Below are 72,089 nucleotides of genomic sequence, written 5' to 3' on the forward strand. Positions count from 1 at the left end.
CATACCCTATTGATCAACCCTGGATTTCAGCTGTCTCTGATACCAAAGAAAGTCTAAAATGGCACTGAACATCAATATTTATGAGGATGAATTCTGTCCAAGAACAATTACAAACTTTTCCCATTTATTGACCAGAATCAAGGTTAAATTAATTTGAAGATTCTGAAAGGTTAGGCTATTTTTCTTTTCCTTTTCTTTGATTTTCTTAATTTTTAATTTAAAACAAGCAGAATTGCCAATGTGAGGTATTGTGAGTAACCCGGAACAGACATTAAAAAAATTTCTTAGTTAAAAAAACCCGAGACTGTATAATCAAATAAATTGCATAAACTGATCACACCCATATAGACACGGTTCATTTGGAAGTATCTTCTGAGCCAAACTCAGCTTTAGATCTTTTAAGATGCACATAACTCAGAACACAGTCTTTACACTGAAAAGCTGCATGTAATACTATGAGACATTTGGTGTATCCAAACTTAATTTCATAGGTCCCATTAGAATTCACTATTTTCTATTCTAGCACTATAAAAAGAAATCTAAAAAAATTAAACTGAAAAAAAAAAAGGAAATATCATTTTGCCTGAATAATTAGCTTCTTTATATGACAGCTCAGAGAAAATTATTCATGGGAGTGTAAATTTTATCAGCTCATACTCTTAATCTCTATTTTCTCTGTTCTCTCCTGCCTTCCTGAATCCATCTGATACTGATCTATGCTACGGCTTTCTGAGATCTCTCAGTCTCTACTTGCCTCCCAATGGGCCTGGCTGCACTAGAAGCTTTTTTCCCACCCTTGTCATTTTTTTTAAATTGCTTTGCTAAAGGTCATAACTTTTGTGTCCAGCCCTCTATGAAATGGAAAGGATTGATGTAGTTTTATCCATTCCAGCCTTACAATCCCTCTGCATCCCGTAAATTTTTCTGATACTATTATTTTTAAAGGCAAACACTCCTGTTAATCTTGCAGACAGAAAATTGGAGTTATTTTACAGAACTATGCAATTCCAAATGTCCTTTTCAATCTTAAAAAAATAAAATTATTGTGGAAATTACATTAGAAAATTGTACAAGACTTAATTTAATTAGTCCTCTGTTTTCTACCCTTAGGTTTACAACTATGCCAAAAAACCCCAATCATCTCTGTGTTTTCCCACAACATTCCTTCCACACTGCCATGACTTCGCATTCTCTCACTACGAAGCTTGTTTACTGGCAACAAAGTTTGCCTCCACAATCGTCTTCTGCTCACACTCTTGAGTGTCTTGGGTGGAGCAGGAAACTTCACACAGTGGTGGGAAGTGTGGGATACATGAAAGTAGACATTTAAACAGAAACTAGGACAACTCCAAGGTCCTACAGTGCTATACCTATTCTCTGCAGCCTCAAACACTGTATTGACAATTATCAATAACATGCCATGCATGTTTTTTATGTTTATGCCTTTAATATGTATTTAAATACGAATCTACTTATGAATTTTGGAAATAATCGATAGACTTATAAAGTCTAATTGGGAGATTTTTTTAAAATACAACCAGAAGATGATTTTTAGGTTTTCTGATTTTAATTTTTTTAACCCATTCATAAAGCTCCTGGTTTATACTCAGCTGTCTTTACTAGTCTGCTAGCAACAGCATTCCCCTCTTTGGCTACGGAGACTTAAAATCCATACCAGGTATTCAAACAAGTCCTAATTTATGCATGTCAAGCTGAAGTTCTTAAATCAGTATGATTTTACAGTGTGGATGATGCTTGTCTACAGCAGTAGTTAGCAAAAATGTAGCAGGAGATGTGAAGGGATTTGAAGAGAATTTATTTACAGGAATTGCTTTATAAAATACATAATCTAATAGGTGATGAGTATTTTGGGGGAGATTTTCTTATGGTCACAAGATTACATTTTATGTAAAATCATAAAAGTTCAAAGAAGATGAAAAATCTAAACAAAATACTTGCAGCTGAAAAATGAGAAGACATGGAGACCTGGGCCCAGCTCATGGCTGTAATATAGTTTTACTGTATGCTCTTGGTAACTCATAGTATTTATCTGCTTTATTTCATGTACTTGGATTAACACATTTTTCTTTTTCTCTCTTGATTTATCATTTTTATGTCTTTAGATATGAAACAATAAGGACATTATTATATGTGTAACACAAACACTAAAGGAAAGGGATTATAAATATCTCAGGGGCTAGAGACAACTGCTTAGTCAGTAACTACACACTATCTTATTTCATATTAGCTCTAATCCCTCAGCTATGCCAGCACAAATGCAGATATAGCCAAATGGTAACTGAATGGTAACTGAACTGGCAATACATTTTTTATCTCTTGCTTGGTTATAATCCATATTTGATTGCTTTCTTTGATTCACTATCATCTGACTCACTGGGTACTTGTACGAGGACAGTGCAGGGAGGTGGTGGAAAGACAGGAACAGAAGTGGGGCAGGACCACAAAACCATATTTTCAGCTTAGGGGAAATGGTGGTAACTGATTTTAGTTAAAATTTACATAACTCTGAATAGAATTTCTTAAAAAAACATCAATAACAACAGTGCTTTGTTTTCATGGCTGTTGTCTCAAAATGCCAGCACTAAGACCAGTTTAATTATTAGAGATAATTCCCAAATTAGGGTGTGATCAAAGACCTGTTGAAATGAAAGCATACACTCCTTTTAATTTCAGTGGGTTTTGGATTAAGTTTGAAATATTTTAAAGTACAGAATATTTTTGGAGCACTAGAAACATCTGAGTTATCCTTTTCTCTGTTAGTGACTGTCCCCCTCTTACATTTGATTCCTCTTAGCAGCTGTGGAACTGTTAACCTTCAGGCTCAAGGACTAGTTTAAGTTAAAAGTAATTTCTCTGCTTTGCCTGTTCAGACATAATCCGGTGTGCCACCCTACATGCTCACTAACAAAGCATGGCAGGACATTCCAAAGGAAAAATGTCCTTCAGTTTTTGCTCTGGTAGTTTAGCCTCACTTCCTTCTGCATCCTTTCTTTTGTAGTAGGAAAAAAGAAAACTCAATGTCAATTTACCAGATTAATTGTTCCTTACAAATAATTCCCATTCTGACAAAAAACCACCCCAACAACAAAAAAACAACCACCTCCAAAGAGGAGCTGTTAGCATGTCCTCATCTGGATTCCAGTACAGCCAAAAAAGGGGGGGGGAAACCCTGAAAAAAAAACACCTCAGGTTCATAACAGACAGTGATTGCTTAGACATAACAGAAAACTAAAAGAAGCAGCTGAGGGGAGAAAAAAAGGTGCATTAGCACTTAGGAATATGTTGCAAATAGCAGTCTGAGTGCCAAAAACTGTTCTGAGGGGCCATATGGGAGAAAAGATCTGTTTTCCAACAAAAGGGATAAAAACCGAACAATTCTGCTGAAGGCTATAAACATTTTTCCTAATTGTTTCTTTGTGTCTCACATTTTTGTCTGAAAACTTTAGTGAAGTGAAGCAAACAGGGAGAACAGAAATAATTCCTGATTGTGAAATTTTATGTCATTAAAGACCACAACCTGAAAACTGGGTCTATGAACACAAGTGCAATGAAAGTAGTTAAGCTACTGAACGCAGCATTTTAGACGTGTGAGACAAGCAGGAAAAGCTCTCACAAGAGTCCTAGTAGATGCACATCCCATTTATGAAAATATGATTTTTATTCTTTGGAGTAAAGATTGTTTGAAGAAAGGTGCTTTTCCATAGTGCATACCAAGATGAGGAAGGAGGAAGGAGGTTCTATTCCAGGTTCCTGAGATGCAAAGATTCAAATTCTTGGGAAATCTCTTTTAGCACTTGCTTTTCTGAGAAGGAAGGGAATTTAAGTCTCTGATTTCTTACTCTGATTTAAAGTAAAGATCCTGTTCCCCTTAAAAGGATTCTGAGGCTATTTTAGTCATCTTGGTCTATTTAACTACAGCATTAAACTGAAGAAAATAAAATAAAGAGGGGGAAAAAATAGGTTTAGCTTTTGTTTTTCAACTAGTAGTGGAAGTAGTTATTTGCACCAAAGTAATTCAGATAAGCATCTGGTCCACAAACTATCCTGGCACAGACAAAGATCTGTTTTCTTTTTTAAGAACTAGGATTTTTTCCAAGATGTCCTGACTACTGGGAGCAGAGCATCTGACCAAAGTATGCTCACCAGATGGTAGATGTTTCCATGTGGGTAAATATTAAAAAATTCTAAATATATGCAAACTGGGAAGTAAGGATGGGAAAGGTTTGCTGTTGTTTTTCAGTTTTAGTTGCCACTACAACTAACAAATGTGAAATAAAAAGCAAAAAAGAAAGCTAATTCTAATGGAAAAAAAAAGAGACACGTCTCCTAATTTGTTACTGGATCTGACCTATTGTTAGTAACTAATTTGGGAAAGGTTAGAACTAAAAGATTTTTTTCTGTTTTTTTTTTCCTTTTGTTAATATTTTTATTACTTTGCTATTTGAAAACTTGCTGCACTAAAACGTGATAGCTCTACAAATAATGGCTAGAAGGATTGTTTTCTGTTGGGAAGGAAATGTGGGAAAAAAAAGAAAAAAAGTCTGATTTAAGGGCCAGCTGAAGGCTCTGTGTAACCACCTCCCACCAGCCACTAATACCTGGTGGGGCAGAAGCAGAAGGCAGTGTGGAGCAAAGCCGCTGGTGCACCAGGTCCCCACTCTGTCAGAATATTTTAAATACTGATGAAAGTAGGTTTGCACAAAGATGCTGCAAAGTCTTTGAGGGACTTTCAGTAGCAGTAAATGTTGGTGTAAGGGTTTAATTTATGCATTAAGATTGCTGCCCTTAGTGGTGCAAGGTATACTAAGGAAAAAAAATGCCAGAACATTTTCAATTGCAGCTCTAGACTTCAGTTTGAGCAGGAACTCTAAATCCAGCTTATGAGAACCAGCTGAACACACATTTGGGAAAGCAAAGTATACAATAATTCATTGTCAAATTTCCTTTAAAGTATGCTTTTCCTCTAGGGTTACATGCACTTTTGGCCCAAGTTAAGTAAATGAAAATGTGGTATCTACAGTTAAAAGAAAACTGAATAGTACTGTGGTTAAAGAGAAGGGCATTAAGCCAAAGGGTTTTTTCATATCTTACATTTATTTTGAAAAATATTACAGGTACTGTAGCAAGGATAGTAACTGCTCCTTGTTGCATTTCCACCCCCGCTCTTGTAGACATAAGCATTCCAGTGCTGCAGTACAGCAGGCTGGACAGACAGCCAATATTGTTCTTTGTGTGCCTCATCAGTGTGCATGCCCTAGGCAATGCTCCTGAATGCTGAATGTATTATTTTTATTGAAACAGCAAAAAAAGGAGCCATTTTAGGGGCCATCATGGGCTCTCTTTTGCTGTAAAGTGTTAATACAATGATGTTACTCTGACAAACAGCCACCCTTAAATGATGTTATTTTAAGTGCAATCATACTGCAGAAACATATGCACATAACATTTATTTAACCTGTTCTTTTGATCATGGTATTTTCATCTTTTCTATTTAAATTGTGCAGGATAGATGAAGCCTGCTCACAAAGAAACCTTTGAACCTGGTTTTAAAAATTAAAATTAGGTCTTTTGCATAGCAGGTTTTTTTACCTGGCAATGTCTGTTTTAATGCCTTTGCTTGATGCAGTTATCTAGGATGAAAATCCACTCTAGTAACACCAAGGGAGAGCCCAAGAAACTGAACACCGCTTGTACTGGTTTTCAGAACAGTGGTATGTGTATGTTAAGAAATGGGAACATTTCATGAAGTTACAATCACAGCACCTCTGAGAATTCACAGCCTCAGATTTCCATGGCTGCCAGGCAGGTTTTCCTGAACTGGCAAAAGCAAAACTGATGTTAATGAATAAACAGCAAGAAAAAGGGAAGACAGCTATTTAACCAGCTGGATGGAGGAAATGAACATCAGCTTTTGATGTTCAGCTTTTCTTACTAGATGTGAAACTCTTGCATAAGTTCCGCAAATGTCTGGCAAAAGGTTTAATTAGCAATATAACTCTACTTAAAGTACTTTCAAGTTCTACGTGGAGTTTTAAGAGCCTTTTTAGACCTGTCAGGACAATGTGGAATTTTATTTGAGAATACCTGGTAAGTAGTATGACCTTTGAAAAACATCTAGGAATGTGGTTGAAAAATAGCATAGTATCTGTCCAGATGCCAATTCAATTGTATGCCATTTAAACAACAAACTACTATTATGGAAATGTTATTGAAATTAATCTTTCTTTATTCTTATTGAACTAAGATAGAATAAATAATGCTTTAGAGTCAAGGTGAATATTCCATTCCTTATTTTAAAGGTGACCAAATTATTTTCATTGCAGTTGCAGGACAGTATGTATGAAGAAGATACTGAACATCCCTGCTGTAAAGAGTGGTGCTGCTGCTAGGAAATTATCTGTAAAAGTTCATGTGTATCATATGCTTTTATATAGATTTAAATTTATTATATGTAATCATGCAAAAGAAACAGATCTCCTGTATCTCTAATTATCTAGGAAATGAATGTTCAGGCCAAACCACTTGCATAGCCTACCACCATAGTGGAGATGCTGAGGTGACTCATAGCTGTGAAGGTGCTCCTCTTTCTCTCCATTCGCAACAGAAGCAGCAATCTAGCCGTAGTCAACATGCCCGACTGTGCTACTAAAGGGCATGAATGCCTAGGTGACACAGAATGTATTTGCTGTGACAAAACTAGAAAAAGAGGCAAGTACTTGGAAAAAGCCATCCAGAGATACCAAAACACATCTGCTTGGAGACTATTTAAATTCCAGCCTTCCAGGATGGCTAAAACTAAGATGGAAAGGATAAGACAAATATTTGTTTATATAAAAAAATAATTATTTTACAAAATCAACACTTTCAGGTTTTTATGATATATAGCTCAATCCTGCTTCCACTGAAGGGAGTAGAAATTTTGTAGTTTTCTTCTCTAAGAACCAAGGAGAGAAGAGCAAGGATTAAGCCCCTATTTCTACTTTATCTGAAAAGCTGATGGAGTGATGGAGACATTTCAATTCATTTGTCTTTGTATATAGAACATGACATCAAAATCACTTACTTTGTTTTCATTCTAATACATCTGTATTTTCTGCTTGTGTTTTGCAAAAGATTATACTGTACCATTTGAGGATACGACACTGCTTGAGCTCATGATACATGATCTGCATTACTAGTCATAATTTAATACTTACTGAACTAACAGTTCAGTACTGAACTAACAGAACTGCAAATGTAACATGAGAGTAGTAAGATCTATTATTTCCATCAGAATCTCTGAAATGCCTCACAATGAAAGCTGACTGCATCTGCAGTTTTTACGATGGTTAACCATGTTTGGTTTTTTCCCCCTTCGTTTTCCAGGATGAAATATTTTCTAAGGTGTCATAGTTTGCAGTTTTATTTGACTTTTAATAATTCAGTAATGAACAAGTTCCCAGATTCCTTTTATAAAAGCAAAAACATTGGTGTCTAACACAAGAGAATACTGAGCAGAGAGTAAACAGAGCATCATGTTAGAACATTGATCTAAAAATAACACATTTATATAGCACCTTAGTGAATCACCTTTACCATAGTACATACAGTAAATATTCTAAAACTCTTTTGCCTGAAAATTACTGTCTTCTGGGTGCGTGTATTCTGCACTAAACTAAGGACTCAGTTATTTTAATTCACAGTGAGTAGTATTTTGCTTTCTAAGAATTCCCTGTGTCAGAGGGATTGCACTGTGTGAAGAAAGATAGAAGACAAACTGGCTTTTAGTTAAGAAAAGAAAAAACACCCACGGACATTATACAATGAGGATTCCCAGACAGTGCCAATAGGAACAATACATGTATGTTAGTGAAGAATAGATCCATCAGTGTGCAGACCACAGTGTAATATTTTCAATATTAGTACTTCAGTATGAAAACATTGATGTTCAATTCACAAATGAACCCAAGAAATACACACCAACAGAACCAACTGTATACACCCATGAACAGTGTTTTGTGACTCTGCTAATCTTTTGCTTCATCAGTGAAAAACAGAAAATTCAGCCTTTGAGAAGTATTACTAAACATATACGTCTGATTAAATATTTCCCTTTCAGAAGGCAATCGCTTTTCTTAGCACATATGTCTGAAAACCAGTTATCATTGATTTTCTGTTTTGGTTTTTTTTCCCCACCAAATTTGGCAACTTTTTCATGTGAATTAGTTGGATAAAACATGCATTCTGTGAAGGAGGAGCTGGGACATATGCACTGAGTGTTCAAAACACTTACTCAAAACACATTGTTCTTGCCTCTACTGGAATAAATGCATTGTTGTTTATTTTTGCCAAACCAACACAAATTCAACAGCAAGAGTGGTGCATGCCTCTCATTCCCAGCACATACCACTACCCACACCCAAGCAAAGTTTCCACTGAGGTCATTGACTTGGCATTTGTGGGTTTGACCCTGTCAGACCGGTAACAGCCAGATGACAGTTCTCACTGCTAAGCCATGGTATCAAAGATGAGACGCATTACTACTGTTGTTTTAAAAAGGAAAGCATTTTTGATCAGCTCCTAATTAAAAAATGCCATTTGAATTGCTTCAGGCTTATGTTAAGAGCATTTAATTTGTAGTAGCCATTCACATTGTGTATGGTTTTGATTACAAGAACAGTTTAAACCTTGGGATTGACTATATTTTCCACTCTAATTTAGAGGATTGGTTTGGACATACCACATTTCTGAATAAAAGTAAAGGTAATGTTCTTGGTTAACCTAGTTATGTTTGCTTTGGTGGTAGCAGTTAATGATCAAGGAAAGGAAAAATACTAGATTGACAGTTCATTAAAAAAATCGAAAAAAATGATGTTGTCTATTGACTAATTATCAGCTAATTATTTGATAATCATGGAAGATCACTGTTAAAAAGCAAGCCCTTCATAAATATTTATAAACATTTGAGATTAGCACATATTTTTCATTTTTTAAAATGGTATTATTTTCCTTTTCAGACTGAACATATATGCCGCTTTTAATCTATTTTACTGAAGATATGTATATGAAGAACAGAGATTTAGGTATTTATTAAGGAACAAGGAAACAAATACTTCCTTTGAGAAGAGGATGATTTTCTGAATTGTGTAGAAGCATGTATCAGAAGATTTGTTTTAAAATGTAGTTTGCCTCTGTACTGGGGGATTTGCCAAATCTGGACCTGAATTTATCAGGATTTATGAACCAGGAAAAGCAATTGCATTGCTGTTTTGTGTAGAGTTTTAAACAATTTACACTTCTGAAATAGCCATGTTAAGTTTTGATGTGCTGAGTACAGTAGTTATTTCACTCTTGGTCAGTTCAGGCATTCCTTAAATTTAATCCTTGCCTTCCAGGTTTAACTAAAACCCTTACAAGCAATTAGGTGGTAATCACAGTATTCATGAGATTGACAATACAGTGTTCATCTGTGTCACACTTGATACTCATGGATTTCTTTGTGTGTCTGCTGAGAGAGTCTGGACAATTACTTAGAGGAAAACCCCTCAGATTCTGCTGATTCAAATGTCTGGACAAGGGAAGTGGTTGTCCCCTTCTGCTGGGCACTGGTGAAGCTGCACCTCGAATACTTTGTTCAGTTTTGGGCCCCTCACTTCAATAGGGATGAAGAGGTGCTGGAGCGTGTCCAGACAAGGGCAATGACGCTGGTGAAGGGTCTGGAGCACTGGAGCACAACTGTTATGAGGAGCAGCAAGAACTGGGGTTGTTTATTCTGGACTGGAGGAGGCGGGGGGGGGTGGGGGGTGGGGGCGGGACACGGACGACGACACACCTTATTGCTCTCTACAGCTGCCTGAAAGGAGGTTGTAGCCAGGTGGGGGCAGGTTTCTTCTCCCAGACCACTAGCGATAGGGCAAGAGGAAGTGGCCTCAAATTGCACCAAAGGAGGTTTAGATTGGATATTGGGAAAACCTTCTTCACTGAAAGGGTGGCCAAGCATAGGAACAAGCTGCCCAGGGAGGTGGTACAATCTCCATCCACAGAGGTGTTTAAAGAACTCATGAATGCAGTGTTTAGGGACATGGTTTAGTGGTGGTCTTGGCAGTCCTGGGTCAACGATTGGACTTGAGATCTCAAAGGTCTTTTCCAACCTAAATGATTCTATGATATAGCCATACAGCCTCCCAGTGTGATACACTAAAAGCCCAGGAGCTGACACCAAAGTCATGAGGACTGAGGGAACTTTTCTGCTGGCTACACCCAGGCAAAATAAGCTCACAGGGAATAACCAGAGGCAGTGGGAAAGTGTCTACAAAACTGACATGATTAGAAAACTGAAGAAAAAATAAAAACTAATTTAGAAACATTATTTTAGAAACATTTTTTTTTTTTTTCATTGAATCAGGATTCTTAATTATGCCTGTGCTCTATTGGCTAGAGATCATCCGGAAAAGACTTATGGTTGCATTCACCTCCAATTGATCAGCTTAGTACACTTTACATTTGTATCATACATGAACTGGACAGGTAAATATGGAAGGTACAACAGTCCTTAGAAAGCATGGTATAGTGTAGAGGAATGAAGGCAGTGGTTTGATTGGCATTGATAACATGCAGCTGTGGTCTTGCCTCAGCGGCAGTGGGTTGATTGATATGGACGATGTGCAGCTGTAGCTGTTCCTGTTAAGTGGTTAAATAGCCCTGAGGATTGCAGGAGAAGGGGTTAGATAGGGGAGGAGCAGTGTGGTGTGACCTCTGGAGGAAGGTGATACTGCACAGACAGTAGAATATGACCACCGGTAAAGCCTTGTTGCAGCCTACTAGTTTGTGCTGCAACAGTATAGTATTCAGCTATGTACAAATTTCTCACAGGGAGTTCTGTATATTGTGAAGGAACAGAAAATGTTGAAGCTGCAATCTGTTAAGATGCCTAAGAGAACAGTGCTGCTTTTGAGGTGCTTGGGTTTGATAGCGACATCTGTACTCAAGCAGAATGCTTGCTTACTGTGAGGCATTTTGTTCAAATAAGGAGTGTAAATTAGTCCCCTAAGTAATACAGAATTCAAGTAGTGCTTGTTTTGGTGAAAAGACCCAGGAAAAAGAACAAAGGATATTTGTTGAGACAGAGTAAGTGATGCAATTATCTATTTTTTACATAGTTGTCATGTCAGATTTATAATTTTTACATACATTCCTTTTTTGAACAGAAGCTGCAATGATTAGCCACACTATTTTCTTACAGTGCTCAGAATGAAACTGCCAGTTTCAGAACAGATTTCCTTGTCACAACTGCCTTTAAAAGAAACACATCATCAACTATTGTACAAATGCATACTAACACAGCATTTTAAATTTGTATGTGCGTAAGGTACAATCCAATTTCTTTTCACAAAATATTGGTCATAGCTTTATATCTTTTGGTAATTACAGGATGTTTTGTCTGTTTAGTTAAGAAGATCTTTCTTACAGAGAAATGATAAAAAAGGGGTTCAAGATCTGTAGAGTGGTTTGAGAACTTTTCATTTCTTAGAAAATTCAAAATTTTCAACAAATAAGTGTTTGTATATTGCCTGGCCAAACTAGTAAAAAATAAATTGCTTTGATTGTTTTGTGATTTCCCCAGTTTTCCTGTGTCTCTAGTGAAGAGTTGGAAATGTCATTTTTTTTTTTTTTCTTTTTTTTTTTTTTTCCTGGGGAATGGCACCAGATGGGACCCAGCGGATTGTATGTACTCTGTACATTCTTACGTGGCTTTGCTTTATTGATTTGGTGTTTGAGAAGTCCAGACACTAATGCTCCTAATGATCAGCCATTCTTTTTGACTTTTGGTAACAAGTATTCTCATGCAGTTAATATCAAACAGAACTTTGTGCTCTACATCAGTTATTTCAAAATTCCCATTTTTGAATTCCCCTAGTCTCAAGTAGGTAGTACATTGTCTCCCTTTTTTACTCCCTGCAATCTTTTCTCCTACTTCCAGGGCACCATGATGCAAAATGTCATTTTGCCGGTCTTCAGTTCCAGTGACAACTTTAATTTTACTGATTTTAATGGGTTTTTCAAATACAATTCCATAGAAGTCTCCAGTAGAAGGAGCTTTGCCCCAGAAGTACTCGTCAATGCTGCTGTAAGCCTTGCTTGCCTCATAGTTTTCAAATACATTCATGTTGGTGTGCAAGTTTGCAGGTGGGTTGTCAGGAATATCAAATGATTCCTCTTCAAAATCGTCATCCTTTAGCTTGTTTTCAGCTCCTTTGTAAGATGAGTAGTATCCCATGTGCTGGAACAGAGACGGCTTAAAACGTATCACCTCCTTTTGAGCTAACAGCCCACGAAAGTGGATGAGCAGCCAGTCACAAGGCATTTCCTGGTAGAACATCAACAAAAAATGGGCCAGACGTGGGAGGTCATGGGAATGGTAAAGCTTTCCAATATATCCCAGTTTGGAGAACTCCAAAGTCACCCAGTAGGATCCTTCTCGTGAGGTAATTACTTTCTTAACAGCAGTCAAAAAATTCTTTGAGCAACGAACATCATCTTCCAGCATCACATAATAGTCAGAAAGATTGGCACAAAAGTTAAGAAGGAAAGCATAATCTACATTTTGCTTGGATCGAAACTTCACACGGTCCTCTGGGTCATTGTAATTCCTCTTGAGGCCATCCAGTACAGGATAATACCCCTCAGGGACGTGAATAACCATTAATCTGCCCGCAATTATGTGATGTGCAAATTTCTGTGAAATATCCTGGACCATCCCTTCACACCAGGCTGAGTCAAAATCTGCCAGCTGCACTACCACTGCAATTTCTTTGAGTTCCTCATAACTTGACTGCTCAAATATGGACTTGATGGTCTCAAGCAAGTAGTTTCCCTTTTTCCGTTTCACAGAGGATAGCCCAATTGTAAGATACCCTGTACAAAAGACAATTCAAACAAAACCTGAGTATCTGATTTTGGAAACCATTTTGCCACCAAGCTGTCCTCCAGAGCTGTGATTGTATTACATAAACCTTTTGAATGGTGAAGATGCAAAATTTGGTATGTGCATTTAAGCTACATGCATCAAAGGGCATTTATTGCCTTTTCATGAAAGAATCATATGGTGAGCAAATACACATATAGACACTGTTGCATTAAACATTCACTTGTTAACTGCAAGGAATGGCATGTAGTAGACAAAAGCCAAATCAATATACACGTATATGCCTGGCAGCGGAAACCACATAGACAACGACAAGGCTGTAAAATCTGCTGAAAGAAAGGGGATTATGAGATATGATTCACACAATATTTTTAAAGCAAGGAACTATGAAATGCAGCACAAAAATGTGAGCTATAGATTAATTGCCAAACTTTCATCATTTTAAGCACTCTGCACTAGTTACACTTACAATTAACTTTATAGTTTTATGAATGTGTGGCTAATTTTTTCTGCATGTTCATTTTTAACTGAATTTGTCCAATTTTTCCATGCTGATAGTTCTTCTAACCCTTTTTCAGGACTCACTGAGCATTTTACAGGGAATTCCCTCTTGCAAGATGTAATTTAGATATTCTTTCAAAGTAGAAAAGAACTTACTACTGCATACCTGTGCTTGTATAAATAATTTTTATGGCTGTTACATCTTTCTAGAGAGATATGCGTATGAATTATAAGGGAAGAATTTTCATCTCTGCTGTTTTGGAGTCACTGCCATTGCGTTTTTACCAGCAGTCCAAATCATTTTTTTCAGATATTTGCTAATTTATTTCCATTTTTCTAACTCCATTTCTAAAAAAATTAAGACTATAGTTGGCAGTGCCTACTTTAGTTGAACCTACCCCAACTTTCTTGAAATATTGTAGTTTGTAAAAGGCTGCTCTGATAAAGTGGTTCAGAGTTTCCCTCAAGGCTTAAGTCTGCTGAAAATGCAGTTGTACAGTGAAGTACAACCCCCAGAAGCCATTTATGCTGCCTACAGAGCCCCAAATTTCTCATCTCTAATTTGAAAAAACTTTATAGCTTTCTATAAAGATCAACAACTCACAGACGATTTTATTTAACTTCTGTGCTTAGACTTCTGAGCCTTGTTTATGTTTGTGAAATGATTGATTTGGAACCCAAAGGACACCTGTCTAAAAGTTAGGTATGGCCATATTTCACTTCAAGATGAAAGTCTTGAACCCTGCCTGAAGTCAGAATAACTAGATAGTCCATTTACAGATGGCTGCAAGAAGAATCCTCCTTTACTATCCCAATAACAGCACAATTCACCTCCCTCAATATTACAGTAAGGGAACAAGGACATCCATCCACAGCTGCTGGACTGGCAGAACATGGGACCTGCAGGGTGTTATCTACATGATCCCAAGCATACCTTAGATTGGATTTACTGGTTATGCAGACAGAGGCTGCCAGTATGATCTCGGAGGGTGGTTACAGAGTACCACCAGCATGTACCTTGTTCCTGCTTTCTAAATCATCTCCCTGTGGCCTGGAGGGAGATCCACAAAAATATGTTCTCACAACACAGACCATCCAGGAGCTGCCTGCAGGATGGCTACAAGTCAGGCATTTGGTCAGAAGATTGCCAGGCTGTGGGGCAGTCACTTCTAGGGCTGAACTAGCAGCTGCCTGGGAACTACCTGTGGAGAGAGAGAGAACTGTCCCACTAAGTCTCTGAGATTGTCACTGCTTAACTCAGCCCCTCTTGCCTAGAAACACTACAGGGACTATATGGATTCCACCAATTTTTAAATTACCTCATTTCATAACATTCAGATTGCAGTTACTTACTTTTCCTTGGCAAAGGCGTGCCAGCTAGGTAGCGATAGGAAATGTTTATAGATCCTGAGAAATTAGACAAATCTTTAAAATTGTGAACATAGCGCTCTGGGTTGAGCTGGTGCGTGGCTGTTTCTCTGATTAATTGCTTGTCCCCTTCCTATTAGTGAGAAGAAAAGAAGAATAGGAGAGGGAGAGAGACAAAGAGAAACACATTTATGAATGCCAACTAGAGAGGAAACATGGACAGGCAGGTTTCCAAGAATAACAGTTCTCAGTGTCAGCTTTCATGAAAGCATGTAGATGTCAACCCGCTTTTTTAAAAAACACATTATTGAGTATCATACATTTTTGGTTACAGAAAATCTACCATAACCCTTCAGATTACGGTAATAGGAAAAAGAAAAAAAAAATTTGGACAAAAAATCTGAAAAGGTTGCAAAAACTAAATGATTCCAAAAATGCTGTGGTATTCAAAATAGGGATAAGAAAGCATCAGTCAGCAACAGATGAGATAATTTTCATAGATGAAGAAGTGGGGGAGATTTTTGGAAAATGTTTTCAGTGATTGAAAAAAACACCAAAACTTTTGCAAAAGACGGACAAAACTAGACCCTGGCATCTGGTTCATTTTGCCATTTTTCTGAGTAGCTCCGACTCAGGTTTGTGATAAGAAGAAATGCATGTGAACATCCAGACAGGCAAAGCTTTCTCTGGATTTGGTGAACACTGTCTGATGGTATAGAAAAAAGAGGAAATTTATCACCATGCCTCCTCTTCCTGCCTCCTTCTCCTGTCTTTTTCTTACAAGAAGCTTCCCTAGCTGTAGTAAAATCACAGAAGGGAAGGAGCAGCTTCATCTGCAGTTCCCTATCTATAAGCTCAGTTTGGTCTCAGGGAAAATCTATTCCTTAGCCCTTCAGAAAAGGGGAAATATCTTACAGATTGTAGTGTCGTGAGACTGAATTTAAAGGTAGGAATGCTTATTTAATTTACATGGCTTGATTCTAGTCTGATGACAGACCAGTGTATGAATGAGTTCATTTCTTCTGCTATATACAGTATGCTAATGCACTAAAAACTTCCTCATCTGTCATTAAATGGGAACATTGTGCAGTGATAGCATTGCGGCTAACAAGAGCAACCACAGAAACAGCACTTATTTAATGTATAAATATTCAAAAATGTGTCAAAGATATATTTTACAGCACAACGAAATATTTCTGTAAACCGATGCTAGGCTCATTTTAAGGTTGTTATTTTTCTTTCATAGAAGTAGTAGATGATCCACTTCTGAGCTTAGTAAAGTTCTTTGGTGGACATCCATGGGCATCTACGTGCACTGTTACGCTCTCTTGATTTACGCTTTCTTGATTGGCAGCGTCTCTCCAGTAATTTCTTTCTAGTGCTGCCATGCTACTTTGCATTTGCTAGTAAGTTACAAGAGCAAGGGTTATGTTGATCAGATTCCAGATTAAAATGTAACTCAGTGGGCTAGGAATAGAATGCATCCCATAAAAACTGTCAAATGAAGAAAAAAAAAAAAAAAAAAAAAAAAAAAGCTGGTCCAAAACCTTTCTTTTTTTAAAACCAGCCTTTCTTTAATGTCAAAACATCATGTGTCATTGGTTCCAGAATGGAGTACCAAAATTCTTTATTTCATAAGAAGGTTTTGGAATGGAAACCCATTCTTCTGAGGTTCTTCTACATAAAAAATTTTGAAATGTTTAGAGAATATCAGGACAAAATGTTTTGATTTTAGCAAGCCAAATATTTAAACGGGCCACAAAAATTTTCCTTTTCTATTTTCCCCCCTTTAAGAAATCCCTTTTGAAATCCCTTTTGTGGCTAACAATCCTTTTATTTTTTTTTAATTAATATTGTTGGTTTCATTCCTTTGTTGAATGAAAAGCAAAACTGAAATATGGATTTTTTTAAAAAAATTACATCTGGTTCTTCTATACCTGACTACTATGTAAAGTCCAGTGAAGCTGAAGATCCTGATTAGCTCTCTTTAGTCATCTTATTTAATTTTTTAATGACAGTTCTGACTTTCTTCTGTCAGCTAACCTCTAACTTACATTCCAGTGTTTGCTGGAGCTTGGGAGGTTCTTGTGAGTGCCATGGGATGAGGTGCCAGAAGTTCTCCATTCTTTCTAGAGACACTCTGCTCTGCTAAGGATGCTGTGTCATCTACACTAGTACTATCATTTTCTCAGTGCCCGTTATAGTGATCAGTGTTCACAGAATAGTGCAGAAGGCATGCTTCACTTACAGTTCACTTGCAACTCAGAATATGTATAAAAAAGTCACTGTCTATATTGCAATATCCGGTTACATTAATTCAGTATGTCTTCAAAATATTTGATCCAACATTGTTCACATGCTGCATCCAAAACACCTTAAACTGCTCAGCTGACACACATGCATCAGCACTGTATAGCCCCTATCAAACATACTTAAGCAATTTTCCCAGGTAGGTCCTTACTTTCCATTTCCACAGCAAATGCTCTACAGAAAACAGTGAAGGGATTGTCTAGATATGTGAGAGTCTCTGAGTGACAAGGAAAAGTTCTTGTTTCTCTTCAGATTTGCCACCATGAATTTCAGTTTGATATTCTGGCATCCTGAAAAAGGCCACTTATTTCATCTTGCATTTGGTGAAAGTGATAACAGCCCTGCATCCATCCCCTTGCACAGCCTGCTGCCCGAAACTGGGAAGAGAAATTCAGGGTCAGTTGCCTGCAGGAGACTTGTTACAAATAGAAAGTCAAGAGGGCCTTTGGGGCTCTGAGGACTTTCAGGTTCCCATTCCCTGAGGGGAACTGGTTAGCCTGCTGTCCTTGAAAGCTATTCACAAGTGTATCTCTCCTCACCACCATTGAAACTGCTCATCTTTTACCTCAGCAGAAAAAACACACCAGACTAGTTAACAGAGCAGTCAGACATGGTCAGGAAAGTTGAAAATAAAAATAAGTAAGTAAATAAAATGTCAACAGCCTAACACATTTGAAAAACACCCAATGGACCATAAAGGTAGCAAGGGATCTGGGAGAACTGTCAGGAAACTTGGCTGGGAGCTACATGAATGCAAATATGCCAGAACTGTGATGAAGAGAAGCAATGAAAGAGTGAATGTCTAAAAAAAAGGGGGGAAAAGAGCAAATTAAGAATAAGATATGGTGCTGGGGAGCTGGGAAATAGGACAGGAAAAGATTTCAAAAACAAACCAAGAGGAACACTATTAGTGGTGACAATAAAAGCACTTTCAGAAACATTTGGGGGACTTTGAAGCCATTAGTGAGTGGAGAAGCATCATCTGGGAAAATACCACTGGAAAAAAAGCCCACAATAAGGCAGGTAAAATCTGATCGCAACCAAGAAATGATGAATAAATAAAACATAGTGAAAAACCTTAGTGCAAGTACTGTTAGAGTAATCAATATATCTGTAATGGAGTAACATGCTAGAAACGTGGGTTATCTTTTCCACAGTTTAAAAAGTACTAGCATAGTCTTAATAATATTGTAAATATTTACTATATTGTTACAAGTAATAAGTAAACTATTTTAAATTACAATCACTAGCAAGTTATCTATGGTTCTCATAAATTAATGTAAGGATTTTACTGTTTGTGTATTGCACTTTTTTTCATACTATGATGTTTCTTTTCAGATCTGAGACCAGACTTCACCTTTCAGAGTATTGGAAAGCCCATACTGTCACTGTCCACATTCGATGGATCAGACAAAGGGTGGCACAGAGAATCAGATAGCCACTCAGTAGTTCAAGATCAAGAAAGAGGACAGTGTAATCATATCACAATGTTATTATAAATTCATTTTAATCATTTTACTATTTGCAAGCTCCAGTTATTAAGCTACCATGTTCTTTTCCTGGGCCCAGTCCAACTTCTGATTAATGTCTTCAGGGCTTACTTGACATTCAGCATTGGGACACCCACAGCTCACATATAAACTGTAGAGTTATGTTACCTTGTCGGTAGCTCACTTGTTGAAATTCCTAACACAAACCTCTCCATAAATCTTTTTCACAATCATAAACTTACGCTAGATATCATTTATGCCTAATTGTTAACGCTGTAGCAATGAACCCACCACTCAAATCTGAGGTACAGAAAGTGAGAAAACCACAAAATTAAAGCACTGAAAAGAAATTGTTTGTGCAAGGAGCTTAAAATGTGTGAAATTAGTGTACATTCTCTTCTGTAATTGTATTTCTATAATACTGCTTAGTATGGTATGCACAGGTGAGATTTGCAGTGTGAACTGAAAAAGGAGCTCCTAGCTCATGTGAGTATTCAGATGTAGGCAATTTTCAACATTAAAATTGAGGGAAATCCAGAAGTATGGAAAATACAGGGGGTGTTTTGACTCAAACAAATACACCTGATGAAGACATCTCCAATGTTTTGCTACATTCGTTATCTCCCATACTTCAAACGAACAGTGACATATTTACTTCTGTGACAAGGACTGTTAGGGTCCTTTTATTCCTGTGTGCAGTATGTATTAATAAGATGGTTTCATCATTAAGGACACGTTTTGAGGATACTGTTAATGGTACACTCAGGGAAAATTGCAGGAATTATGAACTTTACTGCTGAACTAGGGGGGTGTCCTGTTCTGTTGTTCCAGGATCATGTCTTCCGTCTAAGACACTTACCAAAACATAACCATCTTCAATGTACAAGTTCATGAACAGCAAGCAAATGACAAGGACTCCTAAGAATGACACTGCTGATCGTTTCCGCAAGCATCTCATTTTATCAAAATATTTCAAGCTGTGTCTCATATGAAGAAAGGCATACAGTAGTGTCACCTATGAAAGAAAACCACAGCATTACAAGAACTGCCCATCTGATAAACATAATAGTATACCATCTTACCTTCAGATGTATCAAATCCCTTCAAACACGCATAGACTATAACATTTAAGGTGGAATTAATTCCAGTTAATCATTTTCATCTTCAAGTTTAATAACAATTTTCACAATAATTTAAGCTGCTTTTTTGTTGTTGGGGGTTTTGTTTGTTTGTTTGTTTGTTTTTGTCAGTACAGAAAAAAAGTACACTTTGTCCTACCCATTTTAGGCTGGAATTATGATGTCACTGTGGCAGGAGTGCATCAGCAGTTCAGTTTCCCATGTATAATTGTCAGATCCCAACAATGGCAAGAGATGAGTTGTGTGTTGTTTCTCTGTTTACCTGTGTTTCCTTCCAAAGACAGCTCAGGCCAACAGGCAAGGAAGATGCTATTGCATGACTCAGTATTGTTGCCAGTAGGAGAGCTCTGGATTACCAGAACTGCAATGCACAAATGAGGTACCTTCCCTGCAGTGAGAAGGCAGTAGCAAGACTGTGCTACATCCCTTAGCCTTAGATCTCTGTGTGTGCTAGGATAGGAAATCTCTCACTGGATGTGTCATTTTCTCCAGAAGAAGAAAGGTGGAGATCTACCTTAGACCAGACATGTCTAAGCAGTGTATTGGGAAGCCCCTACTGCCCCAGTTAGATGAATCAGATGAAGAAGGGTAGCATAGAAGATCAGAGAGCCACTCAGTAGTTCAATTCAGGATCAAGAAAGGGGACTGTCTAGTCACATCAGAATGTTACATACCCAGTTTAGTCATCTTGCTGTTTAAAACAAGATGAATGTTGTTCTTGGCTACCAAATCATAAGCATTGACCTGTGCAGGACTACAAGTGTTTCAATAAGATCTGACCACAAACTACAGAAACAGAGTCCAGATAAGATGCCCATGCTATGAGGTATTCTTAACTAAAAAGTAGATTATAAGCTTGTTATTTATGTTCTCACTTGTTAAAGTATAAATGTATTTTGGCTATTGTCTATAACAATGTCTGATTTTTCTTTCAAATTTAATATATAGAAGTCATGTACAAATGGAGAGTTTAAAGCTAGCCTATATGAAGTAATAAAGAGCACTGCATGTGCAGGGGTTAAACCGTGCATTTAAATACCTTCAGTTTTGAAAGTTATGAACATCTAAACTGATACAAAATAGGCCAGATTAGGATTTCTGTATAAAATTCGTCATGCCATATAGAATTTTTTCTGGCCTAATAACAAAAATCCTTCCAAGTCCAAAATTCAATCTATATTTGCTTTACCAAACTGATTAAATATATCTAACAGTACAAAATATGAGCCCATTAGTCTCTAGAGAACAGGGAGGTAAATACATCAGGTATTAGGAACACAAAAGGTTTTTTTTTATTTGTGTTAAAAACTGCAAGGTTTTGTCTGTATAGATTCAAGATGAACTGCAGTAAATGGACACCAGTTGCGTACAGAATGATTTTAAAACCACTGTGTTGAGAATAAGAAAAAACTCATGCCATACAAAGAAAAGAAAAAGAATTAATAATAATAATAATAAAATATAATGATAATAATAATAATAATAATAATGATAATAATAATAATATATTTCTGTCCCTATTTATTTGAGGGTGGGCAGAAGTGCAGTGGGCTGATTATGCTTAAGCTGAAAAAGCCCAGTGTAGCTATTTTTTAAGTTACAGCATAATTTCCTTTTTCTTAATATCTGATGAAAACAAACATCAGGAAAGAGTTGTCAGGGCCATGAATTTCCAAACTCTTGTCCCCCAGCCTGGGACAGCACAGTGGTTGCTGTGTGTCCATGAATTCCAGCAGGCTGTTGTGGAAATGAAGGATTGCCCCTGTTTTAGCAAAGAGTATGTTACACACAGAGTTTGGGTTTCGTTTTATCTGGGTGGTTTTTTGCTTCCCTACCCCCAACCCCACCCCACCCCTTTATTTTCCCCTGTTTTTCTCCCAGTATCTACTGATTTTCAAAGCAATACACTCTTTTAAAAAACTTATCAGAGGATTACTGGCTGGATTAAATACTGACACTTCTCAGATAACAGCACGAACTAGCCTGACTGTTGCAAATCCAAGCAGTCTGGGTCACAGTGCTTGCAGCCACTGGCAGCTTCAGCTGTAGGGGTGCACGACAGTTGCGCATATTGAATTTTTTCTTTGGAAAACTTGTGAATAAATAAATGTTTTTTCAGTCACAGGATGACTGTATGTGCCATATTTGCTGATGGGACCGTGGTATTACACCGTTCCCTTGTCTTTGCTCTGAGCAGCCTGACTGAAGTCCTTAAGGGTGAGGAAGAGGATTTACAGCTATATTTGCTGGTCTTATGATATTAGTTTTTCCCCATTGCAGCTTCCATTAGATCGTTACTATGTGGGGTTAGGAATAACAGTTGAGGGAATTAGGCAGGTGACACTGGAGGCACGTAGGACTGTCACTGCTGAAGCTGATGTACAGAAAGAGAAGAGCCCGGTACGGCCACCGCGCGGAGGAAGGCGCGGTTCTTGCGTTGGTTTCACACGGAGTTACTGACAACATTCCTGTTTTACAAATAGCGTCCGTGACACAGTTTAAAGCAAAACACCATTCCAGTGGGGTTTCTTTGTTCATAAGACCTGTTGGTAGGTTCGTATCAAGTGAGGGCATGGACAGGCAGGACTGCCCAGCCCGGGTGCCCCCGTCACGGACCCCGCGCCGCGGAGGCGGCACTGGCGCACGGTGAGCACCAGGTGGCGCTGCGGACGCGCACTTGCCACCGCCAACCTGCTCCCAAACCTATTCCCTCCAACCAGCTTGTCTGAAGGTGGTATTTAACGTAATTATACTGTAAGCCTTTAGCTAAAACCGAGCACAGGCCGATACATATATGCATACAGAGTTCCCTACATCTTCCTAGAACTGCTGCTTCCTGCGGCTCCGTTTCCAAACTGTAACATTGCATTGCAGAACACCATGCAAGTGAATTTTGGAAGGAAAAGAAGGTAAATTTTACCTTTCTTGCAGATGATGTTGGTCACCTTTTGAAAAATAGGCTCAGAACTTCCCACAGTGAGACCCCTGATATTCTTTAAGATCATTTGAGCAAAATATTTCCCATTACTCAAAACTAAGACTTCGCTATTGAAAGAAAGCCTGCCACTCATAGTTCAATTCTGAAGTCACAGCTTAGCTTCAAGATTTTATGCCTTCCTTATTCATGGGCAATTAAGTAGCTATCAGGATGGTATAAATGCAATTTGTTTCATAAAGCTGGAAATAAGCAGTTAAATGTAAGAATTAATAAACACGCATGAATTATGGATCTTCCTTTATAAATGAGATGTATTTTTTTCCTCAGTCTCTTCAGAGAGAACTCTTGAGACCCCAGATCCCTATGCACATGTGTGTTCCTATTACATACACATGTGCAGTTTTACATAGTAATATGAAACTATAATTCTTTTGACTTTCTAAAATGTTACAGCAATGAAAAGACAGTGAGCTAAAAAAATATGCAATGACATACCTTTACAGAGTGAAGAAGCTGTTCTTTATAGGATCTGCAAAGGTGTGAAAGCTGTGTAAAGGCCAAGACTGATTTTCACATGATACTGTGATGTTTTCTCTTGCAGAATTTTCAACACAGAAGAATTTTACAAATTGTTTTAAAAAACAAATCCCAAGTGTCTTTCCTGTAAGAATCTGTTCTCAATAAGCCAAGTCATTAAAACCAAAAAATGAAGTTAAAATATTTAAATCTAAAGCTGTTAAATTTTTTAAACATATTTCAACTTTGATGTCAATATAGCTGTTCCCAAAAGGAAAAAAAATGAGACAAAGCAAGTTTATTTTCTTGTTTTCCTCTTGTCAGAAGAAAAGATTTTTTTTTGCCAGCCCTGCAATAATCTCTCCAGACCACATATGTGCACACTTACTGTGGTAAACCATTTCATATTCAATCCACTCTAATTCTTCATCACTTTCTGACAATACTAGGGATTTGTGCTTTGTCCTGCTTTCAGAGATTGTTGTTTACTTTCCTGATCTCTTTCCTCCTCAAACAGACACACGAAAAGGCTCTGTTGTGTTCCTTCACCCTTAAGTATGCCAACTTAAGTTAATGACTTAGCCTTATCTAACCAATACAGTGAGTCTGCTTGTATATACAGATGCACAGAGATGGAGCAACAAGGTCATCTTTGTATTATATTTTAGTCTGCTTGAGTGCTGTGCCTCAGCAGCTCAAGAAAAGTTGCTTATTTGCAGAGGAACTGATGGCTGTCAGAAGTGGCAACTGCATTACTTTTATACTATAATATTTCCAAATCAGGCACGTAGCTTTACCTGTTACTGCAGAGTGTGTATTCCAGGAGGTACAGTAGAGCAGATCCATTACCACATTTATTATATGAACAAAATCCATAGATAACACACGAAAACCCATGACTGGATTATTAAGCCCCTTGTGAACTTTATTGCAGTCCCTGATTTCACTAAGACACTTAGAAGCAAGTACTTAATTCCTCAGCCTTGTGACATACCATTCCACCATTGTGTAAATGAATTGCTTTACTTGCAGTTCTTAATGCTTGTCCAGTTTGTTTTTCAGGTTTTCTTTTTGGAAGGCTGCACATGATGCCTCAAGGATTGTGGTCAGCCCTCTTTACAAAGTGGCAAAGGAAACACTTTCAAGAAAAAAAAAAAGGAGAAAAAAAAGAAAAAAGAAAAGGAAATGTTTTACATGGTTATTACTAGATTTTGTAGGTACCATGTTCTTCTCATACAAGATGAAAAAAACAAACCCTAGGTTGTGATATACGTTTGAGCTTTGGTTGGTAATGAACTGGAGAATTATAACGGATAGGCTATTCCATGGGGTTCAGATAGACTCCCAGCAAGATTCACTGTCTGTCTTACTGAAAGCCTGAAAGAACATATAAAATGTTTAAGGCTGACAGGCAGGATGTTTGCTGTCACTGGCAGCAGAGAAGTGAAAACTGGTCTGAGGGAAAGGAAGGTTTGACTCAGAATGAGGCTAACAAATCCAGAGGGTAGAGCTCAGGTTTTAAACTGGCCATAAGTACATTTTTTGGACAGCTTACCATTGTGTAGCTCCACATGCTCAAAACAAATGGTTTAAAGATTATCATGTCTTCTGGAATTTATATTCTAGGTACAGGAGATTAAAAAAGAGGGATATAAGTAGGCAGATTACTCAAAATTAACATTGAGAAAAGGATGAGCAAAATTAGTGGATTTTAAAACAGGATTTGAAAGGCATATTGGTCCTTGATCCACAGGAAGTGAGAGATTGTTTCAAACATTGACGTAGCATACAGATATATGCAGACCCCAACAGTTTGGGAACAGGCATGAGAATGCTTTAGCTGAGGCAAGTTACCAAACAATACAGAAAAGTAAAGAGCTTAAATCTGATGGGGGTATTGGAGGATGAAGTGTCTTTCCTGTCTGACAGCTTCAGAGTGACATAAAAATGGAGCCACAAAACTTACTTTGGCCATAGTGCTCTGAGCAAAATGTAATGGCTTTCTTCTGGCATGGAGGAGTCAAGTCTAATCAAGGGGAAGAGATGACTAAGAAGTGTGAAGATGTATTGACTTAGACAGTGAAGCACTATCTAATCCATCACTGGATGGATGGCTGTGTATACCACTGGATATATTTTATCAAGTAAGTTGTAGTGTAAAAGATGGGGTTTAGAAAAATGATATAGACAATGAGTTAATGGCATGTGGAAAAAGCCTGGAAGGCAAGAAAAAAATGACAAAGAAATTTGAAATAGTCCTGAAGTTCTGCTCCACAGATAGAAAGAAGAGGGGAAAATAAAACAGCATGGATGCAAAGAGGGAAAAGACAGCTCACTGTAACATTCAGAGAATGTGAGATTAGAAGCTTTTAGAGATACAGGAGTGGGGGGTTTAGGCTGCATCAGAACTACAGGCAGAAATCTTTGAGCATTGAAAATAGCACTGGGCACTGTTCAGAGGAAAGAATTTCTAGGAAAATGAGGATAAAGACTGAGTTAAATAGATATTTAGTAGATTTTATCCATTGACTCATCAATAAATGAAAGGAAGACATGGATACAAGCACTGATAGATTTAACAGGAAGCTAAAACTTTTATGGTCAATTATCATACAGTACATGTCTATAGGATGTGAGTACAGGGACTACCACATACTACATGCTGTCAGGCAAACCAAATTCCTTGAGTCTATTAGGCACCAAACTGAATAAAATAGAGGGACATTCTGATCTGAAGACACCCCTACAGATCTCAGTCCCTTCAGACAAAGCACAAACTATATGAGCTAAACTTTCAGCAAAACTTATTCAGTGAGCTAACTTTTGCCTCAAGGTCCCACAGTCTCTTACCAGAAGTTTATAGCTAAGAGCTTGTCCTTTGCCATCATCAAGTACCCTGGACATCATTGTTGTAATGGAATTGCACAGAGATGTAGACAAACTTATTTTTGTGGTGAAAAAACAAACTGTTGTAAATGTTTGACTGCAGCCAATTAGGCTTAATGGACAAAGTTCATCTGACACTGGCTAAATTTGGTCATGGTTTTCTCTACAGCATGTCCTGTAGCCTCATCTAACAGAAAGGTGAGTAATCTTTTCACAGAACTGCAGAATCACAGAATGGTTGAGGTTGAAAAGGACCTCTGGAAGTCATCGGGTCCAACCCTGCTGTTCAAGCAGAGTCAACTGGACCCAGCTGCCCAGGACTGTGTCCCGATGGCTTTTGAGTATATCCAAGGAAGGAGATCCACAACAGCTCTGGGCAGCCTGTGCCAGTGCTCTGTCACCCTCACAGAAAAAAAGTGTTGCCTGATGTTCAGATGGAACCTCCCGTGTTTCAGTTTGTGCCCATTGCCTCTGTCTGCTCCTGTCACTGAGCACCGCTGAAAAGAGCTTGGCTCTGTCTTCTTTGCACCCTCCCTTCAGGTATAATCTTATGTATACTGATAAGATTCCCCTTGAGCCTTCTCTTCTCCAAGCTGAACAGCCGCATCTCTCTCAGCCTTTCCTCATATGAGAGATGCTTCAGGCCCTTCATGATCCTTGTGGCCTTCACTGGACTCTCTCCAATATGTCCACGTCTCTTGTACCGGGGAGGACAGAACCGAATACAGCACTCTATGTGTGGCCTCACCCATGCTGAGTAGGGAAGGATCACCACCCTTGACCTGGGCTTTGTCTAATGGAGCCCAGCATCCCATTTGCATTTGTGTGACCTGGCATAGGCATGATGCAAGAACAACCACAAAGCCATGGATGAAATGCAAAGAGTAGATTTATCTTGGTTACCTTGCCAACTGGAGGATCCTGAAGTACCACCTGGGCAGAGGCACACAAGAAGGGACACAGGCACCATGGAGCTCAGTCTGTGTTAGAGGATCACCAAACCTGCTCTTTTCACCTGTATATCAGGGATTTACACAGCTGTAGTTTACCATTGTGCTTTGATCTTTCCCACATCAGGGCATGAATCTCAAGCACATCTGATAAGATGTCTCTATCACAGGCCTATGTTATCTAAACACAGATGTTCTGCTTGTCAAATACACAAGGCTAAACAACAGTTAGTATGATGTATGTGTTTTTCAACACCCTAGCTGCAAGTCACTTGGGCGTGTTTACAATCTTCCTTGCCAAACTTCTCCCGTTTTCACACAGCCTTCTTTGTTGCAAGGGCACATTGCTGGCTTTTCTTCAACTTCATGTCCACCATGATCACAAGGTCCTTTTCTGCTAAACTGCTTTCAGGTTGGGTGGCCCCCAGTAAATATTGTTGCATGGGGTTGTTATTGGTGCAGGACTTTGACTTCCCCTTGTTGACATTCATGAGGTTTCTGTCAGATGTTTTCTCCAGCCTGTTGAAGTCCCTTTGGATTACAGCACAACGCTGTGGCATATCAGCCACTCCTTCCAGTTTTGTGTCATCTGCAATCATTCAGTCATTTGTAAAGCTGATGTGGAGGGGAAAAAAAAAAAAAAAAAGAAAAAAAAGAGAGAGCCTCCCTGCAGTTGCATATGTGTGTGACCAATGTAGGCCGGTTGTTTGATGTAATCTTAACCCAAAAGGTGATGGTGGTCACTGAACTGTGATAATCCTTCTCCATCCTCTTCTCACTTCACAGTGTTCGTGGCTTGTCAGGTGGCATTACCAGAGGTCCACAACCCTGAGAGGTTTTATATCATGAGGAATGAGTAACATTTTTTGTGATAAATATGCACTTCTGGAGGGATACTCTGTGTAGTATGTAATGGACCTATGTCAGGTATTGAAAGGTGTTATAACATGGCATCCTTACATATGGTTTCACAAAGTTTACATAATAATGTGCATTTGGAGTATCTGCCAAGATCAAAAAGCAGTGGATTTCTATTGGATTACTTCCAAATAACTTTTTTCTGGTTTTCGGTTGGGGGTTTTTTTGTTTGTTTGTTTGTTTTTTTACAAAAGGCATTGCTGGGTCCTTTACCTTCTAGTTAGACTAGGTTTAACTATCTCAGAAAAGGAAAAAGTCCATATAGAAAGGTGGCTAACTGTTATAGAGCAACTCAAACTCATGAGATTCTGTCATATGATTGATTATTTGCACAAAGCCATGTACATCTGTGAAGTTCATGGTACCCCTGGGAAATAATGTAAAATAGATTAGGAGATTAAATGTGAGAAAATTGGTTTTCACTGGCCAAATTACTAATCTTTTTCTAAGATAAGTGTTTCATTAAGACTTGCCACTGAGCACTCAGCAGTTCAGCAGTTTCCTGATCAATAAAATAACTCATTCTATAGGCTTAGAAAACTATGTATGGGGGTGTGGGACCAACAATTGGCTTATTCTCAAAAAAACCAAACCCAAACCACAACAAACTTTAGTAAGTTTTGATGAATAAGCATCTATTAAAAAAAACAAACCCAATTCTTTATAAGATGCTACATTTGATGCTGGTTGGGGGTTTTTTTTGTTTGTTTTTTTTTGTGGTGAACTTTATATATTGTCACACACAAAACACAGTGCTATGATAATTTCTTTTCAGTAGAAGCAATACAGTGTGGACAAGATACATCCAAAATTTGTTATATTCAGCTCTGATTCTGAAGCCAGATTTCCTGGCAGAAACTCAACTAATATTTCTGAATCTCATATTAATGGATTCACATACTGGTAGCCTTGATTGCATTTATTTGTTTTTTGACAAGAAAGAATCACAGAATCACAGAACACTCAGGGTTGGAAGGGACCTCTGGAGATCATCTAGTCCAGCCCCTGCTAGAGCAGGTTCACCTGCAGCACGTTGCACAGGATTGCATCCAGGTGTGTGTGGAACGTCTCCAGAGAAGGAAACTCCACAACCTCTCTGGGCAGCCTGTCCCAGTGCTCTGTCACCCTCCAAGTAAAGGAGTTCTTCCTCATATTCAGAAGGAGCTTCTTGTGGTGCAGTTTGTGCCCATTGCCCTTTGTCCTGTTGCTGGGCACCACTGAAAAGAGCCTGGCCCCATCTCCTTGACACTCGCCCTTAAGATATTTGTAGTCATTGATAAGATCCCCTCTCAGTCTTCTCCAGGCTAAACAGGCCCAGGTCTCTCAGCCTTTCCTCATAAGGGAGATCCTCCAGTCCCTTCATCATCATTGTAGCCCTCTGCTGGACCCTCTGCATTAGTTCCCCATCACCCTTGAACTGGGGAACCCAGCACTGGACACAAGACTCCAGATGAGGCCTCACAAGGGCAGAGCAGAGGGGGAGCACAAACTCCCTCGACCTGCTGGCCACACTTCTCCTAATGCACCTCAGGACCCCATTGGCCTCCTTGGCCACCAGGGCACACTGCTGGCTCATGGTCAGCTTGGTGTCCACCAGAACACACAGGTCCTTCTCCCCAGAGTTGCCTTCCAGCTGGTCAACCCCTAGCCATTCACGGTACAGGTTCACAGGATTATTCTTCCCTAGATGCAGGACCTTACATTTGCTTTTGTTAATCTTCAGGCTTCACATCCCCAACTAGTCCTTTGTGAGCACAAGGTCCAGCAGCACACCTTGCCTCATTTGTTTCTCCACCACCTGTGTCAAAAAGTTATCATCAATGCTCTGCAGGAACCTCCTGGACTGTGTGTGTCTAGCTGTGTCATCTTTCCAGCAGGTATCAGGGTGGTTGAAGTCCCCCTGTGAGAATCAGGGCCTGTGATCATAAGGCTACCTCCAACTGTCTGTAGGAGGCCTTGTTGTCTTCCTCTTTCTGATCAGGCCTGTAATAAACACCCACAACAGTGTCAGCCATGTTGGCCTACCCCTTGATCTTTACCCATAAGCTCTCATCTTGTTCTGCATCCACCCCTAGAGAGAATGAAAATTCTTTTTGCAGTTCAGTGGATTTTACTATTTATGGGCTAGTCTAGCCTTGATCTATGACATTAATTGATGTCGATTATATAACTAATGGAGGTAGCTTTAGAGTTACCATAAAATCTGCTACACGTTATCTTGCACTATAATGCAGTTAGGTCATGCAACCCAAGCAGGATCTGTAGTGGGAGGCTTTAATACCTGCTGTCGCAAGTATCATTACTGCTTCTGCGTTCTAAGTTAATGCTAGACTGGAGATCTTTAAATAAATGCTTCACAGAAAGGAAGCAGCCCAGGTACACCAGCAGCTTTCAATTGCCATGATGATGATTTCAACCTTAATCATCAGATTTCCTTTAGACTTCATAAAAGTGGCTCTAGGCAGAGTGGAAAGAGACCTCGGGTGAATAGCTGCATGTTGAGTTAAAGGCATTTCAGATCTGTGAAGGTGAGTAGCATGGGATCTCTGTGAGCACCCGGACTTATCTAAAGCTGCTTTCAGTGAGCAGGGCTATGCTACCCTATATATCTCTGTGACCTGTCAAGTAAAACTAGTTCAATTTGGATAGGGAACACCTCTCCAAAGCCTGCATACTTCTGCATGCATCTACCTGTGGAAATTGCTGCTACCCAGTGAGCAGCTGGAGCGTCATTTCATTAAACTGATGCACCATTATTCAAAGGAATAGTAGGAAAGGAGTAGGGATTGCTACCTCTGTCTTGTAGCAGATTAGTTTCCAATTTTTTTTAGGAGATGCCTGTCTAATTCTTCTTAAAGCTTCAGTTTATCTGTTTACTACCATTATGTTTGATGGCATCACTCAGGTTTTGCCAGAGACAGTTTTGTAACCTAAGCAAAACACTCCCCCCCACCACCTTCCCCGCCGCCCCCCCCCCCCCCCCCAAGAAATCCTAAAGAAAAAACATCAACAAAATGTCTGGATGATATGGCCATCCTGTCAGGTGTGGTAAATAGACCTTCTTATCCTTAGCATATGACAAACATGATAATCGATAAAGGCTTAAATGACCTTTTCCATTATTCTGTATGTCAGTTATTATAAATAAACTTAAGCCATGGCAATAAAATACCATTAGATATCAAAGTTTCTAATGGCAAAAAAAATCTTTTTGAATTTTCTGTTTTTTTCCAAAGAAATAGTTAAATAAACAAAGCTTGGTATCAGGGAATGAATTAAAAAATATCTTTGATGATTTACTTTGAGTGTTTTAAGGTAAACTTCCAACCCACTTTTCCTCTGAAGAAACTGTAAAATATTGCTTCAGATTAATGACAGACGACTTTCATTTTTTTGTGTCTTAAATCACATCAATGTCATAAAGATATGGTTAATAAGTAAAACTTATTTCAGTTGAATACAATACACGGGCAGGAAGGAAATTTCCTCAATATGGTAAAGAATAAGTTTGATAAATCTGAATGTAGACTTTCATCATCTGTTTTTCTCAGTTTTACAGTGCTATTAACTATAGTACAGTTTGGGGAGGAAAGAGAATTTAAGAGTTTTGGGAAAAAGAAGTACAGTAAAAGAGCTCCTCACTAAAATTTTACATTTCTTTGCAAGTAAAGTTCAAACGAGACCGATTGCTAGTTTACACTTTTAGTTGGTCCTGTATACTAGAAATAAAGTGAACAATTTTTACTGAGAAAAGAATCAACCAAAATATCCACAATATCTTAAATAAAGTAAAAATGCAAGTAATAGATATACAATCTCTATGGCAGGTTAGAAAATAATTTGATTTTGTTTTCCATTTTATATCCATTCTTAGCTTTGCCCCTTTGTAGGTACACTAACTCTCCTATTTTTGAATAGTTCCTGAAATCCAGAAATGAGCTCTATGGTGAGTTGTATGTGATGCCATGCATAGCACTTTGCTCAGACTGATCCCTTTAGAGCACCTACCTTGCAATGTTATTCTGAATCACCTTTTGTAGAGGATTCTTGCCACCAGTTACATTATAGACCACTCCGGAAAACTAGAAGTCTAAGTTGGCAATGATACGAAACACTACTATAATTGCTCCTAAAATCTCCAGTATCCTACGACTTTCTGAAAAATTGTAATGTAAATAGATTTAGTGACCCTTACTGACAAGAGAGGTGGAAACTTTTCATACAGGGCTCCCAGGAATGACAACAACAGGAGCACACAACAACTTCATTGACTGATACATGAAGTCCTAGTTCCTGAGGTGTCACTTTCAGTCCACTCCTCCGATACTGAGTTTTGGGACATATGTTTATTGGATGTATGCCCCATTGTTTGAGAGCTCATTGGAGTTATTTTTCATTGTCTTCTTAGAATGACATTCACTTGACCAAACAGAGAGACCTACGATGTGAATGTCTGAGCTAGTTACGCTTAAGCTCCACTTAAAGCCAATGCAGAAAAGTAAGTATTTGTACACCGTGATTCATCTCACTAAAAAGTCAGTGTCTAAAATATATCAGATGAATCATGCCCTAAAAATGCCCATTTCTCTTCATTGGCTACAAAACCAGCCTGAGATGGCTGCCTCAGATACATCTACCAAAAGGGAAGAATTCCATTCACATTTTCTCTTAGTAATTCCTTTGTCTCTTTTCCTGCCTTTTTAGGGACACTACATAAACTATAATCCACTATCTCTAGCTCCAAAATGTGGACCTACAGCATGGACCTACACCTTTCCTGGGCACAAAAATGTCCTAATTCTGACAGTAACACAAAGTCAGATCCTAGATCATCCCCACCCAGGACGCTATGGCTGGCAGATCTTGCCTGCAGTAGGCTGCGGCAAGCTATCCTCCATGAAAAAAACTTCAGTTTGATAGTCTGTACCAAGAAGTTCCCTTTATGCATCTCACAAGCCAGTTCTCTGACTCCAGGTATTGGCCTCCACTGCTTCGCCCTGGTTCTATTCAGAACACTGTTTTGCTGCTGCTAGAGTTTCCGCTCAATAGATTCATCACAGTACAACACACAGAGGACAGACTATCACCTGCATGCCCCCGCAGTAGGATTCTAATAGCTTTACTGCAGGATATTTGAAACTTCAAAGAGATGCCCATTAAAGGGCTTAACAGCCACAGTGGACTCATGCCCTCAAGTTGTTTTAATGGGGGAAGTAATCTATGGTCTCTCTGTATCTTTGACTCACCCACAGTACCTGGCAAGATCAGAAATTCAGTTCATTCAATGCATTCAAAAGAAGCATCTGATTTTAGGCGGAATAAATTTTCTGTATGGCAGGACAGGAAGGCAGAGAGCTGTTTCATAGCAATACAGCAACTGAACTAAGATTCTGATCTTGCCAGGTACTGTGGGTGAGTCAAAGATATAGAGAGACGCTTCAGCCTAAAGGTAAAACAGCTATTGTATACATCATTCACCCTAATTCTTTTAACTCCTCAAAGTAATATGGTACCTTTTGTGTAGCCCTTGGTATTCACCATCTTGGAAAGTTGACATTTTTTACCACAATCTTGAATCTCATCTTATTTTTCCAGAAGAAGCTTCAAGGTGTTACACTGGGGTAAGTCATTGGGTACTCCAGCCCTATGTGTGCCTGTATTTTCCACCGTATGGTGATGTTTGACTTAAAGTTTTGTGGTTTTTTTTGTAGTGGAGGTGGTTCATTCCCACGGAGGTTGAAATGCCAGTTTACATGTCTTTACTTGGAGTTAAGGAATCTTTGGGTTCATTCTTGCTACCTTCTAGAATAAACTTTGGATAGTTCATACTATTGTTAATGCTGGATGCCGGCTAACTCAAAAGAAAAAATGCTTAAACAGTGGATTAGTGTGATCACTGATTTTCTTAGATACCATCAAAGGTACATGGCATTTTAAGGACTGGTTTTATTTTTATTAGAGGTACAGATATAGATATCTGGTGTCGTCTTCCTGACCTAAATCTAAATAATTAAACTCTGTTGCAAACACGGTACAAACACTCAAGGTGTATGTGTATGTTAGCTGGTCAAAATAGTTTTATAAAGTTTGTTAAGATCTTACTGGCCTTCAAAAGTGAGAACTGTATGACTTCATTCCACCCTTCTCTGTGTCAGATTCCTATTTAGACTAGATTCTAATAATTTTCTGAGGTCAACAGGTAGGTATAAAAACTTCCAAAGGGCAACATACCTAAGCATTTAAAACCAGAAAGATGAATTCAGCTATTCCCACTAATGGGAGCGTGCAAGAGCAAGAATTTCAGCTTTTACATAGCTAAACTGAGGTGACATGAAAATTATCTACTTCAATACTTGGCAACCACATCTATAGGACCTATAATGACTCCACCAGACAGATGAAAAAAGAATGTGCCATAGACTTCCAGTTTCTGGAGAATTCAAAACTTAACAACCAGTATGGTAAATACATGCAAAAAAACATGTAGAAAAAGGAGGAATTAACATTATTTCTTGGATTTCTGGAGCTACAAAATTCTAAGCTAAACTAAAGAAAAATTGCTACTGAATAGAAATAAAATTAATTCAGAAATGCTTATTTTCTTTACTTGCACACTTGCTTAGCAATTTGGATCTAAGCAAATGCACCTCCTTTGTTAGTACTGCTGCATCTTTGCAAAGTTGCATTTACATCAAAGGAGTAAATCTGCAAAAAGCAAACCCAAAATGTAGAATATAACTGCAGGAAAATTGTTTTATTTATTGATTTCTTGAGTGAATCTCTATGACAGCAAGGAGATGAAGTGAAGCATTATCTTACAGAAGCACCAGTTAAGGCCACTGGTAAGTTTGAGCCTTTGCAGAAAAAAAGACTTTTTTATTTATTTATTTATTTAATGGGTTGGAGTCTACCCAATAAAGGAAAAAAAAAACCCAAACAAAACCATAACAAACTGCAAAGAAAATTGAGGCCCTTGTGAACTCATTTTCAGTAGATCTGAGTTCCTTGTACAACAAAGGAGGAACTTGGCATCCGTAGTACTCCCGAGATGCATGAAATCCCAGGAAAGAACAAATGAATTGTGCTATCCACCATGTCCAAAAATTATGGGGTAGCTTTATGGTTTTCCTGGACTTTTGAGGTTCAGATGAGTATTTACCTTCATGGAATATCATTGAAGGTATTTAATCAGCCTATTTATTTTTTTTCTGGACAGTATACACAGTAGTGAGTGAAAATATGACCAAACATTCTTTGGATTTGAACATGTTATATGCAATCCATGAAATTCTAAAGAGGTCAAACGAATCTTTATTTACACCAAAAAATTCCAATCCAAAATAATAAAAAGAAAACCCCTATCAATCTTATTAAATAAAATATTATAATAACAAGGAGTAAGGTGAAATGCTTATTTTTCCTGTCAGACAACCTGCTCCAGCATGGGCTTTTCTTCACAGGTCACCCAGTTCCTGCCAGGAATGTACTCCAGCATGAGCTGTCCATGAGGTCACAGCCTCCTTCAAGGCACATCCACCTGCTCCAGCATGCGGTCCTTCATGGGCTGTAGGGTGGATATCTGCTTCAACGTGGGCCTCCATGAGCTGCAGAGGGACAGCCAGTGTCACCATGGTCTTCACTATGGGCTGCAGGAGAATCTCCAAGAGGTGCCTGGACCACCTCCTCCCCCTCCTTCTCCACTAACATTGGTGTCTGCAGAGTTGTTTCTCTCACATATTCTCACCCCTTTCAGCTGCTGTTGCAGGGCATTTTTTACCCGTTCTTAAATATGTTATCACAGAGGCACTACCAACATTGCTGACTGGTTTAGCTTGGCCTGTGGTGGGTCTGTCTTGGAGCTGGCTGGAACTGCCTCCGTCTGACACTGGGGCAGCTCCTGGTGTCTTCTTACAGAAGCTGCCCCTGCAGCACAGCCCCCTCGCCCCCTGCCATGTAAACCTAACAGTTTGTTCCAAATGGCTTTTGAGTATATCCAAGGAAGGAGATCCACAACAGCTCTGGGCAGCCTGTGCCAGTGCTCTGTCACCCTCACAGAAAAAAAGTGTTGCCTGATGTTCAGATGGAACCTCCCGTGTTTCAGTTTGTGCCCATTGCCTCTGTCTGCTCCTGTCACTGAGCACCGCTGAAAAGAGCTTGGCTCTGTCTTCTTTGCACCCTCCCTTCAGGTATAATCTTATGTATACTGATAAGATTCCCCTTGAGCCTTCTCTTCTCCAAGCTGAACAGCCGCATCTCTCTCAGCCTTTCCTCATATGAGAGATGCTTCAGGCCCTTCATGATCCTTGTGGCCTTCACTGGACTCTCTCCAATATGTCCACGTCTCTTGTACCAGGGAGGACAGAACCGAATACAGCACTCTATGTGTGGCCTCACCCATGCTGAGTAGGGAAGGATCACCACCCTTGACCTGCTGGCAATGCTTTGTCTAATGCAGCCAGAGTGGGGAGAGAGCTGAACAATGCTTTTATGGTAATCTTTTTCAAATGAAAGGTTATGATGTCAGTGAATAGAGCATTTGCAAAAAAATAATATTATTACACTAAGAAACTGATAAATTTTAGGTACTGTACTAGTTACCTTGCTGTGGATATATGTCAGAGTAGACAGATGTCATTTTCAGACCTCCAGATTGTCAAAAAAAGTGGCACAGAACATTACGACTATTTTTTGAAGTGTGATATAATGAAAACACCCCACACCTGTGCAGTAGGTTTCAGTTTTTGATTTAAATTTTAATCATACATCTTAAGTATCATACAAAATCTGGTAGTCAGCAATAAGAAAACTGTTGAGGATGTGAACCAAAAGGTTTCCAGCAGCAATGACAAGTTGTCATTTTACTTGAAATATATTTTCCAGGAAGGGAATTTTTCCATGGTTTGTATTCTATTATTTTTCCAGCTGTGGGTTCTGGGATTTACTTGACAGCCACTGAGACTTCAGTTGACTTCCATATATCTCATTTAGGATCACAGTTTCATAACAGTTAACATCCATTTCATGTGTAGAATGTAAACCAAATTTTTTTGCTACATCAGTAAGGCATTTTATGGAAACTACTGTATATTAATTGCAAGCGGCAGAGAATAATAATATTAAGGTCATAAAGTATTTCAGAAAGAATTATGGGGGGTTTTTTTGTTTGTTTGGGTTTTTAAAAAAATAATTTAGGTATTAAGCTAAAAACCTATAAGCTATGTCTACATTACAGTTACCAATCCACCAACAATTCCTTATGGTGCTAAGAGTAACAGCCTAGAAAAATATGGGAAATCTGTGCTCTTTTTCTTATGTTATTCTGGGAGAAAAGATACATACAAAAATTAGTACAATTTTAGAAGGGTTTTTCCAAAGGTTCTTCTAATGTAATTCTGGATGCTGAACTTACCATTCTCATCACTAAAACACAAGAGTTTGAATTGTTTGCTGCTAGGATTTCAAATTGCTGACAAATTCTCCTGATAAGTGTCTTTAGCTCCTAAATCAGGAAAGATTCAGTGAATGTGCCAGGGACATCAGCACTCTTTCTGCAATAGAAACATGAGCCATGTTCTGATGAACTCTAATTCTTTTGAAAACTGCAAAATGATTCTGTGACAGTAATTCTGTATCATCCTCTGTGTATTTGTCACTCGGAAAAGGAATAATTAAACCAATGCAGCTGTTTAATTTCTTTTCCTTGTAGAGGTGTAGTGGTGTTCAGGCAGGTAAAAATGTGGTATTAAGAGGGTTTTAAACCTTCCATTACTACTGGCCAACATAACTTGCTTCTTTATCAGAAAGCACAGTTCAGAGCACACCCTGCATTTAGAATGAGATGAATCCTCGTCCTTTGACGTGTTATGTTAGTTTAAACTTGTCACTTTCTCTTCCAGGACATATTATCTTCTCTCTGTATAGAATAATGAATTTTTAGGTTTATGTCACTTTACTTTAGTTGTTTTAGCTAAACTAGCTGATTTAGGCTCTCTATGCATACTGACTAACAGTTCCCAAAGGTGACTCATTTAAATCACCTTGATAACAGTTGTAAAAGGGAAATGAATGCTCCTTTGAAGCATCTTCCCCTTTATTTACTGAATATAGAAATAACCTATGTAACTAGTTAAGCCTTGTCCCTAACTTTTAGTTAGTTAAAGGCAGCTGGAATAAACACCAGTCTGCTGCTGCTACTATCACCCAAAATTCTATTAGAAGACAGTATAGTCGATTGTATTCCCTAAAATGTTCTCAAAACTTTTCTAGTATCAAAAACCTACCTGAAAATCTAACTGTGGCAAAAAGCAGTGTGGGAAAAAACCCCAAACCACAAAAAACCCTCAAAACCAACAACCACAAAAAAGCTACAAACAACAACAAATAAAAGTTAAAATCCATACGTGAGCAAAACCCAGCTAAGCAGAAATGTGTCAGTATTCCAGTGCACAAACTAGTCACTCAATAATTGCAGGAGGTAATGCACATGTTGGCACACAATAGGATCAGGCTTCCAAAAGCTGTGCTTGGGTTGGTCGCGACTCAGCGTGGTAAGAGGTGGTGGTCTAAGCCATGATGTCTGTAGAATTTCAGAGGAAGCACTACTAATGCATGGCTGAAAGCTTACTTAGAAGCAAGCTGTGTGAGAATACACTTTTTAATTGGATCTCTAGAGGCCATGGACACACCATCAAACACAGACACAATCTCCTTGGGAAAGAAAATACTCACAGCATTGTTGATGGTTGGTATTTTTGAACCGTAAACAATTAACAATCAAATTTTATGTGTAGCTCTTGTGTGTGTGGATGAGGGAAGTGGGACTAACCATATCTGCAAATGCAGCCAAGCAAGCACGCTGTGACTCACAGATCTGTGTATTAGAAATATGTGATTCACACGTATAACTGCAGTAAATTAGAGGGAAATGGCTGAATTGCCTGCAACTGGAAAATCCGGCAGATAATTGGGCTTCTTCCATTCAATGTTTACAGTTGTTAATTTTATATTAATCTTTAATGTAGAGAATAAGCAAGTGGGGAAAAGCCACAAAATTCTGGCTTTGTTAGTTGTCACTATTTGATTAAAGTAGATATGATAGTGAGAGGGGCTTGTGTTATGTACTAGAACTTTCTTAGAAATCTTCACTGACAAAATTTCTGTATGTTTGTGGTTGGTTTTTTTTTAAAATTTTTTTACCATGAAATTTCGTAGAGAGACATTTCAAGAAGAGCTATGAGATGACAAGGAAAATGCTGCAATTGCTTCCTGCTCTTCCTGGTGACTTCTAGAGCATGAAAACAAAAGCCAGAACACAGCTATAGTTTTATGTACCATCAGCTCTCAGTATGACATAGTACCTAATTGTTGCTCAGCATTTGTGTAGCTTTTTTTAAATTTGGGTTTAGGTTACTTTAGATTTTTCCACTATTTTTACACTGTTGAATGTTTGAACTCCAAAGACCATTGAGATTCCCACACTGTTTCCTGTGTCACTTTCTAGACTGCAGTTAGATATCAGCCTAGGCTTTCAATGTCCTTTTGACCTCTGATTGTGCAAACCCTGTAACACCAATATGATATAACCTTGTAACATCAATAGGTGAAATAACATCTTCCTGGGATTCCTTTTGACTATGTTAATACATTATTCCAAAGTGCTACTTGAATAGTCAGTTTGTTATCTAAAGGCAGTACAATCTAGCAAGTTTGTGTGCAGTAAACAGCCTAGTTACTTTTCATTAGCATATCTACAGAAACAAAGCTGATTAGAAATAAACCGAAGGCTATACATTATCTGCATTTTAGTATTTGTGGTTTGGTTTTTTTTTTCCCCATGAATATTTCAGGTTCTGTAGCTCAGTAGTACATAGTGCTTTTTTATTGCTTCTTGTTTCTGTTAAACTGCATGAAAATGTAGTTTGTGTTTCTATATTGGGTTACAGTGTGCAATGACTTATAAAGAAGTACAAATATGTAAATTTTTAAACAGTTAGATCCTTCCATTTTGTTTTGATCCAACGCCTGTTTCCACACTCTCAATTTTTGTTTCCTAGTGGGAGAGAGTCCAAGTACAGAACATGTATCAACAAGCACAATAGCAAGACTCCTTGCTAATATATGATTGAATTCAGCATGATAAGTTATTCTTTAAATGCTGTTGTGCATTTCTATTGCCTAGTTAAGCAGTAGAATGAATGTGTAATTGGTTATGGATATAAATATATCTCAGCATGTTTTAGCTAGTATGTCAGGAAGGAAAATATTGCTTCTTAGAATCTGTGATTTTCAAACAGACCGCCCCCCCCCCCCCCCCATAAACCCAGATTGTCTAGCTGTGACTGTTTAAAGGAACTTTCAGCAAAGGAGCTATGCAAACCAAAGGAAAAATGATTCAAAGACAATGCTCATAGGATAAACGTAATGCATACTTGTATACACATACAATTATGTCTAATAAATTTTACATATTCTACTCAGGATGATCATATCTAAAACTATAGAGTTGTATATAACTGTGGAGGTATCATGGACCATTGTCGTGGTTTAATCCCAGACAGCAACTAAGTACCACAGAGCTGTTCGCTCCCTTCCCCTCCCTGGCCCTGCCCCAGTGGGATGGGGAGAACTGTAAAACATGTGGGTTAAGAACAGTTTAATAATAGAAATGAAATCATAGTAATATAACAACAACATTAATAATTGTAATGAAGAGGAGGCAGAGAGAGACAAATAAAACCCAAGGAAAAAAACAAATGATGGACAATACAATTGCTCATCACCCACTGACTAATGCTCAGCCAGTCCCCAGGCAGCGATTGGCCCTTCCTGGCCAACTCCCCCCAGTTTATATATTGAGCATGATATTCTATGGTATGGAATATCCCTTGGATTAGTTTGGGTCAGCTGTTCTGGGTCTGCTCCCAGCTGGCTTCCTGTGCACCTGCTCACTGGCAGAGCATGGGAAACTTGGAAATGCCCTGATTTAGAGTAAGCGCTACTTAGCAACAACTACATCAGTGTGTTATCAACATTTTTCTCATACTATATCAAAACCACAGCACTGTACTAGCTACTAGGAAGAAAATTAAGTCTATTCCAGCTGAAACTAGGACAAACATATAGAGCTGTATAAGATATTAGAGGGATCATATAGTACTTAAAAGGACTAGATATGAGAAATGTATTTCATTTTTTTCTATCCACAAAATCTATATGGAAGAATATCTTCCATATTCATTAAATATAACACATATTCAACATTTCTTAGAAAAATTACTTTCCATCTAATAGCACCTTTCCTGGATACTAATGGTTGACTAACATAAACTTTAACCTGCAAAATGAGGTTTTAAGAACTGGAGTACAATGAAGGAGAAGGAGGTACTCTAAATGTTGTTGCAAATATGAAGGTCTAAGCAAAAGTAAGGAAACCATAAAAATGTCTTTTGCTGAATCTGCTCACAATCAAAAAGCCATGCTACTGAACATGAAAGTGAGTCTAAGCGACTGAAACAAATAGTAAACTTTAACTATATATGGTTTGTAATCTGTATTTAACTCATGCTAATCAACTAGTTTGAGAGCCAGTAACTGTAGTAAGACTAATGTTTTACTTATGTTCTCTAGGGTTAGTAGATAAGTAATTACCACATGTAGAGTACATTAATTAGCAAAAGGTAGGTAATGTATCATAATTTCACTATCACCATTATGACCATGACTTTTGGTGACTAATAAAATGACAAATTTAAGTTTCCAAGCTCATGTTTGAAGGTGTTTTGAAAGAATTAGTGTAGTGATATTCCTTATGCTAAATTAAAAAAGCACCCCTCACTGCTATCTTCAGCAAGTGTTTACAATGAGAGTAGTACAGCTATCTAGGATAGCACCCACCTTCTTCATAACCTGCTTGGATGAAACTGCAAGACCTGCTCATACCAGAGCATCCAAGGTGTTTCTGAACACCTACAGCTAGATTTATCAGAACAGAAATTGAAACCAGTTACATTTTTAGACAAGAAGCAGGTCAAAACAAGACAGAATAGAAATAAAAGACTCAGATAACAAACTCCCAGACCTTCTGTGTCTGTGAAATTTCTTAGCAACATTTAGTAGTTTCCTGCTTGCAACAGACTATACAATCACTTTGGTTTGCCAGGAAAAAAATCTCCCTAATCACCTCCAAGACCAGTGAACACATTTGCTCTTCATTAGTGCTGTGGGGTCCCTGCTATCTGTGTCTGCCTCTCCCTCCACCACCTCAACTTTCATGTAGGCCCTTCTTACACATAAGATATGCTCAACTGCTCGCAGAAAAAGATCAAAGTTACTTTCCTTCCAAAACAATGTCTGCTGTATGTGGGCAGCTAGGAAGGATAACCAGAAAACCTCTCTCAAACTTGTTCAGACACGGCATTTGAAAAGTCTTCATTAACATGCAAACTATGAAGAAACTTTCTGCATTAATGCAAACCTACCACTAATTTCAATTAGGGAGTTATGAAACAGGATGTATCAACTATTAGAAACAGAATAGAATAAAATAAAAAGTTGAGTAGTAGCTTAGTAATGAATGACAGTTAGAGGCAACCTGTGTCAACTTAACATTAGTTAAGCTAAGAAGGGAGATTATCAGGTCATACCAAAGGTGCAATATAGAGAGGACTATAGTTTTCCACAAGCGAATCTTATAAAGAAACAACTTGATTGCCAAGTCACCTGTAAATGTATTTTTTAGGCTTTGTGAATTAAGATCAAACCATACAATATTGTCTTATTAAATTGTGTAGAGTAATATATTTTGTATTATTAGGATAATAGATTTTATCACAGTGATTACATTCCTCTGGCCCTGTATGTCTGCTCAGGCAGATGTTCCCTTCTGCAGATGTTAAAGATCTGTTTAAAGCTTTAGTAGTTCACTTAAGTAAGTTTCTTTATGATACTAATTCCTCTTTAGTGGTTTTAAAATATTCTTTACTTTCAAATTTTTCTGTTCTTTCTTTTTTTTTAATATTTATTCTGTATCAGCAAAATCATACTTGATTGCATTATATATCATTGTTGCACATAAATTTTCCATCATCTTTATTGCATTATTCTTTACTTGTTTATTGTGTGGCATAATGAAATTAATAGATGAAATCATTGCCTCTGTTGACATAAAAAAATAATCTCTTTGCATCTGTTCCTTTGATTCTCATGATTTCATAGCTATTGTTTGGAGATCAGTGCATTACTGATGTAAATACATTTTCAGGGATGTTATTACAAGCTTTTTTTAAACAGGCAGCACTACAGCCCTTTTGCTGTCTGTTAGCAGTGATATTCTCATTAATTTGAATACAATCATAATGTTGATTTGTGAAAGATCTTTTCCTAATCCAGAAAAGCAGTCAGAAAATAGCTATATGCTATATGGCAGGGGGGTGGAACTAGATGATCTTTAAGGTCCTTTCCAACCCAAACCATTCTATGATTCTGTAAGTCTATGATAATACTTTTCCAGATAGCCTACTATACTAAAACTATGTTAGCTACTGTTGCTATTTTTTTCAAAAAATTATGAAAAAAAGCCATTTATCCTGCAATATTCCACCAAAACCAGTATGGTTAAAATTCACATTCATGAAGTATTTGCTGACGTGTTTTAATTGGGGCAGCAACAAGCTATTCAGCTGTACTTGGATATAACACCAGTTGAATTCACAATTCTCTGCTAAGTAAACACACAACAGCAGTCTGTGAAATTAAAATATGGGACACCTATGGTTTTGCTTATTATCAGCTTATATTTTAACATTTTATACTGCTGAATATAAATATCCAAAGGAAAGGTGTAAACTAATTGGAAGAAAGAGGTTGATTCATGTCAGAACAGTTCAAATTTTAAGCAGGTGTAGAACCAAAAAATTAATTCCTTCCTAACTATTGCTGTGAAAATAGTTTGCAATGAATACCTTATCTAATACATTTAACCTGGTTTTAGATATTATTTTTTTTTTTGTAGAAGAGACAAAATACATTATGAATCCAGGTATTCTAAAATATTTGTAAAGATTTTTATTTCCAGCCTTTGACTCAATTAAAATTGTTCCCTGGGAATACTTACCATTTTTATTATGTTTGTTATAAATTCTCAGATGTCATAAAATGTTTCTTTGTTTAGTTGATAGGTACCTAAACATTTCTTGCTGAACTTTGAATTCTAAAATTCATATTTTGCATACTGCTGGTTCTGTTAAATTTAGTCAAAAGAATATTCATATGAAACAATGTGGGAAAGTGTAAGTCTAACTGAAGTAAATATATATAAAAAGTGGATTTGTATGAACACTTACAGTAATCTTCATATAATTCCTATCAGTCCTGAAGACAATGTTAAAGTTAGAAAATAGAATTTGGAAATAGGATTGGAAAAAATAGGTTTGAGAAATTTTTTTGTAAATATTGCAAGATGAGGCTTTTTTTCTTGTTAGAATCTTCCTGTTCTGTGCTTTTTCAGCATTACATTTTCAACCTATCATTGCTGCAAGTAAATTCATTATTTCTTTTGTAATTCTAAAAGTGTAACCAAACGGGTAACTTTGTTCCCAAAATACTGTGACCCTCAGAAGTAGGTCAATGTTGTTTCCCAATGGGATGCTCTCTTTAGAAGCTCATTTGTAGGCTTTTCTAAGTGTATGTATGAGTGTAAGAAAAAATATGCAAAGATATATACACAAGGTAGCGATTAATTAATTCAGCAGAAATATTAATAAAACATCAGGTCAACTAGCAGACCATTTAGGCTGACTGTTTAACATTTAGTCTCTGCCATGTAGTCGAGTTGAAATACATTATCATGTCTGCTTAAGTGGATGCAAGACAAAAAAAAAATCTAGACTGTTTTTTGCTCCAGAAAACTACATCTATTGAACAGTTTCCACTTTTTTATTACATTATGAAATAGGCAATTATTTCTGAGGTTTTTCACCTGACCTATCTATTCGGCATGCTTAGAAAACTTAATAAAGTCATCAATACTTTCATATTTGCACATATTGGCTTGTAAGCCTCCTACTTGTACTGTACTTTGTTTATAAATAGCTCCGTATTTTGATAGAATACAATGACAAAACCCCACTATCTACAAAATGCAGATCAAGAAGTGGGAACACTGTGGCAAATGAAGAGAAAATCTGCAGGTGATAGGTGGGCTCAGTTTTCAGTTTGATGAAGTTCTATTGTATATATAAGGAATAATTATGTCCCTCTTTACAAAAAGATTTCTACATTTCTAAAATGAATAGCCTTTGAGATTGAATGAAAAGTAGATCATCTTTATGATTTTAGCCAAGAAAAATGGGTCATGAGAGTTATTCTTCTATTATACTAAAAGTGATATTTTAATTCAGAATTATTAGAATTAAAATAAGATTTACCCTGCTCTGTATGTCATCTTACAGTGTAGCTCAAAATTTTGATAGCTGTGAATCAAGGACTTGGTCTTATTATTTCAAAGGCAAGATCTAGAGCACAAAGCAGAAGATAAAAAATGAAGGAAAAGTGTAAAATAGGTTGAAGATGGAGACAAACAGAAAATATACTTTGATTAATTGAAAGGTTAATTACTGAAAGACTTCCTCCACGCAGCATATGGTAATTAGGAAGTCTGAGCAATGTGTGATTTCATTTAATACTATGCAAAAAGCCAACATGGCATAGTAAACTGCTTGATTTTTCTTACGTTTGTGAAACATATAACTTGGTATTTCATTTTACTCTGGAGTAAAAAAAAGCTCCTAATTTTTAATAGATTAAAAATGAGGTAAAAAAAAGAGAGATTGGTAGGGATGAGACCAATTAGACACCATGGGCTAGTGTTCTCATCCGCCACTGCCACCTTAGTTCTGATCTGTGAAGCACGCTGGGCACAGGACAGAACTGTGCTGTGCAATAGGATTTTTGGTCACCTCAAGAGGAATCTTATGGTGTCTTTTACAAAGTATCAAACCTCCTTGAAACTTAGGTTTCTTTTCCAACATTTTGAGAAAAGTGTTCTCATCAGAATGGGAAGTAAAATGTTAAAAATGTTCCACAAGAATAGGATTTTCAGTAAAGCACTGGACTGTCCTGCTTATGTCCCACCAGAAACTCCTCGTGCCCTCTGACTCAGAAATGCTCCCAGTGAACCAGCATCAGCACATGTGGGAAGCTGCTGACAGAAAGAAAAATGTGTGCAGAGCCCAGAAACTGCATCAACTGTGAAACTTCCTGGGCATCCCTCAGGGACTGAAGGATTGTCAAATTGCTCATTTCCAAGGAGCTATAGAAATGGACAGAAGTGAGACAATATTGGATAATTAATTTGAGGGAGCCTGGGACTGGAATATCATGAGATTCAAGTCTCCATTGCTGGTGGAAGTATAAACTTAACATGGAGTTTTGACAGGAAATATTTTTTATAGGATAATTAGGAAGATGGACTGGAGTTAATATCAATGTAGTATCAGGTCTGGACAAGGTATGAAAACAAGAATTAACTCTTGCGTCACTACCTCCCACGCTTTGAGCCATGAAGGCAGTATCCTGAAGCTGGCTGACAGTAATGCTAACAGAAACAGCAATGGTTTCAACTGTTAGGAAAGAGTTCATCCTATGGTTTAGTTACCTAAGCATTAGTCATGTAATCTAAGCTACTTACATAGGTACTCATAAAATAATTAAATCCATGCTAAGATAACTGTTTAAGAAAGGTACTCTGAATAGGCAAACTGTGTACACTTATCCATTTTTGCAAGATTAAAGTTAAGTGAGATGACTCCTGTCTTTAGAGACTTAGTGTAATTTTTAAGGGGTCTGGACAAGCAAAGCCATTTTCTCTGAATTTTATTTTAAGCAGGTTGAAAATCCCATCACAGTATAAACAAATATCATGGAAATAACAAATGTGTGGCAAGCAGCATGATTCAAATAGCAGGGAAAAATGCACAATATTCCTAGGGCTATACAATTAATTTATCAAGGATGCAAAAATCCACATTGTCACAGACTACTAATAGAGACAGCTTATTGTCCTTCATGGACTTTTAGCATCACCTGTTCTTACGCAATTCCTTTTATTCTTAATTGCAGAGTCATGATACCCATTCTCATGCATGTTGCTAGCTGGATAATTCATTAAAATTTACCCTGCAGAGGTTAACATTAATTTGAAAACAAAGTCTGCCTCTTTAGCCTAAGAGTTGCTTCTATTTAACTAACCCACGTTAACAGCAGCTAAATAATGAAGACATAAATCAAGAAGTATGAGGTAGTGCAACAAGGAAGTTAAAAGAAATATCACTCAACCGAAGAAAAGGTTCACTCAGTTCTCCAGCCTTTGGGACAGAAGTTTTGATACAATTTAGTTTAATATAAGGAGTGCCAAACCCATGGGATTAAAAAAACCTACAAATTTGGAAAGGAAGAGGGCATGATCACTTCCCATTCCCCCTCAATCCCCAAATAACAGGGACTAGTCAACAACTAGAAGTCTTTTAACATTTTCTCCTGTCGCACACATTGTAACCACCATGGCAACTAGCTGGTTAAGTCTCTTTTCCCTGTTGTGGCACAAGATTACAAATGAAACTATGGTTTTGTTTCTCCATTCTTCTAGCTCCATGTAAGGAACAGCATTCTGCAGAGTAGTGTGATAGCAGGAGGAAGAAAAGGCAATATTGGCAAACCGCTCTGCTTTTGAAAAACAAAACTGTGCTGCAAAAATTATAAAGGTATTAATAAACTTGGATCATTAAGTAAAAAATTCTGGCCCTTTATCTGGTCTGAAAAAACACATGTATTTCAATCTGAACAGACCTAATTATTTTACAGTATATAATTTGTGATGGAAATCACACAAAAGAAATGGGTTAGACTGAGAAAGCTCTGCAATGAGATATACCTATAGTCACAGACACATGTATTTTCCCAGGCTTTCATTTTTAATATTTTATGGCCCTCACTGATCTTCCCAAACTTGAAGAAAAATGTATCTTTCATTTAAGCAGGTAGGGCACGTAATAGAATTTATCTGTATCAAAAAGGAGGTAAAATGCAAACTACAATAGAGATGTCACAGCAAAGTATTGAGTTTGCTCACTGTTACCTAAACCTCTGATCCCTGCACACAGTGTTTTATCTAAACAGCAGAAATAGCATTAGCATACAGGTATGACAGCATTCCCATTAAGAGAAAAATCTGATGAATGCTATTTGTAGGAGTTTTTTTAATCTCTACCTAAGGACTTCATTTTATACAGTAATTCCATAATGTAACATACATTTCCTTTCCTGCAGTTTCCTGTAGGATGTGACTATTATTTCAGGTTTAACCTATCACCATTTTTGATTTATCAGCATTAGAAAGAATATAAAAAGGAAATTATTCTTTTCCTATGTTCACTGATGAATCTCAATAATGCATCAAGGAGCATTTACTAGGGTAAATACACTTGAGGAGACCATACATTTTGAATAGTTTTGTTGGTAAGTCTGCTTGCATTAGCAATATGTGAAAATATAAGAACAGAAGTATTGTGCTGTGCTCTGTAGTTACTCTGTCAGTAATGCTGAGGTATAGCAGGAATAACACATTTGCCCATGGCAAAGAGGAAACAATGAATTTACATAGAAAAAAATACAGGTATATTCATAATAAGTCCATTAGCACATGCCAGTTATAGAAGGCTGACCATGAATCACACTTTGATGGCAATATAGTGATATATGAGATTCAGAGGCTGTGTGGACAATCCTTAGACTAAGTTCCTCATTTGTCCTGCCTAAGCTGTGTGTTTGACTCAGGTCACAGGGACTCAGCTATGTGATTTGTAGACAGCCCAGAGCAAGCAATGGTGCAACTCCGTATCAGACCAAACTAACACATGAAAATAGAGACTGAGGTTTGTGTTATACCTCTCTCTATCACCTATGTATAAGGACTGATCAGCTTTCTCATCATCTATTTTTAGCACAGTATGTTAGCATGATATGGAGCAGTTCCTGGAAATCAAGAAGTCTAAAGGTTGTAATTGTCCAGGATGCTTATCCTGATAAGCAGCCCTTGTGAAGGCAGTGACTGTTTTCACCTGTTCTGTTTCACTGAGCCACAGCATTATCATGGTGTGATAGAAGCGCTGGTTAGGAGGGATGTCTGTGGTGTTCATGTAGGTCCATGCTATGCCCAGCTGTGGCTTTGTTTAGCCAAGGTTTGAAAATCACCCAGGGCATTCCACAACCTTTCTGGGTAGCCTGTTCCAGTGCTGCACTGCCCTTCTAGTGGATTTTTCTTTCCCAAGTGTTTAATCTGAAAGTCTCAGGCTGTAGTCTCTGACATTAGCAGAGAGCTAAAACTATGATTATGTTACCTAACATTAAATATAAAAATTAAATATGAAAATTAAGAAAATCAATAAAAGCACTTACAACATTTCATTTGTGCCACCAGATGCAGGAACTGAAAGCTTCATTGCAAAGTCATCTCACAACAGTTCATAAGACACATGAAAACTCTCCTAGCCAAATGCCTTACCATTCGCAGGTCCAAGACAGAAACTGAAAGACAAGAAATAAAAATATGCTTTTCAAATCTCATCAACTTTATTAGGAGTGATTGGGGTAATTACTAACAGTTTAGCCCAGTGAGAAAGTTACATTATTATCTATAATACAATTGAAACACAAATAACATGGTCATCTATATTTTACAATCTAATAATACTCAGTATTACCAATGTTCAAGTAAAACTACATCCTCATATCACATCCTCAAAAGTAGTTCAAAAGTCACATCAGGAAGAAACAAGCAGTAGGAAGGAGAAGGCAGAAGGAAGGTAAATCACAGTCTGACATGTGCTATCTCTTTCCAATGACTACAGTAAAATCTTAGGAAAAATAGTCTTTTAAATTAGATGCCTTATTTAAATGAATAAGGCCAGCTGAAAATCTGACTGTGAACCTCCAACAAATCAGCAATGTTTTCATCAAAAGTAAGTCAGATGACCCTAAATCTCAAAGCATTATTTAACAGCTATAGAAAGAGGAGAGTGCTACAATAAGTGGCACATTATGAATATGAGAGCATATTTCTTTGTGTTCTAGAAGCTGTTCTACCAACTTTAGAGATAAATGCTGTAATAACTGCAAAGTGGAAAATAACACAGGGGAGGGGAAGGAAGGGCAGGGCAGGGCAGAGCAGGGCAGGGCGGGGCGGGGCGGGGCGGGGCGGGGCGGGGAAGGGAAGGGAAGGGAAGGGAAGGGAAGGGAAGGACATTAGGATTTGGTTCAGGAGCCAAGGGGTCTCTCTATAGCTGTGGAAAGGGCCCAGAATCTTTGACAAACTGTTAACCTCTTAATCTGGGAAAATTGTACCTGTTATTGTTTCCTACTCATTAATACCACTATAATTATGCTGGTAAAATGAAATAACATTTTTTTTTTCCTATGCTGAAATGGGAAATGATAGTATCACCAAAAATTACAGCTTTATAACTTTCCTGTGTTGGCATGAACTCAGCATAGGGATGCAGTACTCACAGAAATGATTCAGCCTGTCCTTTGCCATAAAATCCTTAATGATATTACCTGCTAAATACAAAATTTGAGTAGACAGATAGATTGCTTCTGTGATTCATTCGCATACTGAAGGTACCCTTTGGTCTTCAGAACAAAATGAATAATGAGTAGACAGGATAGGAAACCTTACAAATATCAAAGAAAACTGCTGAAATGATAAATTATTTTACTATTGTAGACATAAACTATGGTCAATAGCATATTTGTTTAGACCATGGGAACTTTAACATGATTATAAAAAGAGAGCTTTTAAGATATATATGATGATGATAATGATAATAATATTGATAATGATGATAATAATTATCATCATAATAATAATGATAATAATACAAAAGAGAACATGTCAAACTGCCAGCAGGAGAGAAAAAATCAGCATAATTTGGAAATGCAGAACTCTTGCCTAAATTAGATGCATCATCAGGCTTTTGGCAATCAAAGCTATGAGAATCATCCTAGAGCTAAGAATTTGAGAGAGGAACAGATTCTTACAGTGTCAACTAGTAATAGCCTCATCCCCAGCAGTTTATCATAAGACTATGCATGTGCATATGAGAAAAAAAAAAAAAAGAAGAAAAAGAAGCTAGGGGAAAAAAATAAAGGTGCAGCAGCCTAAATCCAGTCACAGAAAAATAATTAAAATAACTTAGGACTGATGTCTAACACTTACATATTACATGGCTTCCAAAATATGAGAATAATACCCACCCAGGATAACAATTATAGCTCCTGGGACATGTCTAAGAAGTAAGTGACTTCTTACTGATTAATTTCTTCTTGTGATAAAAGAAGAAGAACACAACTCAAGCTGACCAAAGAGTGAATTCCCCACAATTATACTGTCTCACTTTATTTTTGAGAAGGCTGAGAGAAAGATCTTTCATTTGTGTAAACTGCCACAGGTCCACTGAAATCACCTTTTTCTGTCATCTCAGGAATTGTTCTTCAGTTTAAGTCTGCTTTTTTTTTTTTTTCCTATTTTTCCCAGTTTCCTTTTCCATATTAATAAACAAAGCAAAAGAAGATAATGAATGCAGTTTCTTAATTTCTCACTAGCTACAGATCAAAGTAATTGCTGATTGCTTCTTTGATGTGTATAAACTACTGAAAAAAGTGACTCAGAATTGTACCTGGAAATCATTCTTAAATTATTTTTTCAAATGGCTTACATTTTCATATGCTGCCTATCCATAAAATAGTCTCAAGATTTCTTTGTACTAAGGGCAGTGTTTTATGATGGACAGATTCTGATGTTATTCTAGAACTGTACTGGAAGGGAGTTCACATCAATGTTCTTTATAATCCTTATAACAATAATCGAGGAGATTTTTCTTTTTCTAGTAGTCATCATGGATGACAGGCAAGCCTGTTCCTGTGCCACATTCTTCCAGTGCTTATCCTTTAATACCTTGAAACCTAGCAAAAGCCTTTCACGTGGCACACATCTCCTTTAGTCGTCTGCTAGAAATAAATGCTGGCAGCTGCTCTGAAGCCCATTCGTTAACCTATACCATCTCTAGAGCAAAGCTCTGCTAGATGTGAGGGACACTGTGCCAAGCAGCCCATCTTTGTACTATGCAGTCACTGTTCTTGTTGCCCGGTGTGAACCTCCAGGGTTTCCTACGGATTTAAGGAGGGCCTGCAGAGATGGAAGGGGCTATTTGTACATATACTAATCTCTTTTAGCAAAGGCAGTTTCTAGCCAAAAACAGGGGGAAATTTTCCAGAGAGAACAAGGATAATTGTTATAGAAATTTATTAGCCTGCAGGTTATAGACATTTATAATCCCTACAGGTGTTAAATTTAATTTGCCTACTGAAATATATGAATCTAAGTCCAGGAAAATAAAGAAATAAAAAATTAAAAAATATGCATTATATAATACATATATTAGAAAGATACATTTCTTTAAATTTGGCAGCTGTTTTAAGCTTTGATTATTTTTCACAGCAATAGAGGTGTTTTCATGTCTGCGATATGGGCTGTAGCATTTAAAGCCTTACCTGAATGCTTTAAAGAACTAATTTAACATAAACTCTAATTTTTCTGTACTTCAAAAATGTCCCATAACATAATTTTAAGTAATATTCTTTTCTTGTCTGTGAATCAATACATGCGTGCTAATGCAAACATGTGAAAGACTTACCACTAGAATTTAGTAAGACATTATAAGCTAAACTTGGAGTTTTTAATAACCTTAGCTGTATCTTTCATTTTTACCCAAAGACCATTTTTAATACCTGTCTGCATTGCCTCTTTTTTTTTCCTGTTGTATGTTACTCTTTGGTACTCTAAAGTTTTACAGAGCCTTTGTCTGTTTTTATATTACAGAAAGGCAACTTTCTTCCTAAATGGTCAGTGTCTGTCAAATGCTATTTGGTCTTTTCAGTCACCTGTAGTACTCATTTGGAAAGATGAATTTCTAATTATTGTTACTGCATACTGTGTTCAAATAGTAAAGAAGGTTTTCATGTATGTGTCCAAATCAAGCCACTTTTTTTCTTAGCTTCAGCAGAAATATAAACAGGCTGGTATATCTATCATTCAGAAGAATGCAGCTAGGTTTCTGGAATAAAGTGTACTTTCTCAGTTATTGGTGTAGGAGAAGTGATTGCTTCCTGCAGACTGACAAAGTTATTCCAGTGCTAATTTGGGTAAATGTCAGAAGTGGCAATAAGGTTATCTCCTGGGAAGCAGGATGTGAGTGTTGGGGGTGTTGGAAAGCATAAAACCCTGCAAACCCAAATCCACAATCTGAACCCCTAAACACTTCCAAAGGACAACCTTTTCATAAGCTTAATACAAATTTCAAATATTTTTTGGCTCAAATTCAGTTATTAGAGCTAGGTGAACAGCTATTCAAATAATTGACTCACACCATGAGAAGCTGTGCTGGGAAAAGGTCTACATGGCCAATGAAGCCATGTAGAAACAAGTTGGTACAGTAGAGTTTTTTCTTCTCACTCCCTTCATGTATGTAATGCTTTCCCCAAATTTGAAACTGTTTCAAAATAGAACTGTGTCAAGTAGAAATCTACAACTACTATACAGTTGCAATTATCATTTATTAAATAGCAAATGAGATGTATTATAAGACCATATTCATACATACTGTAAAAAGGGCTAAAGAACAGACTGAGTAACAGTAATGAAAGGCTACATGTATCCAATGAATTAATATGGCATCTAACAAATTTTGACTCTCCCAAACATCTTTACATACAGAAAAGAACGGCAGAGTGAAGGAAGAGTGAAAGGAGAAAAAGGAGGAGATTTAAAGTTAATAATAGTGAATGACAGGAACTTTTATGTTTTTTTCAGTTCCACTAACACTATGATCACTATGATCACTGGCAATGCTTCACAATGGCTGGGAGTAGAAAAAAAAAAAGAGTCGACAAATACTGATCCATTATTAAATAAAAGCATCATTAAAAGTACCAGTCTTTGTTACCTTAATTGAACAAACACTATATAGTTATCAAAGTTCTCTTCTGTTGTACAGAGAATGGAAAAGCAGTATTAATTTCAGTCAGAAACCAATGTCACTGCCAGGTAAAAACAAATAATCAAAAAAAGAGTAGTGTTTAAAATCATCGTGCTTTTGTTATTTTCTTTAACTCCTATATATTTACTAGTTACAGTCTTCCTAACTGTGTGCTGTCCATGATGATCACTTTGTAGTAAAACACTAAAATGAAGTAAAGATGCATTAAACAGAGCAACATCTTTAGCCAGCCAAGACAATTTAGAATTGCATGAGAGCTTCTGACCAGATCTTTCAGAGAACTAAAAATTATCTGTCAACTTATGGTTAAGCAAAGTATAAGAAAAATTGCCTTTGACTGCTAGCTTACCACTAATGGAAATAAAGGCAAATTTGTATCAAGCATGGAAGAAATATATACTATGCATATTATGATGGTTACTTTAAATATTTAATGGCAGAGTAAACTAGTTGTATATTTTATCCTTACATAGTTGTACACTTCCCTATTCAATAATATTACAAATATCTATTCATATATTAAATAATTAAAATAATTCTTGATGAAAGAAAGAAGTACAGAATAGTTCAGAAACATCTCAGTACTCACGATATTTAGGTATCTGAAGACAGATTAATTTAATGTTAATGAACAGCTGGATTTTTCACTAAACTGTGGCTGTAAAGGTATTATAATATTTTCAGTTTGGTTCTAAAAAGCTCCCAGGCAGATCAATGGAAGCAATAATATCTAACACATTTACATTGACAAAATGTCACTGAAAAGCCCTTTACTGAATAATAGCACTTAAAGTTCAGCTTCCTTAATTTATATATTATTTTTAGGTTTTATTTATTTATAGTGCTTATATAAACTTTTGTCAGAAAAAAGACAAACAAAAATTAGAAGTATCATTGATAAAGTAGGAGCAGTTCCATGTATGCTAGAATTTTAAACATACTGATATACTTAAATGGTGACATTATATAAATGATTTAATTTTATGCTTTACGTAGTGGTATATTTATGACATAATTATGATATACAGCTGAAATAGACCAAAATCTTTTCAGTAATAGTGCTTAAAGACTTATGAACTGAGGTTCTAGAAACTGCAAGTGCTCTTCCAATTTGTTGACTTTAGTAGATTATTAGAAATCTTTAACCACATGAGGACACACTAAGAATAAATTGCAACTCATATAAAATACTAATTATTTCCTTTTTAATATTTCATCAGTGTCTAGAAGATGTGTTGAAAGCTTACAGGTTGTAATTTTGGTTGAAAGAGGGCCAAAGATCCCCAACTTATAAAAGAGTTTTAAAGCAATCTTGGTTTTCAGAGACTTATAAGAGTTTCTTATAATCTTTAGCCCTACTTGACTAAAATTCCTTCACTTACAAACATTAGGTCCCTTGACAACTGATTTTTATAAGAAAATGACCAATGTGTCATTGTTACGTGATCACTCCAGAAGGAAAGTAAAGCAGCTTAGTAAGAAATATATTCTTTCTGTTCTCTTACACTACTTTTGGTTAAATTCTTGAACTATAAATGCATTGAAACTGAAGTTATTTTCTGTTGCCTGAACCAGCTGGTCATTGAATGAATCACTTGACATAAGAATGTATTCTGCAAAATGTAAATAACTTACTGGCTACTGATAAGCCACCTTTTAATGCTTGATTAGGTTTCAAATAAAAGTCCTTAGCATTTTTCTGACTGTCTGTATTTATAGGCAGTTCACCTTTAAAGACATCTATTCTCCCCACTTCACAGTCACCAAATAAATGCCCAACAATTTAGCTTAAAGGCATCTGCCATAGGATCTCTTATATAGGACACATTCTTGCACCAAAACCTTTGGCACCATATCCTGACATGCATCCTTGCAGCATGCTCCCTTCCTCACAACTGAAACTATGCCCTTCTCCAAAAAGACTTTGGAAAACTGATCTGTGCTCATTAGTTCCCATGGAAGTACTGCCACTGTCTCAGTGAGTTTGCCTTCTCAAACACTTTCTATAAGACAGAAGATGGAGAAGTATCTCTGTCCCCAGCAAGGAATTTGCTGCAGCACACTGTGCTCTGCAGCACACCACTTCACCGAGAGGACTGGCTCAGTGGAAGGCTTTGCATCAGGCACATCACACACCACCAGCTCTGTGGGACTGCACTTTTAGCACAGCAAAGGTGGAAGAGCTGTGCAGACAAAGCACAGTGTATACAGTGCAACGCAGAAAGAGAAAAGCCGGGGAGATGAGGAGCTGGCAAACAGCACAGACACTGAACTGCCTGATGGAAGTTGCACAACATGTGTCCACGCGGGGCAGTCACCTTTCCTTAGATTTGTAGCATTTACAGGCACAGGTCAGGGCTGGACTTTCACCTCCAGTTTGGGTTCCTCACTACAAGAAAGGCATCAAGGTGCTGGAGTGCATCAAAGAAGGACAATGAAGATGATGAAGGTCTGAGTCTTATCAGCAGTGGCTGAGGGAACTGGGGTTGTTTAATCTAAAGGAGATGAAGCTCAGAGGAGACCTTATTGCTCTCTACAGCTACCTGAAAGAATGTTGTAGTGAGGTGGATGTCGGTCTCTTTTTCCAAGTAACAAGCGATAGAACAAAATAAAATGCCCTCAAGTTGCACCAGAGGAGGTTTACATTGGATATTAGGAAACATTCTTCACTGAAAGGGTTGTCTCTTTCCCTGGGACAGACACCAGGCAGCCCTGTCTCTCCTGCCTTTCTCCTTTTTAAAAGATACGTTAATGAAAAAATATACCTACAGCCAAGACTTGTCCTGGTAGCTCTGCATTAACATGCACACATACACACACACAAACACAGACTGTCAAGGCATGCAGCACAAATTCCTCATTTCCTTGATGGGAAGCTCAGCAGCCCTCTTTGCTCTTTTCTTGCCTGCACACCTCACACCTCACACTACCCTACATGAGCACACAGCATGGGGAAAGCACACTGGGGAGTCTACCTTCAAGCATGCTAGCAAAATTAAAACTCACCTTCTTTCTCTTTCTTGGCCCAAGAAAGCAGGTTTATATGTTTCTGTCCAGTCTAAACCTCTGAAAGTGGAGAACCCTGGCACTCCAGGCACCATCCTGAGTCATCTCTACTCCTTTGTGCACCTAGTTGTTCCCAGAGGAAAGAGTTCTCTCAGCAGCATGACAACTGATGTATAGCCCTCTGGTGGGCCTGGTACTTGAACCAGGAAAACACAGTACAGTTGTTTGTATCTCTCTCATGTCTAGAAGGATGCAAACAACAACTAGATGTCAGGTATCTTTAGACGCTACAGATGCTAAATCTCCAGATGTTAGGCAGTATGGTTCTTCCTTCCCCCTGGAGAGTGTCCTCTCTGGAGATCAGTTGATGGATGGTAGGACCTGGAGTTATGGCAGCTGGGACCCCAGAGTGGAAGCTAAACCTTACAGCTGTTTGATGGACATACTTTCTAAAGCACTCTCTCTGCTAGGCAGTGCCACTGCCAAAGCTCTCTGCATCCTGGCTCATGAGGGCATCACACCCCCTAGCTCAATGCTGGAACCCAGGGAGCCAAAGACTCCTCTGAAGCATAGGACAGGCTATTACCTCTATCCTCATGCTCTTAGGCACATCATGCACTGCAATAAACAGAACAAATCTGTACTTAATATGCTCCAAAACACATAACTGGAACTGCTGGGGCACCATTTGGGATTGGCAGGGTACCTCTGCCTTTCTGGAACAATGCCTAAACACCAGGCAGGATAAGAGCTGCTGGGATTTGAAGGAACAGGTAACCATCAGACAGCTCCTGCTGTGCACAGCCATGGACTTGCAGTTTAAGCATGGGGCAGGTAGATCCCCTGCCCAGGAGCAGATTCAGCCTCTGAACTCCTTCAGCCTCTAGGTAACTGGCCTCCAATCCTCATGACAAGCAACGTAAGGAAGCTTCTGTTGTCCCAGGTGTGAAATTGGTAGGGAAGTCATCACCTCTGAGGCTCCTGCCACCACCACAGATACCAGTACTGAGATCACTGCTGTAGAGGTCAACACACAGGGACTCTCACCTCACTGTCACTGCTATCTCAACATCAAGAAAGACCACAAGAGCACAACTAGAGTTGAAAAGGAGTTAGAAAAGCTGTCACTAGGACAAACAAAAGCGCCAGCTGCTGCCTCAGAAATGTCTTCAGATCAGTCCTTCTGACATCGCTAATGCTGAAGTGTATCATGAATCACATTGTCGTCAGCAAGACTCCTGTATAAGGGTATCAACATGAGCAAGAGTTGGCAGGAGTTGCTCCATGTTTCATATCCTGAATCATTCTGCAGTTCACAGGCTACCTGTGCAACACTGTCATTTGAAGGTAAATGTGTGCTTCATGCTGGAGTAAGAAAAAATAATTATTGTGGTACCCAGGGAGAAGTATATCAATACAAAACTTTTATGAAACATTTCAATTTATGAATACATATTTAACAAAGGAATCAACAGTTCAGTTAAGCTAAAACTGCCTTTAGTGACCTAGCATTTTTTAACTTAGAATAATCATAACAACTATTTTTATAAGATCAGTAAAAGGGACTGTCAAATATTCCAAAAAGGTAAGCATGGGATCTATACTAATAAACAAAGATTTTCTGTTTATTTCTTTCAGTCTTAAGCCATTCCTTCTGGTTTTGATGGTGCTTGTCTTAGGTAAACTATTGGATTAGTGGAAGAAAGATGAGAAAATGGAAATAAATTTTATCTCATGTGTTTAAATAGTAAACATTTGTATCTTGTAAGACTGGTGAATGTAGGCTGTATATTTTGCGATAAAGTGTGTAGATCACATTTACAAGAACGAATATGAGGGCTTGAGTGAAGGAAAACTGGGAAGCTAAAGGGAGACTGAGAGATAGCCAAATAAACATGAATTCTTATAGGCATGTTACAGAATCACACCTGGCTATGTTATGTGAGAATAAAAACACTGGATAATAAGTGTGTTGAAGGAGTTACCCAGTGAAAAGTGAGGTAGAATTACATACAACGTAGTATCATTGGAAAGACTAATGTCTTTCAGGTAGACATAACTTGAGAAGACTATTACAAAATGAAAGTGTTTCAAAAGGCAGTACAAGAGCAATTTATAGCATACAAAATATAGCTTATATTAAAACTCTTAGTTTGCTTTGGTTACACAGCTATATGTATGATTATAGCTATCAAGCTTCTGAATGAGGAAGGAGTTTTGAAGGAAAGACAGCTAATATGGTTCATAAATGTTTGATTAATTAGAATAGAAATCTATTAAAACCACCCCCATCCCTCATTTTTTAAGAGCATGAAATTAACCACTTATAGGGCTATAACATTTAAACCATCATTGTTAGTCTTTAAAATAAGTGGCTTGCTTTATAAAGTTCTTGTGGCATATTTGTTTATTTAGGAAATCATACTAAGTGGTTAAGTGGTTAGCACAGAAATTTCTAAGTATGGAATCTGGTGATATGCCAGATACAGTTATTTTTCCTACTTTAATTACCTTTATTTACTTTCTCACTTTGAGATGCAAATAGGGCTTAAGTAGTTTATCACTGTTTGGGAACATCTCTGGTCCTAATGGTTGGCAATTTGCCCAAATTATGCAGAGAACAGGCAAGTGAGCCACAGTGCAACCCACTGCTGTATTGGCAATGTGGAGAGCTGTTGGAGTGTGGCATGCATGTATTTCTGGCCTACAAATATATCTCTCCTGTCCTTGAAAAGTAGGTCTCAGAGGGACAGAGAGATATCCCTCCATGTCAACATCCAGCTAGATCCTATGGCTTGAATTGGATTCCACAGTGCTGACCAAAGCTATGATGATTTTCACTAAAATATTTATTCAGAGTACTTTCAAATTTAATTTCAGACAAGCTTGGAAAATCCATTAATTGTGATCTACACTGTTTGCACATAGTTTATATTGTAGCAATTTATATTAGGTCAAACATTAAAGTGCAAATTTATAACAATTTCTTAAGCAGCCTACACAATAATGTATTATCTTTGCAGATATTTCACTTAATAAGAACCATGTAAAGTCTTACAGTTCCCAAATGACTCTCAGTGAACAGCATAATGACATAACAGCTTTTCACTAATTCCTCAGGAAAGTATGTATGTTTATATATTTAAAAAGTCAAAATGCTAAATGCTTACTGATTATAGATGGAACTCACTAGCATTGTGGGATAATTTTACAAACGCATTATTAAATTCAGAAATCTGATGAAAGTAATGCTATGTTTGATGGAAATTAAGTCAAACGCTGTCTCATTGTTAGTGAAATATCACTGTAATACATTTCTTTTGTATGAGTACTTTTACACGCACCACAAAGCTTCATTTTAGGACTATACAGTGGACTGTCATCCATTTCAGTTGAATATTTAAAGCCAAGAGCTAAATAATTGATGGAAAATAAGTTAAGATAATCTAAAATTTTGTAGTCTTAAATGGTGAATATTGAAGGGTTATTGATCAGTTTCCCTAATGGAAAGGAGGACATGCGATTTTTATATATCCTTTGAAAAACTTTCATGTGTTTGTATTAAGAAAAATATATTTGACTCTTAAATACTGAATGTTTTTGTTACCTTGGTAATCTTTTAATAGCAAAGCAGCAAAATATCAGAACTGATACCTGACTCAGGAAAACTGAATTCAACATTATTGCCTACAGACTAGCTGTGTCAGCCTGGTCAAGACATTTGACTCTGCTTCCCAATTTCACAGTACCAAGGTTTTAAAGGAATCATCTGAGTTGTTGACCTAATGCTTTACAACTGTATAGCAGGAATTATATCCACAAGAGTCCACAAACTACTTCACATTCCTCCATTTGCTGTAGGTCAGAAAATACTCCTCATACCTTATAGAAAAATTAGACCTACAAAGCAGAAGTTCACAGAATGGGAATATAAACTTCCTTGAAAGGAAGTAGGGGAGATCAAAGGCACTGGTCAGCATACTACATCTCTGGATGGATTAATTAGAGAAAACTCTCAGATGTTACAAGGAAGTCAGCTTCACCTTAAATTACAGAAGAAAGTAACACAAACAAATGAAGCTGCCAACAACTCCTACAGAGTAAATTTAGGAAAAATCCCTTCATGTACCACCACCTTCAAAACTTCAGCTTTTTGTCTTTGTTAAATCTGTTTGTTGGATAGTTACTGTTACCAGTTGTAAACTGGGTACAAGAGCTCTGCAAGCAAGCAGAAGCCCTAAGATCCTCAAGGGAATTACTTGTGGAACCTCTGAAAGGTCAAGCAGTTAGAGGGGAGGCAGACTCTGTAACCCTCAGGCCTTCAACACTATTTCTGACCATAACACAGACTCTCAGAAATAATTTGGTGACATTTTGTGCAAGGACCCTTAAGAAAGCCTTAAGAGCCCTTTCAGGCACATGGAACAGCATGAAGTATTGCATTTTCTATAGAAACTTGTGTCTATAAAAACAGAAAGGGTCACTATCCTTTGGAGTTACAGGGGGAATTAATAGGCCATAATCAAAGTGACATATACTGGATAAACCAGGTTGTTGCTTTTTTTTAAAAAAAAGGAAACCCCATCAATTTTACTTTTTAACCTTTAATCTATTTAAAGAATTTTTTTTATTATTTATTTTGCAATTTAGTTCTGGTGCAGTTAAATATGTACATATGCACTGTATTATGCACACACATATGCATCATGTATGCATATGCATTATATGTATGCACATGCACTTGGAAAAATAGAGGACTGAACACAAGTTACAAACCCCTCAGTTTTCAGTGCTTTTAAAGTTAATGTTTTATGAGAAATATCCTGTTCTGGATGCTTTTCAAATACATTTTTACTGAAAGGATACAAGAATGCAGTCTATCACAACTACATTCAGAAGAATTGAGTAAATGATTCATAACACAAAGCCTCAATATATAATTGTCCAAACATCTTGCCAAGAACTTAGAAATGGACTGTGGTCTTTTTTAGTAGTTTTAGAGACTAACATTACTATCAGACTCCTCTGTACATTTTGTCTTTCTTATGAAATAGTAATGTATTCCAAGAAAAAGCACCCAAATAAAAAGTTCTAAAAAAATCTTTAAAAGTTTAAAAAACCACCAATAAGGCAGAAAATCCTTACATAATTCAACTGCCACCATCTATAGTTAAGATATTGGAACGTCATCCTTAATCTAGTTTGTAAAAACAATCAGTATCGTTCAAAGAAACACCTACTGTATGCTGTCTCAGGAAAACACAAAACAAAATTCTTCTAAGGTACATACAGGGACTGTTATAATCCATTTGTTTGTACTGATATTGTTTCCTTGGGCTATTCTAGCCAGCATACTGAATCAAAGCATAGAATTACAAACAAAATCTTCTTATTGGGAAAGATTTTTGTTTTTCCCTCTAGGTACTGCTTTTGTTGGAACTTTGCCCTATACACAGACTGCACTGCCTAGCTCATTTCTACATGACAGAGGCAGTTTTGAACTCGTGTATTGATCCCGGCTTTACTGATGAAGCTGTCCTTATTCCCTTCATCTCCATCACTAAAGTCTGGTAACCTCTCACCTGCATGACGTCTGAAAGTTGTTTTGAAAGAAAGAAATCTAAAACGCTTGTCTATGTGCCAGCATGCTATAGGCTGGGAGGAATTCAGCTCCATGGGGCTCTGTTAGGGGAGAAAGGTTTGTTTCTACCTCTTCACACAGAGGCCTTGTGGCAACAAACAGTTCTTCTCAGTGGACCCACATTATGTCCCCATGGTCTGGCAAGACTTTAGCTTCACATAGGAACATTCAGTGATTCTGGCAGGGAGTCTTGAAGGAATATGGGTGAGAAAAGGAAAGAAAAGTTACTTTTAATGTTATAGAAACTCCACTAAATCTGAACAGAATATCACAAGAGGCAAAGTACTGCACCCAGAAGGTATGTCACTTGTCAAATCATAATATTTTGTCAACTGCACAAAGAAAAGTTTGTGAGAATCTGTAACAGGAAACACTAGGCATACTAAATATCAATGTGTTTTTTTTTAAAAAATGTGATAAAATACAGTCATGAAAACAAGCTTAAGGTAGCATTGAATCAGAAGGTGAATATATTCAATTTAGCAGTGGGCCATAAATGTATGTATATGTATATATATATATGCATATATGTACATATGTATATATAGCTATATCACTTTTTGAAATACATGATGCCTTCTACCACATAGACCTATATTAAAATATATGCCATAGTATTTACTTTCTTTTTCAAGTTACTGTGGCTCCATTATTAATTTTATATAGCAGTAGCTATAAAAGAAGTAGGGAGATTTAATCGAAGAAAACTGTGATAGTGCCATAAACAGATTTCACTAAAACACTCAGTGAAAATTGAAAAATACTTGAAATAAGAATTGAAATGTTACCTTTAAATGTGCAATAATTATGGTATGATCAATAACCTCAATTCAACACTCAGTACGCAGGGAAAGAAATTAAAGATAAGACACCACATAATAATGGCCTATACTTGGAACTAAAAAGAAGTACTGGACAAGTGATGATAAAAAACCCCCAAGATTTTAAATTTTGAACAAACAGAATTCAAATGCCACAAGCAAGGTAAGGAACACTGAAAAGAATGATTGACAAACCTATAAAAGAAACAAGAATGCTACAGCACTCGAGAGAGCAAACCAAGAGGAAAACAAATAAAAGGAGTTCTCCTGTTTTGATTAGATTATCTGCTTGTAAAAGACAGCTAATAGACACACAGGCAAGTAAAGTAATCCAATTTCTTACTGTTACAAACAAAATTACATTAAAAGATCAGTACCAGTGCTGAAAGTCAAGCAGTCAAAAATTAGGAAATACCTCAACTGTCTCTGCCTGTTCACTCTCAGCTTGGCCCCTGGGACATAACTAGTATGATAGCAGTATAGTCACAAGCTATTTTGTTTCCAATAATCCTGAGGGAACACTGAGCTGCTTTTTAATTCCATAATTGGTGAACAAGAAGCTGACATGTTCTGCTGCATATAGGAAGGCTAAGCGATTCCCATGAGGAAAAATGAGCATGTTTTTCTAAAGTGTAATGCACATTTGTTACAGTCATGAAACAGGAGCAAACTATAGGGTTAGTGAAGTAGTGTGCTTGCTCCATCTGTTCAATTCTTGTTTCTGTTTTGATAGTGCACCATTTGAGTATGTCTTAACAAAAGTTAGGGTAGGACCATCATTTTATTTAATTTTGTAAAGGAAATTTATTGGTTAGCAATGTTGTTTAGCCTTCTAGCTTGAATTAGAGCTAGCAGCAAAAAAATAAAAGGCTCTGCAGAACGTTAGCACAGACCACACAGTTCCTGAATCATTAAACAGAATATGGTTTAGTTTTAACTCGGTACACTCATTCAAAATTAAATGTATGACAATCAACAGCCTTCATTTAAATTCTTGATACTGAGCACATACAATTGCTTGCAAAATCAACAGTCAATGCAAATGATAGGGATCTTTTAATATTTTTCTTAATTTTCATACATCTTAACATTAAATGAACACTGAATTAAAACCAATATTAGACAGTTTTTCAAGTGCTGTAGTAAGGGGTTTAGAAATACCTCAGACTTGAATATTACATTAAACTTATTTTTATCATCCCAAAGATACTTGGAACACGCTATAAATTCAACTGAAATAATAACCACATTTTTCATCTCTATAGGCCAATGTAATGGACCGCTAAAATCCAATCACATCTGAAGAGACATGGAGATGTGTGTTTTAATATTACTTCAAGCAATGCTGAGTTATCGGGAGTGCAGAAAGAAAAATATTTGTTTTTACATCTATTGCAACATAAAAAAAGGCAATGACAACCTAGTAAAGATAAGATTTTGTATGAGGGCACAATAATAGGAAGATAGGGGTTTGGACCCAGATTCTACAGATTTATTTATATCACTGTAATAGAACCAAGTATAAAAAGAGTTCAGAGCAGGTGCTTCTTTGTATTTGACAGTTTATAAATTCAGGATCACCGATACTATAGGAAAAGAAAGCCAGTTAATGAACATAGGTAGAGTATTTAAAATATTCTTCCTGAAGAGCTGAAGCTTCATTTACCAATCCAGTATCATTAGATGCTGATATGATCACATCCCAGCATCTAGGAACCCACCAAAGCTAGTGTTACTGTTGTTATCTGGTATTAGTGTCATATAAGAGCTAATGAACAGCACCATAGCAGGACAGAAAAAGCATTCATTAGCACTGTGTGGCTTAGTATTAAACTTCATGCTGTGCTTTCCTCAAATGTTAGTGAAAACTGCAATTGTTCTAAAAGTTGTATTATAATTTTCTCTTTGATAACCACTACTCAAGAAAATAAGCACCACTGAGTATTTGCATGACTAATTGTGGTTGCTTATGTGGCACGGCTATGGAGTTCGAGAGCCCTAACTACACTGCTAGAGGACAATATGTCTCAAGCATGACAGGTCTCATGACCTTGATTTTTCCATTAATCTTTTTGATTTGGCCTAGATATAGTATGAGCTTACAGATTTGTTGCTGGCAAAACAAGTCTTGATTTGGAAAGAAGGCATAAACTGTCTCAACTCCCCTTCTTCTTGCCACACATTGTGCTCAGTCCCTCCCGTCCCCACTGCCCAAACTCTGCCATTTATGCCCAGTACAAGACTCCACACTGTTCTCTGGAAGTCCTAAACTGAAAATATCTGTTGATGTACTGGGCTGTAGCACAGCTGGCTGCACTCGGGCCTGATCCAGGCAGTGCACCTGAAAGAAGACTGGAGCTGGCATTAAGGCCCTGACAAGCTCCCCTCACTCTGAACTGGTCAGGAGTTCAGAATACAAGGCAATGTGGACTCATACTTGGCTGATAAAAAGAATGTGTTCTTGTGTAGTCATTCTGTCTGAACAAGGAAAGTCTAACTTCTGTAGGCTGAAAAAACAGCCTAAATTTTCTTCACTCATTTCTTTCCCTGGATTTTTTAGAAATACTAGCTGTGAGCAAATCATAAACATTTAAAAAACCCACAATTTCCTACAAATAATTCAGGAAAAGATAATTATTTTAATAACATACTATTCAGAGGTGCAAGTATTGTCTGGAAAACCTCTTATGCCTGATTCTGACTACTTCACTGAAGGCTATTTTCCAAACAGCAGAATGGTAAATGACATTTAGAAATTCAAAGCTGAGTATGCATATTAAGTGCTTATGCTTGAGCAATTTTCAGATTCTAGAAGATAAAATAATGGCACATAGTCCAGTATTTATTTAGTTGTTTGTTTGCTTTGTGCTGGGCTGCTTTATAGACAAATTACTTGGTTGGTGTTTTTCAGCTGGTGTGAAAGAAATGCTAAAGAAATCTTCCCACAGTACAACTTTAATGCTAACTAAGACAGTTGAATTAAAATGTAATTAACTACACTCCTATTTGTCTTTTTTTTTTTTTAATTTAATGCTAAGTACTTCTTTCCTCTGCTTCATTTAGTGCTTAATGTTATGCAGGGATTTTTTATCCCTGTAGTGACTGCAGTTATGCAAACTAATGAGTTAAATTTTATCCTATATTCATCCCAGTCATATAGATTAAATGCAAGAAATGAATGCTGTAGAAGCATTTTCCATCATGATTATCAGAGAATTGGAAAATATTTATCTGAAATAATCCTAAAAGACTTTCCAGTTTTTAGCAGCTAAACTCTGAGACATCATTTGATTGCACCAACACTGATGCAAATCTGGAACAAACGCAAATGGAGTTACCCTGGCTTTAATGACCAGAAGCTGACCCTGACTTTAGCAAAAGATTCAAGTGCTGCCAAAATTCAGATCTCAAACTTCCTTATGAATGGGAACTTAGCTTTAAAGAAATTCAAACAAATCCAATCTTCTTGTTGATTCAGTTTTCACTACCAGAGATACAATATGTCACAAAGGAACGATACAAACCTTGGAAGTCTAACTGGAACCAAGATCCCAGAAACCACAAAAATATTACTGAGATTTATGCAGCACTTAACCACGAAAAAAGTTGAAAACAGAATACTACATACCAAGCATGTGAACAGTTATACTGAGTTCAGATGGGTTCAGATGACCTGTAGAATGCTTGTGGAGAAGGTGGGGGAAAAACCCCACAAACCAAATGAGAAAAAGAAAGCAAGGATATGGGGAAACAATTAACAGTGGAAAGAAAAGATACAACAGAATTTTAAATATTTAAATCTTCTTTTTCAAAAATCCAATACACAACTTATAAAGCTCAGCACACTCTTAAAATCTTTTGGTAAGTTTTCAAGGGAAGAGAGGCAACATGAAGGACAAGAATAAAGCTGGCACAAGAATTATGTGTATATACTAAGCACAGCTTGGCTGTGAATTAAAAGGTAAGGTTCTAGAACAACCTTCTAATATCAGTTACAGAATTAAAACTCAAGCTATTTAAGACAGAGATGGATCCATTTAGAAAAGCAGTTGTAAGGCTTGGCAACTCTAATAGACTGGATTCAGTGACATGGGAAATTCCCCTTTAACATCTCAGTTCAGTAAGTGGAACAAATTATAGATATAATATTCAACTAAATTGATTTTTTTTGTGACTTAAAAATGGAAGAACCTAAGAACCTGAATACTGAAAGTAATTTTTGTGAAAATAGTAAAAAATAGGGCTGGAAAGGAAAATAATATACTTTAAAAAATGACCTCAATAAATCAAATATTTAATTTCTACTAGGAAAAAAAATAGATGTAGCAAAAGGGAATACAGTAAGCTGACACTCACTAAAAAGTCCTATATACACAAATGCTAACGAATTCAGCCCACAGGCAAGAGTAAACCATAAGAAGAGGTGTATTTGACTGCTTCAACAGCAATTCCATGACACTAAAATCAAAAAAGTCATTCACAATGTAGAAGCAATGATATGTTACTAAAGATGAGTATAAAGAAATAGGGTAAGAATGTTAGGATAAAGCCAGAAAGGTTAAGGAGAGAAAAGTGTTACAGTTCTCTGAGAACACAGAGGTAAGAGATGACAATACGGTAGATACTATGAAAAGGAAAAAAAAAAGGTCTAGTTCCATTAGTTACCACAGAGGGAGAGCATTCAAGTAGACTACTTTGAAGAGCTAAAAAATCAAAAGAATATTTTCCCCCTTTTTTTTACAGAAAATGTTATGACCAGATGCTCAACACACAGAAAATTAAAAAAATAATAATAAAAAAAAAATTGAAAGGATAAAAATAAATGTCAGAAGAGGGAACCGATTCTAACAAATTAAATTATTCAAAAAGGAAGACCAGATAAAATTTTACCCATAATCTTGAAAAATAAAAGGCCCAAAATATCTATGGATTTTGGTCTTATCCTGAGGTCTTATGGAGATTGGAAAGTTCCTTGCAAGAAATAGAACACTGAGATAAGGTGAAGGAAAGACATAGCATCTCTCTTTATTAAAGGGAGGAAAAGCAAGGTCTGAGGAATCATAGATCAGTCGGTCTAGTCAGTTGAGTTCTGATGTATGAGATTATACCAGGAAAAAATATTAAGACATTATTTATATATTTACTTACAGGATAATAAAACACTAAGTATCCCAACATGTATTTCTCTATAAATGAAGGTTTCAGGACAATCTAATTTCCAACTTTGTAAGAATAGTTAGCTTCAAGACTTTACTGATGATCTGGATGAATGCATCCTCAGTAAGTTTGCAGATGCAGCAAGTTAAGTGGGAGTGTTGATCTGCCTGAGGGTAGGAAGGGTCTCATCTGGACAGGCTGGACTGATGGGCCGAGGTCAATTGTATGAGGTTCAACAAGGAGAAGTGCTGGGTCCTGCACTTGGGTCACAATGACCCCACACAATGCTACAGGCTTGATGAAGACTGTCTGGAAAGCTGCCTAGTGTTGGCTGACAGCTGGCTGAACATGAGCAGTGTGCCCAGATGGCCAAGAAGGCCAACAGCATCCTGGCTTGTATCAGAAATAGTGTGGCCAGCAGGACAAGGGAAGTGATCGCCCCCCTGTACTGGGCACTGGTGAAGCTGCACCTTGAATACTGTGTTCTGGTTTAGGTCCCTCACTTCAAGAAAGTCATTGATGTATTGAAGCATGTCCAAGGAATGGCAAGGAAGCTAGTGAAGGGTGTGAGAATAAGTTTTATGAGAAGAGGCTGAGGGAACTGGGTTATTTAGTCTGGAGATGAAGCAGCTCAGGGGGGACCTTATTGCTCTCTAGAGCTGCCTGAAAGGAGGTTGTAGCCAGGTGAGGGGTTGGTCTCTTCTTCCAGATAACAAGTGACAGGACAAGAGGAAACGGCCTCAAGTTGTGCCAGGGGAGGTTTAAATTCATTATTAGGATTTTTTTTTTTTCACTGAAAGGGTGGTCAAGCATTGGAACAGGCTGCCCAGGGAGGTGGTGGAATCACCAACCCTGAAAGTATTTTAAAAATGCATAGATGTAAGGCTTAGGGATGTGGTTTAGTGGTGGGCTTGGCAGGCCTGGGTTAATGGTTGGACTTGATGATCTCAAAGGTCTTTTTCAGTCTAAATGATTCTATGGTTCTTTGATTCTATGATTCATAGGTAGAAAATAAATAGCAGGTGTGACAATTCATTGATCTTAAATAAACTTGTAATATTGTCTTTATAACATTTTCACAAGCAAACTGGGGAGAAATAATGATTTTAAAGTAATCCCTTGACAATAGATGCCTTCTTTAAAAATATTTTCTTGAAGAATATCTGTTAGTGTTTCTAGGTAAATTACAAATATGGCATCATTGGGGTCTTGTCTGGCTCCATGAATTCCCTGAAAGTTTCTTGTGTGCTTTGTTTTCTGATAATCAAGGAAGGTTACATTTAATAGACCATTTCTGGCAGCAAACTAAAGCACATATTCTACTTGCATTTTTTTCTCTAGTAAGCTGCCCATCTGAAAACTTTAAAGCCTCTGACTTCTTATAATTTGTAGAGAAAAAAAAGAAGAATATTTTTGTTGCATGAAATAAATTGATTTTCTTAACATTCCTAATCCTAAATTATGTAGGGCTCAACATCCACTTGGTTTGAAGGCCAAATAGCCATTTGGTTTTAGTTAGTTCTTGATACTAACATCCTGAAAGATTTCTATTCTTATTCATATAATTTCTAATTTCTCTAGAATGGGAATTTCTTTAGAACTTCTGTGGGAATGAAGTAGATAAATAAACATTCCAAAAGAAAATTCTTGTCTTCTCAAGGTTTAGTCCACATGGAATCCAACCACAAGTTAGAAATTATGCATGTGAAGAGATCAGAGTTTATCTTCCTTTATTACTTCAGTCTTCAGCCTCTTCCAATTTGCCGGTAGAACTGTCAGAGTTTAGCCATATTAAATCCCTTTTTCTTGAGATTCAGTTGTTGAAGTCTTCTGAGAAGAGCTGCCTAGAGTAGAACAACTCAATCAAATCTACATGTATCCAAAGGATGAAGAATGTATGTCACTAGTCCTGTTTTGTATGACAGCTTAGCAGTTGAAGTACTTGCCCACTAAGGGTGAGGCCTGGTTGTAATTTTATCTTCAGTGAGAGGCAATTCTGACCCCTGCAGTGTTTGAGGGAGTGCTCCACCAGCCAAGTACAATGACTGTTTTGAATGTCACAGTAACAGAAATGGGGCAATAAAATCACTCTGAAATTAATCCACATCCAAACACTAGACTAATTTCTCACTGTTCATGGTTGTGGCTGTCTGGCCAGAGTTCAAGCTCCTTGTTATTTGCTGGTGGTTTTGGTTTTCAGTGCTCTTTTTTCTAGCCTATATAAGTTGCATTACTTGCTTACTACACAGCTTCCCAGATTCAGCAGGAAAGGTGGAAAATCATCCTATACAGCTTAAACTATAATCTGTCAAAATAATGTTCCACAAAGCTTTGGGGGAAGAAAAAAATGTACTTGCTATAGCTCTGTTACAGTTCTTTTCTGCCAATATGTCCTAAGAACCTGTAATCCCCCAGAATAAATAGTTCTATTCTGCCAAATTTTTGGATCTCACATACTGTAGACTAGTTTAGTTTCCAGCATGCTTGGGTTTGGTCTGACCTAGACCTACACACAGTATGCAATTACACTTCTGTGAAGCTTTCAGCTCAGATCAGGCATGCCTACTGAGTTTAGACACTTACGTGATGAGGTAGCAAACAAACTAAAAGGAATCAGTGTTTTGTGTTTTGGCAACTGTTATCTATCTGCCTTCTGGTTTAGTTGCTTGAATCCTTTCCTTGACTTTGAATATTAATGCTGTGCAATCCTTAACTGTCTAACTTTAAAATTTTACTGTGAATTCATGTAAGAGCTAAATCTTTGTGCTGCAAATGTACCCTGTTCTATATTGTGAGACCGCTGAGATTTTTTAAAATCTTTTGCTATAGAAGAATCATCAGAGGAAATTCTGTATTATTCCATGCATGGGAAAAATATGTCTTGTCAATTCACCTAATTAATTGTAACATGGTAAAGGAGATGAGAATGTATTACAGAAAACTTAAATGCTTTCAACCTCTCTTTTGAAAGATTAACAGCGGCATCTCAGTGTGAGAAAAACAATCCAGGGGGAAACAAGCCTTAAAGAGCTCTTGAATACCTAAAAAGACAGAAAATCAATAAGGCCCATAATTATTGGCACAGAGATTTAATGAAGTGTAAAACTTTGGTGTAACAACAAATTAAAACTCCATTAATGTCCATGGATAATGAAGAACAAAAAATGATTAAGATAAAAATACAGTGTTTTAATTTTTTTTCTTTTCCTATACTGTTCATTCAGTTTTGGTTCGTTTGTTGGATTTTTTGTTTGTTTGTTTTATTTTTTATGTAAGAAATAGTTGAAGAAGACTTTAAATGGTCATTTTAATGGGAATTTAAGACTTATGACTCAAATCTAAGCACTTTTTAATACTTTGCAGATGGATATAGAATTTTAAACTAGTAACAGGTTTCATTGAAAGGACTTGGAAA

General features: G+C 37.3%; 1 protein-coding gene across 1 annotated transcript; it reads right to left on the reverse strand.

Moving 5' to 3' along the window:
- Window positions 1-11,752: 11,752 nt before the first annotated feature.
- MGAT4C (MGAT4 family member C) lies at window positions 11,753-19,603 on the reverse strand. Its single transcript, XM_014285881.3, has 3 exons — window positions 19,454-19,603; window positions 14,780-14,927; window positions 11,753-12,915 (listed from the first exon to the last, which is right to left on the reverse strand). The coding sequence occupies exons 1-3, from the start codon at window positions 19,580-19,582 to the stop codon at window positions 11,759-11,761; spliced, it is 1,434 nt and encodes a 477-aa protein (XP_014141356.1). The 5' UTR covers window positions 19,583-19,603; the 3' UTR covers window positions 11,753-11,758.
- Window positions 19,604-72,089: the final 52,486 nt, after the last annotated feature.

Source organism: Falco cherrug, chromosome 5 (assembly GCF_023634085.1).
Source record: "Falco cherrug isolate bFalChe1 chromosome 5, bFalChe1.pri, whole genome shotgun sequence".
Taxonomy (NCBI): Eukaryota; Metazoa; Chordata; class Aves; order Falconiformes; family Falconidae; genus Falco; species Falco cherrug.

Bases quoted from the DNA above. Each gene is read 5' to 3' on its own strand.
- MGAT4C (XM_014285881.3), bottom strand. From the start codon at position 19,582: ATGAGACACAGCTTGAAATATTTTGATAAAATGAGATGCTTGCGGAAA. The intron at 14,928-19,453 runs GTAAGTGTCTTA...TCTCACTAATAG, and splicing joins TTGAAGATGGTTATGTTTTG to GAAGGGGACAAGCAATTAAT. The intron at 12,916-14,779 runs GTAAGTAACTGC...TCTTTTGTACAG, and splicing joins CACGCCTTTGCCAAGGAAAA to GGTATCTTACAATTGGGCTA.